Consider the following 72089-nt stretch of genomic DNA (forward strand, 5'->3'; position numbering starts at 1 on the left):
TGGAATGTACACTGCTACCAAAATAATTGCTGAAATCTCCCGCAGCAGATAAAATGGATGACACTTTATCACGAGGTGTTCCAGGTCTGATGAACAGGACTGAGACAGCACCGACTCATTTGTACACCACGAGGCATTGATCACGAAGCATACTTCTTTCCATTTGCATTTGAAAGACTCAATAGTCCTACCTTGGCAGCGTATTGTGAACCCATCAATCTGAATTGCTGCATCCGGAACAGAACAGGTTAACAAAAATTCCGTGAAAGAAAAGATGCAAGTGGACCTAATGTCCCTCTGATACACCACACTAGCTCTGAGATCTTTAATATTATTTACCAGAGACTGTACGTTTGTCAGCAAGATGGTCAGTATTGTGAGTCGAAAGCCGTGTTTCCTTAAACAAACTTTTAATCCATTTCAGCATCCCCTCTTCCACTGTCTTTTCGCCAGCTGCTCTCTTAAAGGGGAAAGACACCATCGACCAGAGTCTGTTCGAATTCCACCAATTTTAAGTAGTGGTAGATTTTTGAATCGCATTTAAACAATGTTACTAGCTGTACAGACTTTAGATGTGTTGTGATTCTCACCGTAGCAGACTGAAACTGGAGTATTTTATGGTAGTCATCAGAGCTGAATGCACGAATCATTTTCCCAGAAGAGTTGGCCTCTTGGTGGCACCCTAGAAGTTTACTTTAGAACTTTAATCAGGTTTATTATCATTGACATATGTCATGAAATTTGTTGTTTTGCTTGCAGCGGCAGTACAGTGCAATGCATAAAACAACATTACTACTTAAGGTACAATAAGAAATATAAAAGATAAATAAATAATGCAAAAAGCAGAGCAGAATACTGAAGTAATGTTCACAGAAATCTGATGGTGGAGGGGCAGAAGCTGTTGCTAAAATGTTAAGTGTGTGTCTTCAGGCTCCTATTCTTCCTCCCTGATGGTAGTAATGAGAAAAGGACATACCTGGATGGTGAGGGTCCTTAATGATGGATGCTGCTTTCTTAAGGCATTGCCCTTTGAATATGTCCACAATGGTGAGGAGGGTAGTTCTGATGATGGAGCTGACTGAGTTCACAATTCCTGCAGTTTTTCCCAATCCTTAGGAGTGGTACCTCCATAACAGATTGTGATATGACCATTCAGAATGCTCTCCACGATGCATCTGTGGAAATTTACTGAAACTCCTAATGAACTATAGCCACTGGTATGCCTTCTGCATAATTGCATCTATATCTTGGGGTCAGGATAGATCTTCAGAGGTATTAACACACAGGAACTTGAAACTGCTCACTCTTTCCACTGCTGACTCCTTGATGAAGACTGACGTGTGGTCCCTTGACTTGCATTTCCTGAAGTCCACAATCAGTTCATTGGTCTCACTGATGTTGAGTGCAAAGTTGTTGCTCAACTCCACTCAACCTGTACACCTCGTCATCGTCATCTGTGATTCTGCCCACAACAATCATGCCATCAGTGAACATATAGATGGCACTTGAGCTGTGCCTAGCCACACAGTCATATGTATAGAGAGCGTAGAGCAGTGAGTATGCATCCTTGTGGTATGCCTGTGTTGAATGGCAGCATGGAGGAGATGTTATTTCCAATGCATACTGACTGTGATCTCCTGATGAGGAAGTCAAAGATCCAGCTGCAGAGAGAGGTAAGAGGCCCAGGTTTTGAAACTAATTGATTAGCACTCAGAGGATGATAGTATTGAATGCCAAGCTGTCATCAATAAACAGCAACACACAACATCTTCCTACAGATGCTGCCTGGCCTGCTGCGTTCACCAGCAACTTTGATGTGTGTTGCTTGAATTTCCAGCATCTGCAGAATTCCTGTTGTTTATCAATAAACAGCAGCCTGTATTGGTGTTGTTATGTTCCAGGTGGTCCAAAACTGAATGGAGAGCCAGTGAGATTGCATTCACAGTAAACCTAGTGTGGTAATAGGCAAATTCAGCAAGTCCAGTTCTTTGCTTAGGCAGGACCTATTTTAGGCCATGACCAACCTCTCAAAGCACTACATCACAGTAGATGTGAGTGCAAATTGGGCAATAGTCATTGAAGTAGCTCAATCTGCTCTTCTTGGGCACCAGTATGATTGATGCCCTTTTGAAGGAGGTTGAAACTTCCAACTGCAGCAAGTGAGAGGTTGAACATGTCAATGAGCATTCCAGCCAGTTAGTTGACTCAGGTTTTCAGAGCCATCCCTGGGCCACCATCAGTGTCTGTTGCCTTGAGAGGTTTCACCCTCTTAAAAGATGCTCTATAATAGATGTCATAGATTCACAGATTTCTGCAGGGATTCACACAACTTCAGTTTTATTCTCCCTTTCAAAGTTGTTCAGTTCATCAGGGAGTGAAGTGTCAGAGCCACTTATGATGTTAAAATGCATCTTGTAGGAAATTATGGCCTACAAGCACTGCCATAGATGACATGCATCCAACTCCATCTCTAACTTCAATCAGAATGGTTTATTCACACTTAAGGTATCCTTCCCTAGGTCATACTTGGACTTGTAGAATTCTGGATCACCCAGTCTTGAAAGCAACAGATCTAGCTCTCAACAGACTGCAAAATGTATGGTTCATCCGTGGCTTCTGCTTTGGGTATATACAATATCTTCTTGAGGGCCACAAAGGTCTTTATGTAGTCAGTGACAAGCATGGTCTATTCATTCAGATCCAAGGATTAATCCCTGAATATAGTCTAGTCCATTGTATCCTGGAAGCACCACTCCACCTCCCTAGACCATTGCTTTGCAGTCCTCACCATTGGTGCTGCAGTCCCCTGTCAAGAGATCTAGAGGTGGTAAAATTTGAAAAGAACCACAGAACCTGGAGAAATCATAATAATGCAAGCAAGTTACTGCAAAATCCACACTCTTGTTATATCAGGAAGACATTTCTAAATATGGTAACAGAGCAAGAGGATAGAAAACTCATTAATCTCCTCTATAGCCTAATGTCCACAAAGCACATGCAACTGCACTTTCTATGTTCAGTAGCTACTTTATTAGGTACTTTCTATTTCTACTAAAGTGGCAAATGAAGGACCTGTTCATGGTCTGGATCCCAAGAGAGACTATTTATAAATGCCTATAGGATGCCTTTTTAGATCAGTTTGTGGTTAAGTCTACTAGGGCAAAGGAAGTCTGGACTGAATGTTCTGTGTAATGAACCAGATTTCATTAGTGAGCTTAAGATAAAGGGACGGTTAGGAGACAGTGATCATAATATGATAAAATTCAGCATGCAAGTTTGAGAGGAAGAAACTAAAGCATTATAGTGGAGTAGAGGGAATTACAGAGGCATGAGAGAGGAGCTGGCAAAAGTTGATTGTAAGTGGATACGAGCAGAACAGCGATGACAGTTTCTGGGAGCGATTTTGAAGGTGCAGGATAAATTCATTAAGAAGATGAAGAATTCTAAAGGGAGGATGAAGCAACTTTGTCTGACAAGGGAAGGCAAAGACAGGATAAAAAGAAAAAAAAGAGTGCACAATTTTGCAAAAATTAGTGGGAAGGTAGATAATTGTGAAACTAAAAACCAACAGAAGGGAACTAAAAAAGCCATAAGGAGAGAAAAGGCAAAATATGAAAAGCTAGCCAATTAATATAAAATAGGATACCAAAAAGATTCAGATTTACAGTAAAAAGAGTGAAGTTCAAAATTCCAACAAATAAAATTTATTATCAGAGTACATACAACCGTGAGATTCTTTTTCCTGTGGGCATACTTAACAAATCTATAGAACAGTAATTGTAAACAGTATCAATGAACAACAAACTGTGCAAAGTCAAATATAAATAAATAGCAATAAATGACAAGAGCATGAAATAAGAAGATAAAGAGTAATTAAAGTGAGACAAAAGAAAGGGAAGAATGGATATCAGACCACTGGAAAATGATGCTGGAGAGGTAGTAATGGGGGACAAAGAAACAGCCGACTAACTTATTAGATATTTTGCATCAGTCTTCACTGTGGAAGACATCAGCAGTATGCCAGAGATTCAAGAGTGTCGAGGGGCAGAGTGAATCTATTTGCTATTTCTAAGGAGAAGGTGCTTGGGAAACTGAAAGATCTAATGGTAGTTAAGGCACCTGAACCAGATGGACTACACCCAGGGTTCTGAAAGGAAAGACTGAAGAGATTGTAAAGCCATTATCTTGTAAGACCTTTCAAGATTCAATAGATTCTGGAACGGTTCCAGAAGACTGGAAAATTGGAAATGTCACTCCACTCATTAAGACAGGAGGAATGTAAAAGGAAGGATATTATATGCCTGTTAGCCTGACTTCAGTGGTCGGGAAGATTATTATTAAGGATGAGATTTCAAGGCACTTGGAGACTCATGATAAAATAAGCCAAAGTCAGCATAACTTCCTGAAAAATCTGTTGTAATTCTTTGAAGAAAAATAACAGGCAGGATAGGCAAAGGCGAGTCATTGGATGTTGTTCACTTGGATTTTCAGAAGGTATTTAACAATGTGCCACACCAGAGGCTCCTTAACAATCTAAGAGCCCATGGTATTATAAGAAAGTTACTAGCATGGATAGAAGATTGCCTGACTGGTACAGGCAAAGAGTGGGAATAAACTGGTTGGCTGCTGGCGACTAGTGGTGTTTTGCAGGGGGTAGTATTGGAACCACTTCTTTACACATTATACAGCATGTCAATGATATGCTTGACAGAATTGATGGCCTTGTAACTAAGTTTGCCGATGATGTGAAGATAAGTGTGGGAGCAGGTAGTCTGCAGTACTTAGGCAGATTGGGAGCATAGGCAAAGAAGAGACAGATGGAATATAGTGCAGGAAAGTGTATGGTCATGCACTTTGCGAAGAAGAGTAAAGGCTTAGACTATTTTCTAAATGGGGAGAAAATTCAAAAATGAGAATTGCAAAGTGATTTGGGAATCGTTGTGGAGGATTTTCTGAAGGTTAACTTGTAGGTTGAGTCATTAGTGAGGAAGGCAAATGACATGTTAGCATTCATTTCAAGAGGACTAGCGTAGTCTTGATGAAGGGTCTTGGCCCAAAACATCAACTATTTATTAGTCTCCATAGATGCTGTCTGACCTGCTGAGTTCCTACAGCATTTTAGACCATAAGACCATAAGATAAAGAGCAAAATTAGGCCATTCAACATGTTTGCTTTGCCATTTCATTATGACTGATCCAATTTTCCTCTCAGCCCCAATTTCCTGCCTTCTCCTTGTATCCCTTCTTGCCCCAACCAATCAAGAATCTATCAACCTCTGCTTTAAATGTACACAAAGACTTAGCCTCCATAGCTGCCTGTTGCAAAGAATTCCACAGATTCACTACTCTCTGGCTAAAGAAATTCCTTCTCATCTCCATTCTAAAAGGACACTCCTCTATTCTGAAGCTGCATCCTCTGGTCTTAGACTCTCCCACCATAGGAAACATCCTCTCCAGATCCACTCTATCAAGGCCTTTCAGCTTTCGATAGGTTTCAATGAGGTCACCCCTCACCTTCTGAGTTCTGGTGAATACAGGCTCAAACTCATCAGACGCTCTCCATATGACAAGCCATTCAATCCTGTAATAATTTTTATGAGCCTCCTTTGAACCCTTTCCAGTTTCAGCTCATCCTTTCCAAGATAAAGCGAGAAAGCCTGTTCACAATACTCCAAGTGAGGACTTAACAGTGCTTTATAAAGTTTCAATATTACATCCTTGCTTATACATCCTAGTCCTCTTGAAATGAATGCTAACGTTGCATTTGCCTTCCTCACCACATGCTCAACCTGCAAATTAACCTTTAGGGAATCCTGCATAAGGACTCCCATGCTTCTCTGCATCTTAGATTATTTTGTATTTTCTCACCATCTAGAAAATAGTCAACCCTTACATTTCTACCAAAATGCATGACAATACATTTCTCGACACTGTATTCTATCTGCCATTTTTTGGCCCATTCTCCTAATTTGTCCAAGTCCTTCTGTAGCCTTTCTACTTCTTCAAAACTACCTGCCCCTCTACCTATCTTCATATCGTCCGTAAACACTGCAACAAAGTCATCAATTCAAATCATTGACATATAACATAAAAAGAATTGGTACCAACACAGACCCCCTGTGGAACACCACTAGTCACTGGCAGCCAACCAGAAAAGGCTGCCATTATTTCCATTCTTTGCCTCCTGCCAATCAGCCACTGCTTTATCCATGCTAGAATCTCTTCTGAAATACCTTGGGCTCTTAACTTGTTAAGCAGTCTCATGTGTGGCGCCATGTCAAAGGCCTTCTGAAAACCCAAGTACTCAACGTAAACTGATTCTCCTTTGTCTATTCTGCTTGTTATATCTTCAAAGAATTCCAATAAATTTGTCAGGTAACATTTTCCCTTGAGGAAACCATGCTGCTAATCACCTATTTTATCATGCGTTTCCAAGTACCCTGCGACCTCATCCTTAATAATCAACTCCAACATCTTCCCAACCACTGAGACCAGACTGACAGTTGATGTTTTGGGCCGGAACCCTTCGACGGGACCTCTGACTGTGACTATGGGGCCTAACAGCAACTCCTTTGCTTGCATCTTCAGAAGCAGCTCTACTTCTATCCTTAATATCCCTTTTTTCCCTTTTCAGGGTTCTTTTGAAGACCCTGACCTGGAGTTACACGCTGACTTCGGTTCTTTGTTGAAATGGGACCTGCTCTCGGGGTCTCACGACCGGCCGTTTTTTGATATGCCAAGGACGTGGCCTGGAAGATTAGCACACCTTCAGGGTTCTGGGATTTCGTGGCTCTGGAGGTGAGTGGGCTTGATATCGGTGCCGCTGCCTGGTGCATCGTGAGAGATGGAGGATCGAAAGCAGCGAGCTGGCTGCTGGCTGTATGCCCAGAGACCCGAGTTCTTTAGGCACAGAGCTCGGAAAAAGCAACACAACAGACTTTTAACACCATGAATCAGTGAGTTGTTTTGTTATGTCTCCCCTCTCACTGTGAAACGGAGAGAGAGCCTGTGGCATGTCAGATTATTGGGTGAATGAGTACTCTTTGGGGTACTGCAAGTCTGTGTCTTTATTAATGCTTTGCAGCACGCTTGAATGCTCAGTGGGGGGTACCGATACTTTTTTGCTGGTGGGGAGGGGGGGCTCGTTGCTTTGCTGCTGTTTATACTTGGGAGGGGAGCTGGGGGGGGTGCTTTGGGGTTCTACCATTTAACTGTCATTCATTCTTTGGGGCACTCCCCTGTTCTTGTGGATGTTTGCGAAGAAAAAGAATTTCAGAATGCATATCATATACATTTCTCTGATGTTAAGTGTACCTATTGAAATCTATTATTCCCCTCCATATAGCTGAATTCGTCCAGCATTTTGTATGTGTTGCTCAAGATTATCAACATCTGCAGAACCTCTTAATCTTCCAATATTTGATAGGTTTCAATGAGATTCTCACTCAGTCCTACTGAACTCAATTGATTGCATGAAACATTCCCCATATGTTAAGCAATTCATTCCTGGGACTACTCTTGTAAACTTCCTCTGGACCCTCTCCAGGGCCAGGATATCCTTTCATTAGATATGATGCCCAAAATTGCATACAATATTACCAATGCCAGGGAGGTGAAGGTAAATTAGATGGATGGAAACATGAGGCACAAAATGTCTAATCATGTTACTGAAGAAAATAAAGACGTCTTGATGCTCCACATGTACCAGATGTTAAGAACCTGGTGCTCTCATCTACTAACAAAACTCTCATATGATCACATACAGTATATATCGCCTCTGAACTTGAAACACCTGGCAATGAAGTGCCATTCTACCTCCCACGGGAGTCCTCTGCTGTCACCTTGACTGCAGTCTACGTCTCAGCTCAGGCAGGCATCAAACTAGCACATGCAGAAACTAAATACTACGATCAACAAGAACTTGATTCTTTAGACTTTCTTCATTGCTGTGTATCCTTCTCAGAAACAGCTGTAGGTTTTCCAAAGTCATAATAGCAATATATGGAAGATAGTTCATTATTCAGTAATTATTCAGGCAGCAACAAAAAAGAACCCATCATGGTGCTTATCTGCCTAAATTCCCCAAAGTGCTGGGAAATATTATTAATGTAATTGTACATCTTCTTTATTACGTATAAGACCATAAGACGTAAGAGCAAATTAGGTTATTCAGCCCATCGAGTCTACTCCATCATTCTATCATGGCTGACTTATTATCCCCCTTAATCCTATTCTCCTCCCTTCTCTCCATAACCTTTGACGTCCTTACTAATCAAGAACCTATCAACCTCTGCATTAAATATACCCAATGACTTGGCCTCCACAGCCATCCAAGGCGAAGAATTCTACAGATTCATTCTTTTAATCTCCAGTGAGTACAAGCCGAGAACCATCAAATGTTTCTCATACATTAACCCTTTCATTTCATGAACCTTCACTGGACTCTTTCCAATGCCAGCACATCCTTTCTTAGGTAAGAGGTCCAAAACTGCTCACCATGTTCCAAGCCTGGTCTTATGAAGCCTCAACCTTACATCTTGCTTTTATATTCTAATCCTCTCATATGATTGCTAACATTGTATTTGCTTTCTTTACTACTGACTCAATCTACAAGTTAATCTTTAGGGAATCCTGCATGAGAACTCCCAAGTCCTATGTGCCAATATAGCTCCTTATATTCAAATGAATAAGTTTCTGGACAAAAATAAAAATGTTACCAACAATCCATTATTTTATTCATACACAGTGCCATGGAGTCATAGATCACTATAGCACAGAAACAGGCCCTTCCACCCATCTAGTCCATCCCAACCTGGTCCTGGTCCATTGCCTTCTGTACTTCTCTCATCCATGTACATATCAAAACTTCTCTTAAGTATTGAAGTTGAAACTGCATCTCCCACTTCTGCTGGCAGTTCGTTCCACACTTGCACCACCCACTAAGTGAAGAGGCTTTCCTTCTGATTCCCCTGGAATATTTCACATTTCCCTGTAAACATATGACCTCAAATTCTAATCTCACCCAACCTGAGGGAAAAAAAGATTGCATTTGTTCACCATTTCTATACACCTCATAATTTTGTTAACCTCTATAAAATGTCCCTATTTCTCCTGTGCTTCAGTGAATAAAGTCCTAATCTATTCAAACTTTCCCTATAGCTCAGGTCCTCCAGTGACAGCAAAATACTTGTATATTTTCTCTGCACTCTTTCAAGCTTATTGATCTTTTTCTTGTAGGTAGGTGACCAAAACAGCACACTTATTTTGTTAATAAAAATAGAAAAAAACATTAGAAGGATGAATACCAGGAGTCACTTTGGACACATTTGAACATCAAAGGCAAGTTCAGGAAAGAAATACCACTTTGCAGGTTTTGAAACCAGGTCTTTGTGCAGCAGAAGGTTGAAGCCTTAGTATAGTGGCACAGGAGGTTGAACTGATCAGGACTGACTATAATACAGATCGGGTCAAATGGACCAAAACTGTATGCTGAAAATCTGAACTGAAACCAAAATCTAATAGTGGGCTTGATAGCATAGTGGTCAACTGACTGGGCTAACAGCCAAAGTTCTGGGCCATTGATCTGGTACGTGAGCTTCAGCCAATTGTGACAGCTGGAGAACTTAAATGCAAGTAATCAAATAAATCTGGAATGTAAAGCTGAAACTTGCCTCAGTAAAGTGAATGATGAAACAAATAAAATATCGTCAACACCCATCTGGTTCAATAATTTTCTTTAGAGAAGAAAGTCTATCCTCCTTATCTTATCTAACTGACATGTAATACTGGACTTACCTATGTAGTTCATTCTTAAATGCCTCCTTCATTCAGGGGCAATTTCGAATGGTTACCAAATATTGGCATATCCAATGGTATTCACATCCTGGAAGTGAGTATCATAAATAAATAAAACATTTATGCAAAAAACAACTTTGAGAGAGAAATATGTTTTTTGTTTCAAGTCAGAGAAGTTTTAGTAGCTATGAACTCTTGGATATGATGAGCTCAAAACAGTAGGTTAATAAATAGCATAGCAGAAAATATTAGGGACACTCACTCAGATTATATGGCACCTGTTCAGAGAGAAACAGGGTTATCACACCTTTATTTATGACTATTTAGCTTCCATCATGAATAGTCATGCAATATTAATTCAGAAGTCATAACTCTATAACTTTCCCCATTTAAGAATGAATTAGCTAGCCTTAAAATTCTGATTATAACTCCTAGTTCTAGACCTTGCAACAAGGGGAAATGCATTCTCAGCATGAACTCTGGCAAACTTTATAAGGTTTTGGAAGTCACAACAGACTGCAAATGCTGGAATCGTGAGCGACAAACAAACTGTTGGAGAAACTCAGTGTATCATTCAGCGTCTGTGGGTGGAAAGGAATTGTCATTGTTTCAGGTCAAAACCCGTCAGCAGGACTCCTGATAATATGTTAGTTTCCATTTGTGTCAATTTTAATTCTTAACATAGATTAATTAGCAATCCTATTTTAAGTAAGTTCATGGTAAGTAAAGTTTATTATCAAAATACACGTGTTACCTTATACTACCTTGAGATTCATTTTTGCAGGCATTTACAAGGAAAAAAAGAAATATAATAGAATTTATGAAAAACTATCCATAGATAGAAAAGAGTGACAAACAACCAATGTACACAAGAAGACGAATTGTACAAATAAAAATATAATGCTGAGAACATGTCCTTGAAAGCGAATCTGGAGGAAGTAGAACCAGTTCAGACTATCAGTGAGTGAAGTTATCCACACTGGCTCAGGAGCCTAATGGTTGTAGAGTAATAACTGTTCCCGAAACTGGTGCTATGGGACCTGAGGCTTTTGTACCTCCTGCCTGATGATAGTAGCGAGAAGAGAGAATGGCCTGAGCACTGGGAACCTTTGATGATGGATCCTGCTATCGTGTGTCAGTGCTCACATAAAGGTGCTCAAGGCAGAGCTGGCTTTTCCTATGGTGGACTGGGTGGCATCCAACACCTTCTGTCAATTTTTTGGTTCCTGCTCTTTGGTGTTTCCATATCAAGCCATGATGCATCAGGTCAGGATACTTTCCACTATGCATCTACAGAAAGTAGTCTAGTTTTTCAGAAACATGTTGAATTTATGCAAACTTCTAAGAAAGTAAAGATGCTGTTTTTGTGATGGCACCTACATGCTGGCCCTAGAACAGATCCTTTGATATGATAACACCAAGGAATTCAATAGTACTGACCTTCTCCACCTCCAATCCCCTAATGAGCACTGGTCATGGACCTTTGACTTCTTCCTCCTGTAGGCAATTATCAGCTCTTTGGCTTTGCTAACGTTGAGTGAGAGGTTATTCAAACTGATTTCCAATCTCCCTCCTATATGTCAATACGTCACTATGTTTGATTCAGCCAGCAGCAGTGGCATTGTTAGCAAACCTAAATATGGCTTTAGGTTCTTGATTAGCCAGTGCATCAAAGGGTATGGTGTGAAAGCAGGGGAGTGGGGATGACTGGAAGAATTGGATCAGCCCATGATTGAATGGCGGAGCAGACTTGTTGGGCCGAACGGCCAACTTCTGCTCCTATATCTTATGGTCTTATGACTTTGGAGCTCTACTTACCCTCACAATCATAGGTATAAATAAAGTAGAGGAGGGTTCTAAGCACAGCTTGTGTTGTACCTGTGCTGTACAACATAGGTGCCCGTGATTGTGGAGCAGGCATTGTTGCCAATGCATACTGACTTTGGTCTGCAAGTGAGGAAATCGAAGATCCAGTTGCAGAGGTTGGTATCCAGTCCTAGATCTCAGAGCTTAGTGATGAATTTTGAGGGGATGATAGCATTGAATGCTGAGCTGTAGTCAATGAAAAACATCCTTATGTATGAATCCTCATTGTCCAGGTGTTCCAGAGCCGAGTGAAGGGCCAGTGAAATAGTATCTGCTGTTGACCTGTTGTGAGAAATTGGAGCAGATCTAGGTCACTCCTCAGGCAGGAGTTGAAATGCTTCATTTCCACCTCTCAAAGCATTCCATCACAGTGGATGCAAGAGCTACTGAGCTTTTGTCATTGAAGCAAGTCACTGCATTCTTCTTGGGAACTGGCATGATTGATGACTGCTTGAAACGGATCGGTACCAAAGTGAGAGTTGATGGTATCCACAAATATTCCAACCAATTGATTAATGACTTTGTTGTCATTCATGTTGCTTGGTTTTGCTTTGTAGGAGGTGATAGCTTTCAAGCCCTGCCTCAGTTGTTGAGCATGCCTCTGTTATTCAAGTTTAGTCCAGAATTACCACATTGCAAATGAGTTGGCTTTACGGATGTCATACCTGGACCAAGACCTTATGCTTTCCTGGATCACCAGTTCTGAATGCCACTGATCTCGCCCACTGTAGATTTTGAACTTTTAGTTCAACCAGGATTTCTGGTTGGGATAAACTCTGAATGATATTGTGGGTACAATCTCATCCATGAGTCTCTTTTATAAGTTTCAATTAAGTTATCTGCAATCTTCTGAACTCCAGTGGGCATTGGTTATTATATTTAATCTCTTTTTAGGAGAAATGTTAGGAATCAAACTGAAGAACCGATTTACATATTCTGTCAGACAAGTATCTTCTTTCTAAGTTAAAGCAACTAAACAAAATGCAACACTCCAAGATTTGGTTCACCAAAGTTTCATAAAATTTCAGCAAGCTGTTTATAATAAAGGCAAATAGAATATTTAGCTAAGTATGTAATTTCTGCCTCTGTGGGTGAAATTCCTGTGGTTAATGTACCAATCCCCTCAGAATATCTGAAATCCAACATTCACTGGGGTTTCACCATTTTTAAATGTGCTTAAATTTAAAATCTCAATTTAAAATAGTCTTCTTTTCATTTTTTCACACAAAGAGTACCAGCTCACAATACTCATAATGTAATCCATCTGCCATCTTCTGATCTGATTACTTGCCTGTACCTATTGTATATCTACAGAGCTTTGCAACATTTTTCTTATATTCACAGCTCACTTTAATAATTATTTCTGTATTATTAAAAAATGTGTACATACTTTACTCAATTTTCTCATCTTACTTATTGATAATTGCCAAGATACAAATATTTAATGCTTGCAGGTAAACCTGCTGCAGCTCAACGTCCTCAACACCATCTAGTTTATATTCACATCAGTTTCCTTGAAATTAACGGATCTTCAAAACAAACTAATATACTCCTCCAGTTGCAATCGTCCTAATCTTGTCAGAAGCAGAATCAGGTTTAATATCACTGGCATATGATTAGAATTTTTTTTTGTTTTGTAGCTACAGTATGTTGTAATACATAACAATAAAAACTATAAATTATGATAAGGAAGTAGATATATAGAGTATATTTCAAAAATCAATTAAATAAGTAGTGCAAAAGAGAGGAAAAAGATACTGAGATGGTGTTCATGGGTTTAGTGTCCATTTGGAAATCTGATGGTCGAGGGGAAGGAGTTGCTCCTGAAAAGTTGAGTGTGCATCTTTGGGATCTATACCTCGGCCTTGATGGTAGCAATGAGAAGAGGCCATGTCCTAGGTGATGGGGGCCCTTAGTGACCAATGCTACATTTCTGAGACATCAACTTTTGAAGGTGTCCAGAATGCTGGGGAGGCTAATGCCCAAGATGGAGCTGACTGAGTTTACAACTTTCTGCAGCTTTTACTGATCCTGTGTAGCGGCCCCTCCATACCAAACGGTGATGAAACCAGTTAGAATGCTCTCCACAGTACATCTGTAGAAATTTGCAAGTGTCCTCGGTGACATACCAAATCTCCTTAAACATAACGAAATATAGCCACAGTCATGCCTTCTTTGTAATTGTAATCAATATGTTGTGCCCAGAAATCCTCAGAGATGTTGGCACACAGAAACTTAAAACTGCTCTCCCTTTCTACTTTGAATCCCTTGATGAGGACCGGTGTATGATTTATCAAAGTTTACAATCCATCCCTTAGTCTTACTGACGTTGAATGCAAGATTGTTGTTGCGACACCTCTCAACCTTGTCACCGTCTGAAATTCTGCCAACAGTATTTGTGTTATGGGTAAATTTATAGATGGCGTTTTAGCTGTGCCTAGTGTTACGTACTCCGTAACTGGGTTGCCAAACCAGCAGAAATGGATCACTCAGTTGGAGTCTGGATTACTAGAACTAAGAAAGTTTTATTAAAGAAACAAACAACACAGTAATCGAAAGGATAATAAATGCAACAGTTCAGCAATGATAAACACACATGTGCACAGAATTAAGATAACAGGATCAATCAAGCTCTATTGTTGTCTAGGGGTAAATGACCAATTTCAAAGTTCAATTTAGTTCAGTTCACAGTAATCGTTGCCATGGCGATGGACAACGTGGGGGGAAGGAGAGAGAGAACAAGAACGAATGATCATTCAAAACGGCTTCCACTCACAGACCTGTGATATTGCTCACAAGCAGCTTTCGGGCGGGTCCTTTGTGATGTCACCTGAGGTCACCGACTGTGACCCCTCCTCCAGATGCGGTCGATCCTCTGCAGTGAACCCGGCACCCAAGCAAGGGTGGACACACACCGGGTTCCCGCTGATCGTACCTTTCCACCCTGTGTGTCTAAGGCTGATCCCGCGATCAGCCGTCCAAGAGCTTCCCACTGACTTGTGAGAGGCACACCGCTTCCAGGGTCTCGTTACCTCAGGGTGTCATGTGTGTCCTGCCTTAGCGAACCTGTCCCTTTTTATCCCCCTGCTGGGGTATTGCCTGTCCATCACTTCAAACAGTTCAGGGTTCAAAGGGGGAGCCGATCTTGACAATACCCAGACTGATGGCTCCTTTATTAACATCTCCAAATGCTGCCTCATTGTGTTCCTTATCTCTCCCTCCCCTGAGGACAGGTGGCAGACCAACTGCTGATGCATGTGATAGCCCAGGCCAGCAAACATCTTAATTTATGTGTATTCTCGTCACACTAGCCACACAATTGTGAGTGTAGAGAGAGTAGAACAGTGGGCTAAGCATGCATCCTTGATGTTGTCAACGAGGAGGTGGCGCTATATCTGATTTCTCCAGACTGTGGTCTGGTCACCCAGTGAGTTACTCAAGGATCCAACAAGATTATCAATTGCTTTTTGAAAATCTATGTACACAAGTTCCTGTGGATTCTTATCGAATGCTGCAGGACAGAGTAGAGAGTTCTAGTTAGATCTAGTGATTACCTTCTCTCAGAAATATCCTCAAAAACCTCTAACAGGTTTGCCAAGCATGATATACATTTCGTAAAGCCATTCTGTTTAGCTAATTATATTGTGACATTTCAAATGCTCCATTTCCACTCTGCCACTACTGGAAACATTCTGTCTATGTCCACTCTACCCTTGGCTTTTCAATATTCCATAGGTTTCAATTATATTTATCCTCATCCTTCTTAACTCCAGCTATTACAGTCCCAGAGCTATCAATTTCTCCACGTACATTAACCCTTTCATCCCTGGGATCACACTCGCAAACCTCTTCTGGACCCACATCAACACTAATACATCCATCCTTTGATATAGGATCCAAAACTACTCATAATACTCCAGGTGTGGTCTGAGCAATGCCTTTTAAATGCCTTAGTATTACATTCTTACTTTTATTTTCTAGGCTCCTTGAAATGAATGCTAATATTGCAGTTGCCTTTCTTACTATTAAGTCAAATTGCAGGTTAACCTTTAAGGATTACTGCACTAGGATTCCCAAGTCTTTGCACCTCCCAAGTCCCTTTACTCTTTCCCCAAAGTGTGTAGCCATATACTTCCATACACTAAATTCCATCTGCCATTTCTTTGACCATTTTCTCATCATGTCCAAGTCTTTCTGCAGACTCCCTACTTCTTCAGCACTACCTGCCCCTGTCCACACTAACTGTGTTGAGATGACAAAACCTGCAAATGCCCAGAAACCCACCTATTTAACACTAGATTTGTACAATTTACAATGACCAATTAGCCTACTAACCGGTATGTCTTTGGACTGTGGGAGGAAACCAGAGCACCAGGAGGACACAAGAATTGAACTCTAAACTTCAATGTAATAGCATCCCCTAATCACTACACCACCATGGCACCCCAGAAATTCCAGTTTTCCTAAAGGATCTTCCACCTGAAACATCAACTTGAACATCTTTTCCACAGATGCTACCTGACCTGCTGAATACCTATAGTCAATGCAGAGACTATCTCAGGATTTAGCCGCCAAGCATGAAGTACAGTGCTCTTTCAGTTCAGTCATTCTCTCTTCCTCCCTGCCTCGATGCTACGCTCTGTTGCTATTTGTGCACAGATGGCCAGGAGTACTCAAATTATGCACATGTAATAAACATTAGTAATGCTGGCTCTCAGAACTGCACTGAGAAGAAACAAGACAATAGTTGCCCATTGATCTTTATTATCCTGAATGGTATCTTGGTTTCTGACAGAAAGTGGCCAATCAATATTTACATTTTCTTTCATGTCACTCTTATTGGCCATTTCTATAAACATCTGTGAAATAGTAGAATATCAAGGCTTACAACTAACTAATCTGTCTGCTGATTTGGTTACTGAGGTTCCTGGATAACAGTCAACAACAGCCTCACCATGGTGCCACTGATGATCACAATTCACAGCATGCACTGGCCTTTCGATGGAATACTGGCAACATAGCTGCTGACATTTCCTTCCTTGTAATTGCTATCAAACTCACAAATTTTACTTAGTGGGTAGTGTGAATAAAGGTCGAACACTTTCGCAATCTGTTGTTCACAGGATATCGCGCAAGTAATGGTACATTAATGTATTTTGTTGGGAAGTGTGAAAGGTCCATAACTCACTGGCACCACAGGCTTGAATGCAGCTTGAAGGTCATTCGCATTAGAGAAAGGAAAGCTGAGGCACAAGCCATTTGGTGTGAAATTTGTTCCAAAAGCTGTAATAAGTGGTTAACTCACATTTGACAGCAATGTTGTGCGGTACAAATAAAAGGAATATTTATTACAAAGCTGACAATAAAACAATTTTGTGAAATATTTTTCTTTTCCTTTAATTCCTTGTGTTGCACCTTACAATGACCTTGGAGACAGCTGGGGTTCTATTAAGCTCAGCTTACTGTTAAAACTCTAGAATACAGGAGCTACAAGCAAGAATGTTTATTTTGTCTCTAACAGCAAGAAACTCATAAAAACTTGTGCAGTGATACCACTGCATGAGATCAATATGAGTACGTATGAATATGCAATGCTGCTTTCTCTCAATGAAGAAAATGTTCAAACATGTCTCACTCATGATCATTACTGATTCAGTCTGTTGCCTGGTTTCTGAAGACAACTTGACCTCTTCACATGTGCATTTGATCCTGATGAAACCATGGAACTCATAACCTCTAGATTTGACTTACTGCTATTCTGTGACTCCTGAATAGTGGTTAACCGTATCCACAGCAGGAATAGATTTTCATCTTGTGTTACCTCAGTTTCGGCAGAACTACCTCTTGCTATGAGCATTTGATACATATGGACTTCTCTAACATAATTTCTGGAATCAAAACTAAGCGCTTTTCATTTTTCAGGTCAGGGCTACATTACTGATGCCACATTGAGCCTCCCACTTGCACAGTGGTCTAAAAACTGACTTTTTCACTGAGTTAAACTGTTGTTCTCTGCTTTAGATCATTGAACTCTGATTTAACTGCTCTCTGTCTCTCTCCCCTCTAAATTCAGCTGTACCAAGCTCAATTGCACAATGATGCATTAGTGCTCTGCTGGATCAAACAGTGTGGGGTCCTGTGGTATTGAAATAGAAATTTAGCTGATTAATGAGTCATATAGAAGCTAGAGAAATCTTGAAAATCTGGCTTGCTCAAGGCGCTGACACATATCTCCTGCTCATCTGAAAACAGGTGGTGTTGTGAAAACAAATATTTGATGATATTAATTCGCACTAGATTCTTAGATGAATTCAAGATAAACTATGGTGGATTGTTACCAACTAATCCATGTGTAGCAAACAGCCCTCTCAGCTCATCAGTGATACATTCTGCTGTGGTTCAGAAGAATATATATATATCTAATATCAATCCATTATGAGTGAGCATCAGTGAACACATAGAAATGATCATTCTCTCATTTGACAAAAATCATCACGGAACAACTGGGGTGGTAAACATGGGTCATTTCCGTGGCTTTGATGGTGTCCAAGGAGGTATCATTCTACACTGCTGCACAATTGTAGGCATGGATCTAAGCTCCTCCAATCCTTTATTAATACAGATTGAGCACTCCTTATCCAAAAACCTCCAAAATCTGAAATTCTTCTAAGTACTGACATGACGTCATAAATGGAAAATTCCACAAGGCACTAAAAAGGCCAAACCACAGACTTTTCTGAGAAGTGACCTCACATACATAATGAACAGAAGTTAATGAAAAATAGAAAAACATTGCATAAAGTGACAAACGAAGATCTCAAATGTATTGAAAGAGTCGAGTTGTCAGTTTGGAGAAAACATATGCCACTTAACAATATGCTGACATGAAACAATCAAAGATCTATCATGATGACCTGAAAGTTGAAGGGAATTGTGGATATTCAGCAGGCTGGTTGCAGGAAGTTAAGAAAAGGCATGGTACTAAATTTTTTTTAAAGTTTTGGTGATAAAGCAAATGCTGGTCATAAAGCAGCAGAGAAATTGCCAAGGTAGCCACTGATGAAAGTATAACAAGCTGAATGCTGCATCAGTGCATATGTGTGATGCACAAGTGTAAGGCAAAGGCTGCTTCCCACTGGCATATAAATTCAGAGTGAGCAATGATGGTGATGCCAAACAGCTGTCCACTTGGGCAACCAAGGTAGTGAAAGCTGACCTTCCTGGTGGTTCAAAGTACACAATATTGTTTCATGCACAAAATTATAAAAATATTATATAAAACTACCTTCAGGATATATGTATAAACTGTACATGTAATGTAAATGGGTTTCAAGTTTATGCTTGCGTTCCTTTCCCTAGGTATTTTATGATATAGATGCAAATATTACAAATCTGAAAAAATACAAAATCAGAAACACTTCTGGCCTTAAGCTTTTTGGAAAAGAGTTACTCAATTTGTATTTGCCTAATGCAAAACCTTTTTATTGGCCTTTATATAGAACACTCTACTGTGTTCAGCATTGAGCTTGTTTTCCATCGCTGAAAACAGTTGGGATAACTACCTAGAGACATATTCCTAGAGTGTATAAGCAGGCCCCTTGGCCCAACAAATCAGTGCCAACAACACTGTGTACATTAGTTGTACAACAATCTTATTATATTCACCTTCCAATCAACAGTTCCTATACTCTACACTCATAGGCAGACCAGGAGAAGCTTACATTAGCTCATGAACACAAGTGCTTTTGGTATATGGGGCAGGGTGGAGGAGGAACTGAAGCACCCAGCCGAAACAGACAGAGTCACAAAGAGAAGGTGCAACTCCTTTCAGGCAGCTTGAGAGATCAGAATTTAACCTGGCTTGCTGAAGCTTTGTAGCAGTGCTGTCCTCCCGCTCCTTGTTCTCACCATTTTGAACATCTTTAATTGGTTCATCCGAATGATTGTAAAACTGCCTGTAAATCAATATATGGGCAATTATCCAGATGAGTCTATTCTTTCAAAGTGTTACATCTTATTAAGTGCCTAAGATAATTGATTAGCTCTTTGAGACTTCATTGCTGATAGGTTATAAAGAGTAAATTGAACTTTCATGGATATTATCTAACAATACAGTGAGCACATTTAGGCTGAGCAGGAAACATTCCTGCTCAGTAACTTCTGTTTAGTTTATCAATCTCGTTCTATTTCTGGCTGTCCAGTGTAGTCCAATATAACCATGAGAAACATGGTCAGTTTAGCAGATCACCTTTTCTACCTACTCCAAGAGTTTTAGAATGAGTCCTGAATAAGTTTTGAGGCTAACCTTGTTTTTTCCCTCAGGGTTAATGACTAAACAGCATGTCATTTGAGTTTCCCTGCCATGGAAGAGTATACTGCTGCATTTTTACTAACTGTATCAGTTGGGACTGTCATCTTGAAGTCTTGTTGTCTCACACATCAGTTATCCTTGGTACAGATACTGCACAATACAAATTCTACACATCTGCTGTGGTTGGATTCCTTTTTTTGTGACTCAAAGAAGCTTATACTGTGCTGATATTTCATTTAAAGCTTCATTCCTGTCTATCCTTTCTTCTGACATGAATAGCATTTAGACTTGAAGAACTGTCGATGGGATTGACTATTAATGCCACTTTCAAATGCAGAATGCTATTGTTGCTGCTGAATTTGAATTTGAATTTATTTAAATCTTACATCCATCCCACAACGTGAGGGAGTAAAAATCTTTGCATTATGACTCCATCACAATGTACAGACATCTGAATTTAAAAGTCTGATGACTTGTAGAAAGAAGCTGTCCCATTGCCTGTTGGTCCTGGCTGTAATGGTGCGGTACTGTTTGCCAGACGGAAGCAGCGGAAACAGTTTATGGTTGGGTTGACTGGTGTCCCCAATGATTTTCCAGGCCTTTTTTCTGCATCTGCTGCTGTAAATGTCCTCACTGGAGGGAAGTTCACATCCACAGATGCACTGGGCTACCGTACCACTCTCTGCAGTGCCCAGCGATGAAGGTTGGTGCAGTTCCCGTACCGTACCAGACGGTGATACAGCCAGTCAGGATGCACTCAATGCTGCCCCTGTAGAAGACCTTGAGGATTTGGAGGCTCATGCCAAACTTTTTCTGTCACCTGATGTGGAATAGACACATTGTGCATTTTTTTACCACACAGCCGGAGTGTACAGTCCAGATGAGATCTTCAGTGATGTGTATACTGAGGAACTTGAAACTACTCACACTCTCAACATTGATGTTGACTAAATTTTTGGGATTAGTTCTTTGACTGTAGGTTAGTTTTACCTTTGTCACTGTCTCAGGGGAAAGAATTCCCTTGTATTCTTAGTTGGCATCTATTTCAAGATCCCAACCCTATGCCAAATCAAGTATAGAATTTTTTGTCTTTAGCAGCTTTGACAGGATCTTTTCGTCTCTTAGACCACATATGAATCTGACTTCATAATCTAAAAACTTTCAGAAGTTACAATGTCTCAAGAGTCTTTCATTGTTTCTCCCTGTCTTTGATAGCTATGACTATCTTTTGATTTTTAATTAGAAGCTGTCTGCCTCATCTGGTGGTTACAGGAGGGATTATCCTGCCAACAGCAGAACATAAATCGTCTCCCTATAGTATGTGAATGATTCACATGCCTTGTTGCTCAGGATGCTGAGGAGACCTTGGTGTGCTTGAGGCTTCTTTCTTTTCTCACTAAGTTATTTAAATCTGCTGCATGTTGCACTGTTCATGGACTCACAATGTCTTCATTGGTCTATCAATTGGTTGGGAATGGTGGCTGCGTTCGGATAAGCAAATGCTACTGTCTTCAGATCTTCCCTTCGGTCTTTGATCCTTAGCCCAGTCATACAAAATGGATTTGCTTCTTGACAGTCAGCGATTGAAACAAAGATTTACTTTTTGCCATTTTTATCAGTTTCTTTTTCCTCCCACAAACTACAGAATTTCAACTTCAGTGGGCGAGGTACTGTCAGGATCCCTGAGGCTTGCTGTAGGGCATTGAGTTTCTCTGGTTTTTGAGCACCTGTATTTATTAATCAATATCTTAACCTAGAATTGTTAAGCTTTTGTGTTTTTGGTGAACCTTGTTAAGCTAATTGTGGCTGGCATGTGTTTTCCACAGTCGATGATTATTTAAAGAGGACTCTCAGTCAGTGCCTTAGTGAAGTCATTGTGTCGGAGAGGATGAATTCTCGTGGTGTCACACAATCGCACACCCGAGGCCCTGATACTGATGTGTAACCTGTTATTTCCATATGTTCCTGAGGATACTGCCATTCCTCCACACCTGGGTCAGTCCTTTGTGATTGCACAATGACACATGCACTTGAAGTCCTTCAGCAGCTTGACGGCATGGGTGTAGAGGCGTTGTCAGAGTGGCTGAGGCAACTAATAGCAGTGTATTCTGTAGATTGTGAAAATGTCAAATAGACTGAGTGGTGTTGAGTTGACTGAGTTTTGTTAGGGCTATGCTCATCTAGACAAATGAAGAGTACTCCATCACAGCTCTGACATGTGTCTTGGATAGTTAAAAGGCTTGATGTAGTCAGGGGCAGAGTACTCCCCAGAGAATACCAAGCCTCTGAATTTCCCTTATACCCACAGTACTTCTGTAGTTAATCCAATTCTATTTCTGGTCAACTCTGATATCAGCGAGGTTGATCGTGCGACAGGTAACAATGCTGATGTCATTGAATGTCGAGGGTAGGTACTCAGACTTCCTTCTATTGGACATTTCCTCTGTCTGACACTTGTATGAAGCAAATGTTTAAAAGCCTTTTCTAATGCTTCTGCTTGTCCTGTTTTTTCAATAACTTTCAAGATACAAAATGGAGATAAGATACCAAAGGGGATACACTTCTGAGACCACATGGATTTTAATTATTAAGCCCCATACTATTTATTGTATACATAAATATGTACATTATTTAATTCTCATTTATAGATAACCCCCTATCTCATAGTATATACATATTTAATCCTTGTTAATAGCTATTCCATGTCTCATAACATACAGTATGTACTGTATGTTTTATCTTCATTAACTGATTTCCCCTATCCTACTACATCTTATGTTTAATCCTCATTAATCTACTATTTTACTGAATATTCATTCAACTTTTCCTCATTGATTTATAATCCAATATTTCCTCAGTTGGTAAGAAATTGCTATGAACCTACCGTAAGGCACCTTTGTCAGGTTTGTGGCACAGCGATTGGTTAATCCTCACTATTTGCTCAAACCTGACATTTGGCACCTTTGACATGCATTTCATCCTTAACCATGTCTGAACTTCTTCTCTTCTAGCTCCCTCAAATGGCATATAAACCCCTGATCGTATCAAGGTTTCCAGTCCTCTAGGCAACTTGTGAGGTTAGCAAGCTTCTGGATGGAAAATCATCTCACACTATACCAGACTTATTTTGGGGCTCGTTTGTCAAACATATTTATATGACTTTCAAAATATCAGTGTAACAAATCAGTCCTCATCAGATTTACAATATTTGCTAAACATTTCTGGAATATGATAGAGTGCAGCAAATGGTTTCAGAGCAGGAGCAGAAAGCTATGTTGAAATTATCTTTTGCAGCAACACGAAGGAGCTGAAGAAACTCAGCAGGGCAGGCAGCAGCTTTGGAAGGAATTGGACAACTGAGACCCTTCATCAACACTGGAAAGAAAGAGGGGAGATAACGAATATAAAAAGTGGGAGGGAGATGTGGTGGATCCAGGTGAGCGGGTGGGTGGTGTATATGCAGGTGAGGAAGGAGTGGGAGGGGGGAATGGGGGGGATGATGTTTGAAGCTGAAAGGTGGTAGGTGGAAGTGACAAAGCACTAAAGAAAATTGAATCTTTTGTTATCTTTTGATCCTTTCCTCATCTGACACATTTTTTTTCAAACATGCCCAATGCTATTTTGGTTAATATAAAACTTGAATGAAGACAGACTGTTTAATCCTCAGAAACAGCAAAAAGTGATTCATGAAGTGAAATTGCTTCCTATTCAATTCTGATGCACGTGCTAAGGGACCAGGCTCCTTTCTCCATATTACTCAACAACCAAGCAACTGATCAACACAGACAAATTTTATGGCAAAATGTAATTCCCAGGTAGAAAATTACTTGTTTATGATAAATCACAGTGAAGTAAATGCTGCCTGCAAGCTAACTATTAAGAGCAGTGGCTAATTTTATCTTAATAACTTCCTCTCAAATAATCTTTGCCATATTAGTCTTCCCTCAAAGAGCTGCATTAGTTAAAATGAATAAAAATTACTATATTTAACTTCTATGCTGAAAAACAAAAGGAAATTATTTTACATGATTGAAAGGAAATAATGAAATGTGTAATGATACTTAGGTATTCTCTGAGAATAGATTGGAAAATTGCAGCAAGAGGTAAATGAGAGAGGCTACACTGTCAGGAGCTGAGATATTGCTGATGTTGTTATCCCAAAGTTCACTGAATGTTTCCTATTATTGTGGGTGCAACAAGTAATTAAAAAGGCAAAAGGAATTTTGACTTCTATTCCACTGAGGGTGGAGTATATCATTGGGAGCCTTATTTCAACTGTTGGTGAATACTGAGTATAATGCACCATGTCCTCAGCTTCACAGATACACTTCCACACACATACTCACCAGGACCATTGCATTTCCTCATATATTGCTGGAGAAGCATCCAAGAGGTCCATTTTCTGCTGCCATAAGTTGGACTCAACATTTAGTTATGCTCCTTTAATTTATAGAGTACTTTTATGCTTCTACTATAAACACCAGCTGTTGTAATCTACAGCCCTTGAAAAGCCCTTAGAAAGCAGAGATAATCCATCTGATTGACACTCACCAGTTAACAGCCTGTTTTGCCACATGTAACTTTACTTATAGTTAAGTGGATGAAAGTAATTAAGAAAGAGAGAAGACCACTTGGTGCTAACTATTAATTATCCTCATTACCAAAGCCTACACTCTGGAACTGCCACACGTCAGGCTCCATTACATAAATTCATGTGCCTTTGGTCAGGGTCTGGTATTCTTACCTAAAGCATTTCTTTGTTAAGGTGTGGATTACCATGTGATGTACCAGGAACAAGACCATCATCTCTAATTACCACATTCTCCCAGAAGGCTTCCACCTCTCTTCTCTTCTTAGATGTGGGGCGGCACAACAGTGTAGCAATAAGCTTACCACAATTACAGCACCACTGACCCATATTCAATTCCACCACTGTCTAATGAGTTTTTACATCTCCTCATGAACGCGTGGGTTTCCTCTGGGTGCTCCAGTTCCCTCCCACATTCCAAAGATGTATGGATTAGTAGGTTAACTGGGCACCTGGGTGTAATTTGGTAACATAGGCTCGCTGCACCAGAAGGGCTTGTTACAGTCCTGTACCCGTAAATAAAATAAATAAAATAAAAATAAAAATTTTAACATTTATTTATAGGTGGATTTTTGAGCCATTATGGAGAAGGATGTTTCTGCAAGAAAGGAGCCTTTCTGGTATACACTAACAACTTGCAATACCTTTATCCAATCTACACCATTCAAAGACAACACTTGTATTCCTTTAAACACAAATCTTAATTCTAAGCTAAGAAGAATCTTCCATGTTGTGCCAATTTGACATTTGCTTTTCAGGAACCAATCAACCTTATCTTCATTCCGAACGCAGTTGCCAATTTGGACAATTTTGTTTGTCAGGAGATGCATAAGGAACTTCTATGCAGAAGTCTTACAGTGAAAAGGGAAATGTACTTTGAGTAGTTTGAATCAAATTTAAGCTCTGGTACAAAAACAACAAGTTGTTAACAAGTTGAAAACTAAACAGAGGAGTGTTTAACTTTGTGCACACACGCAATTCCACAGAATCTTAAGCAACACAAACAAAGTGCTGGAGAAACTCGGCAAGTCAGGCAGCATCAATGGAAGGGAAGTCAATGTTTCAGGCCGAGGCCCTTCATCAGGACTCGAGGAGCAGGAGACAGAAGCCAGAATAAGAAGATGTGGGGTGGCGGGAGGAAGGGAAGGAGTACCATCTAGCAGGTGAATGGTGAGACCAGGTGGGAGGGAAATGAGGATGAAATAGAAGCTGAGAGGTCATAGGTGAAGGAGATAAAGGGCTGAAGAAGAAGGAATCTGATATGAGAGGACAGTGGACCATGAAAGAAAGGGAAGGAAGAGGGGAACCAGGGGGTAATGGGCAGGAGAAGAGAACTGGTGAGAGGATAAACAGAATGTGGAATAGAAAGAGAAGGGGGAGGGGAGAGAAATTACCAGAAGTTCGAGAAATTGATATTCATTCCATTAGCTTGGTGGCGACACAAATAGAATATGAGGTGTTGCTCTTCAAACCTGAGAGTAATCTCATTGTGGTAGTAGTGGAGGCCATGGACCAACAAGTTGAAATAGGAATGGGAAGGAATGGTGACAGAGCAAAGGTGCTCATCAAAGCCGTCCCCAGATCTACATTGGGTCTCACTGATATAGAGGACCTTGCACTGGAAGCACAATAGATAACACTGCCAAACAGTCTTTCGAGATGAGGTGACAATTTGGCCTTCGAGTTCCTGCAGCTCTTCTGCTGTTTCACTTTTTGTGACCGTCTCTGCATTTCACATTTCTGGAAGGTGATACTGAAAATAAAGTGATATGAAAAAATAGTAGCATTGTGAGATATCATGTCTTGCATTCAAAGAAGAATTGGACAATTTAGTCAATCGTAGTAAATGTAAAGACATGCAACAAGTGAAGAACTGAATGCAATATTGCACTTAACGATTCTCAAATTTCTACCCTTTACCTTCACAAGTTATTTCTTATTGGCAATTGGGTTTTCTAACAGGTGAACTTTGCTTATTTCATTGTTATTGCTAGCCTGGGAGATCACTTCTTCTACGCATCACATATGAACAAGTTAAAGATATTCTTCCTTGAGTTAAACATTGGTCATCTCAGTGGCACTGAGACACATTTGCTACAATGATAGGGAAGTACTTTAAACTAAAGAGCAATTCACCTGCACATTTTGGACAGAAAACTATATCTCATATTTAATTATATAGTATGCCAATCAGTCCACCTACATTGTGTTTCAAAGAAATACCATCAATCCCAATCATTAACACACACACAGTGCTGAGGAACTCAGCAGGTCAGGCAGCATCTACGGAAAGGAGTACAGTCAACGTTTCAGGCTGAGACCCCTCGTCAAGATGAAGCGTCGGCCCGAAATCTCGACTGTACTCTTTTCCATAGATGCTGCCTGACCTGCAGAGTTCCTCCAGCTTTGTATGTGTATTGTTTGGATTTCCAGCATCTGCAGATATTCTCCTGTTTGTGAATCCCGATCATTAATTCATTTCCTTGTAACTTTTTCCCTCTCACATTCCCATCAACTCAACCCTGATTCCCCAACCATACATCTTCACTAGAGGCAAGGTACAGGAACTTATTAACCCACCAACAAGCGCAGCTTTATAACTTGCTGAGAAACTATGTCACTGCTGGGAAACCCATGTAGTCGGAGGAAGGACGTGCAGGTTCTACACAGATTGTACTCAAATTGCAGAAATAATCCCCGTTGCTGGAGCTGAGAGGTAGCAGTGCTAACTACTGCCACAGAGTTCTACCCTAAACTTATTTTCCATGTTGACAACATTCAGATGGCTCACATACGTAACAAGCATCATCAACCACATTTTGCCAAAAGTAAGAATTAAAGCGGCCTGATATTCTACTAATTTCTCCTTTATCTCTTTGAATATCTTTGTACTGAGGGCACGTATTCTTCTAATATGTTGATATAAGATATTTAGGCACTGTTAATTAGACAACGAGTGTATAATGTACAGCGTCATTTATCAGAGTTAAATTGCCACTTATCAAAATTATTATCAAAAAATTTTTTAAAAAGATTTTCTTTTCTACTAGTGAGGGCTGCAACGTAGCATAACAATTAGTGCAACACTTTACAGCACTGGCTGTGTTATCAGAGTTTGATTCCTGCTACTCTGTAAGCAGTTTGTACATTCTCTCTGTGACCGCGTGGATTTCCTCCAGGTGCTCGGGTTTCCTCCCACGTTCTGAAGATGTACGATTAGGGTTAGTGAGTTGCAGGCATGCTATGTTGGTGCCAGAAGCCTGGTGACATCTGAGGGCTACTCAGCACAACCCTTGCTGATTTGATCTGATGCAAACAGTACATCTCACTGAATATTTCCATGTACATGTGACAAATAAAGCTTATCTTTATCTTTTTATCTCTAGCCTTTCCAAACAGACATAATAACCAGGTAAATTTTGGTACAATAAGTGTTTAAAGATCTTGCAGAAAGATCATTTTCATTTAATGTTCATTTTATTTTTATTTAGTATGGGTAACATTTACTTAAAGCTGCAAATAATTGTGTTGCAACACACATAAAAATTGCTGGTGAACACAGCAGGCCAGACAGCATCCATAGGAAGAAGCACAGTCGACGTTTCGGGCCGAGACCCTTTGTCAGGACTAACTGAAAGAAGGGATATTGAGAGATTTGAAAGTGGGAGGGGGAAGGGGAGATCTGAAATGATAGAAGAAGACAGGAGGGGGAGGGATGAAACTAAGAGCTGGGAAGTTGATTGGCAAAAGGGATACAGAGCTGGAGAAGCACATCACATTCATCCCTCCCCCTCCTGTCTTCTCCTATCATTTCGGATCTCTCCCTCCCCGTCCCGCTTTCAAATCTCTTAATATCTCTTCTTTCAGTTAGTCCTGATGGAGGGTCTAGGCCCGAAACATTGACTGTGCTTCTTCCTATGGATGCTGTCTGGTCTGCCGTGTTCACCAGCAATTTTTATGTGTGTTGCTTGAAATTCCAGCATCTGCAGATTTCCTCGTGTTTGCTTTTTAAATAATTGTGTTTGTATATTTTGTCCAAATCAATTAAGAAACCAATTAATCAAGCAAGTTACATTTATATAGCACCTTTAACTCACCTGGAGAAGAGGGATACATATGTTAGAATGCTGTTCCTGGACTACAATTCACCATTCAACACTATAATTACCTTCAGACTTGATAGACAGTTCAGAGACCTCGGCCTGCATCCTGTCTTGTGCAGCTGGATCCTAGGCTTCCTATCAGATCACTGACAGGTGGTAAGGTTGGGCTCCCTGACCTCTGCCTCTCTGACCCTCAACACAGGTGCCCCCCAAGGTTGTATCCTGAGTCCCCTCCTCTATCCTCTTTACACCCACGACTGTGCGGCCAGACACAGATCCAATCTGCTGATCAAATTTGCAGATCACGTGACATTGATTGGCCTTATTTCTAGCGGTGACAAGACACATACAGAGGTAAGGTTAATACAGTTAACACAGTGGTGCCAAGGTAACAAGGTAACAACCTCTCCCTCAATATCCAAAAAACAAAAGAGCTGATCATGGATTATAGAAGGAACGGAGTCAGGCTCAGCTCGATCAACATCACATGGACAGCAGTTGAGAGGGTGAGTAATTTCAAGTTCCTCAGTATACACATCACTGAAGATCTCACCTGGACTGTACACACCGGCTGTGTGGTAAAAAGAAAGCACAACAGCATCTCTGCATAGGTACATTCCAATGAGACAGGGAAAGGATGGTAGGGTACAGGAACTATGGTGTACAAAGTCTGTAGAAAATCTAGTCAAGAAGAAAAGAAAGGCTTACGAAAGGTTCAAAAAATAAGTAATGATAGAGATCTAGAAGATTACAAGGCTAGCAGGAAAGAACTTAAGGATGAAATTAGAAGAGCAAGAAGGGGCCATGAGAAGGCCTTGCTGAGCAGGATTAGGGAAAGCCCCAAGGTATTCTACAGATATGTGAAGAGCAAGAGGATAAGACATGAGAAAATAGGACCAATCAAGTGTGACAGTGGAAAAGTGTGTATGGAACTGGAGGAGATAGCAAGAGGTACTTAATGAATACTTTGCTTCAGTATTCACTATGGAAAAAGATTATAGGGACAACTTACAGCAGATCGAACAGCTTGAGCATACAGACATTAAGAAAGAGGATGTGCTGAGCTTTTGGAAAGCATCTAGTTGGATAAGTCTCCAGGACAGGAAGAGATGTACGCGAGGCGAGGGAGGAGATTGCTGAGCCTCTGGCAATGATCTTTACGTAATCATTGGGGATGGGAGAGGTTCCAAAAAATCAGAGGGTGCAGATGTTGTTCAAGAAAGGGAGTAGAGATAGCCCAGGAAATTATAGACCAGTGAGTCTTATTTCAGGCTTGGTAAGTTGATGGAAAAGGTCCTGAGAGGCAGGATTTATGAACATTTGGAGAGGCATAATATGATCAGGGACAGTCAGCATGGTTTTTCCAAAGGCAGGTTGTGCCTTATGAGCCTGATTGAATTTTTTGAGGATGTAACTAAACACATTGATGAAGGTAGCGTAGTAGATGTAGTGTATATGGATTTCAGGAAAGTATTTGATAAGGTACCCCATGCAGGGCTTATTGAAAAAAGTAAGGGAGGCATAGGATCCAAGGGGAACTTGCTTTATGGATCCAGAATTGGTTTTCCCACAGAAGGCAACGAGTGGATGTAGACAGGTCATATTCTGCATGGAGGTTGGTGACCAGTGGTGTGCCTCAGGGATCTATTCTGGAACTCCTACTCTTCATGATTTTTATAAAAATAACCTGGATGAGGAAGTAGAGGGATGGGTTAGTAAATTTGCTGATGACACAAAGGTTGGGTGTGTTGTGGATAGTTTGGAGGGCTGTCAGAGATTAAAGAGAGACATCGATAGGATGCAAAACTGGGCTGAGAAGTGGCAGATGAAGTTCAACCCAGATAAGTGTGAGGTGGTTCATTTTGGTAGGTCAATTATGATTGCAGAATATGGTATTAATGGTAAGACTCTTGGCAATGTGGAGGATCAGAACGATCTTGGGGTCCGAGTCCAGAGGACAATCAAAGCTGCTGCGCAGGTTGACTCTGTGGTTAAAAAGGCATATGGTGCACTGACCTTCATCAATTGTGGGATTGAGTTTAAGAGCTGAGAGGTAATGTTGCAGCTATATAGGACGCTGTTCAGACCCCACGAAGTACTGTGGACAGTTCTGGTCACCTCACTACAGGAAGGATGTGGAAACTATAGAAAGGGTGCAGAGGAGATTTACAAGGATGTTGCCTGGACTGGAGAGCATGCCTTATGAGAATAGGTTGAGTAAACATGGCCTTTTCTCCTTGCAGTGACGAAAGATGAGAGGTGACCTGATAGAAGTGTATAAGATGATGAGAGGCATTGATCGTGTGGATAGTCGGAGTCTTTATTCCAGGGCTGAAATGGCTAACACAAGAGGGCACAGTTTTAAGGTGTTTGGAAGTAGGTACAGGGGTAAATTAAGGTGCTTGGATGTCAGGTGTAAGTTTTTTATGTAGGGAGTGGTGAGTGCGTGGAATGGGCTGCTGGCGATGGTGGTGGAGGCAAATACAATAGGGTCTTTTAAGAGACTCCTGGATAGGTACATGGAGCTTAGGAAAATAGAGGGCTATGGGTAACCCTAGGTAATTTCTAAAGTAAATACATGTTCAGCACAGCTTTGTAGGCCGAAGGGCCTGTATTGTGCTGTAGGTTTTCTCTGTTTCTAAGTTTCTTCCACCTTAGCCGACTAAAAGTTTGGCATGATCCCCCAAATCCTGAAGATCTTCTACAGGGGCAGCATTGAGAACATCCTGACTGGCTGTATCACCAGCTGGTACAGGAACTGCAGAGAGTGGTATGGACAGCCCGGCACATCTGTGGATGTGAACATCCCCTCATTGAGGACATTTACAGCAGGAGGTGCGTAAAGAAGGCATGGAAGATCATCCCAACCATAAACTGTTTGAGCTGCTTCCATCTGGCAAACGCTACCAAAGCAATTAAAGCCAGGACCAACAGGCTACGGGACAGCTTCTTTCTACAAACCATTAGACTGTTAAATTCACAAGTCTGTACATTGCAACAGAATCATAAAGCAAAGAACTGTACTCCCACGTGTTGTGGGATGGATGTAAGATTTAAATAAATTCATTCATTCAATTCAATTCATATTAAAGCATTTCAAAGTGCCTAGCAGGAGTATTATCCACAATGGGAAATCTTAAATACACATGATCAAGAGCTTCAACAGAGAAATTGGTTTCAAAGGCTGTTTTAAAGGAGAACAGGAAAAGAGTGCTGCCACAGCTTATGGAGAGAATTCCAGAAACTGGAGATTAGGTAGCCGAATATATAGACTCTAGAAGCAATGAGTGAATTTTAGGATGATCAAAGGGCTAGTATTGGAGGACTGCAGGCTTAGCTATCCAGATTTAGATGCTTTAGAGATGTGTGAAAATAGAAATGATCTAGGAAGAGTTAAGACTTGAAGGGAGTTCAGAGCTCAGCATCTGTAAAGCAGCCTCTAATTTCTTTAGAAGTCAAGATTTAGACATGCTTAATTCATTCTGTAAGTGTGCAAGTTTAAAGAGGGATTTGTTTATGATTATTATAATTCTCAGTTATATTTTTCCCATTTAGCAGTGTAAATATGCACTGCCCATATATTCGAAAGATGGTAATTTAGTTTCCTAACTTGCTTAGGGAAAATTTATCTCAAATTAAGCTAACGTGCACAATTAAGCTAACATTAATTAATGTCATTTATCAATATTTTGTCCCTAACAGCACAGTGGGTATGCAATTTAACTGTCTTAAAAATAGAACTGTAGCTTTTCACCTATAGAAGAAAGTGTAATTGCTAATTAACAAAATCTGCATATGCTAATTTATTGCCATCAACATAATTAATTGACTTGCCGACAATACCTCAACTACTTTTACATCTACCAGCAAGGTCATATTTTTGAGTAATTAACTCAATTTGTAAGAATTAATGTTGTGAGTTTACTATTTTCATAAATATTGAGAAGTAATCTTCGTGGATTAATTATGAATGCATCTGTTTTTTAATACCATTGAGTTGCTGCGACAATATTCATAACATTTTTCAGTTGATTATCTGCAAAGGTGAGTGAACATTAATTATCAGATTTCCAGAATTTGAAGGGATAGGACTGCGAGCAATTGAATGAAAATAGTAGATTAGAAATGACACATTTCCATCTGGTGAAAAGTAAACATGTAGTTAAATATAGCCAGTGTGGGGGGTTGTACAGAGTAGGCTTGTGTTCATTTTGTTAATGAACTTTTATCATCAACCTTAACAACTTCACAAAAGGAAGTATTAAACCGATTTTTCTTCTCAAACAGATTTTTGAACAGCTTAAATATTTCCAGGCTCTTGCTGTAAATCAGATTCTCTGCTGCAAAAGCAGGTGAATGACAATTCTATAAGTGATAGGCTTCACAGTGAGTGGACTATAAACCCACAGTCCTGATGCATGGTCTCAAAACATAATGTCCACCATGCCTTGGCCTACACAGATGTTGTGTTACCCATTGAGTTCTTCCAGCAGTTTGTTTTTGCTGATGATAAGATCCCCAATGCTCGGTAATGTTAACTCTGTCACAGGTTGATTGCATGCATGGACAGTTAATAATTCAGAAACAACAGGAGCTCGGTGATGAAAAGCTGAAATGAAAAGAAGCCTGGGAACAAGTAGTGTTATGTGCCTTTCTGCTTGTCCCACTTCCACAATAATCACCTAAAATAAATGAGGTTATGGATGCACTCAGACACTCACCCCCTTTAAGTCATGTACGCAAGCGCCAGATATTCCATATTCTCGCACATTCCCCATAAATAAGGGACGGATTTGCACATGCGTCATTACTGATACTTTAGGCATTGCTTTATTTTTCTTAACATTTCCATCCATACCATTGCTGTGATGGTTCTCTTGCCTATGTCCTCCAGGCATAACGCTTCAGTGGAGTAGAACTACATACAGAACCTGGTGTCATCATGGGAATTGCAGTTTGTAACGCTTAAAGCATTTGCAGTGCTTGTCAGGAAGCCTTTTATCAATCATTGTATGATCAGCTATCAACAGAATCATGTTAGACTGTTTTATTTCTGCTTCTTGGGTCAGTGCTGGGCAGCTGCACAGTATCACAACCTACAGCACAGCTTGTTCACATTGCATGCAGTTCTCGCTGTATGTACTCGCTACTTGACAAAGCTTCTACTTTTTGTTCATTACAAAGGCAGGAATCAGAAGTTCTGGTTTCTTATTTTAAAGATACACATCATAGAATTATAGATTCATGCTACAGCGAAAGAAACATGGCACCCTGCTTGGACTTCCAGCATCTGCAGATTTTCTCTTGCCCATGATATCTGAGCAGGCTGTTCCAAAAAGATACCTAATTAGTCCCACTCCCCTGCTTTCTCCTCATAGCCTTATAGGATCCATCCCATCAGGTGTTCATCAAATTTGCTTTTGCAAGTAGATAATAACCTGTGTCCATCTCCGCATCAGATGATGGGTTTAAATTAAACACAATCCCCTGTGGAAGAAGATATTTCCTCACACCGTCTTTTGCTATTTAACCAATTCTTTTAAATCCATGCCTTCTGGTGCTCTGACACTTCTGCTACTGAAAACACTCGATTATTTTTATACTGTGAAAGCTAGCAAGATTTTGAACTCCAATGCAACTTATCTCAAACATTCTCTGTTTTAAGGATATCAGCACCAGCCTCTCAATTCCTGAAATTTTTAGTCATTACCATTGATGTCATCTCCCACTCACCTCCTCTGAGGCCCCAACATTATGCCATACCTGGGGTGCCCTAAATATGCAAAAGGAGTTCTTAGAGTTTTCTTCCCATTGTCTCCTGAAAGCACAGATTTCTGTTGACAGGGTAGTCCCATTGCTGCCAGCAAGTATGAATGCCTCATAGAGATAGTTTAGAATAAAGATGTTAAAGGTTATTTTCTAGATGAGGGTGAGGGCAGTGGGTATCATGGCAGTAAGAGTTCTAAGTGATTGAGTCATGTCTCCCATGGTCAGAAACAGGTCAATAATCACAGGAGCTAATTTTGGCTTCACTTGTGAGTGTAAAATGACTGATAAGCGGTGGGCAACTTGTTTTATGTAATGTTCATATTTATATGCTGTGGTCAAAAAAAGCTACACAGGACCTGCTCCAAATATACTCAGCAGAACTAGCACGGTCCAGGAATTAAACTCAACTTTTTGGTTTCACAGATTACTCTGGCTCTAATGAGCAGAGCAAGCTGCAAGTTAATATTCTGCCAGATCAATAATGTACAAAATTTGTAAATTCTTCTTTTCTGAGCATATGCAAATCCCTGAAGCAAAATTAACACTTCATATTGAAGATCCTTCAAATGAACAGAGCATGAGAGAAAGCAACACACACAAAATGCTGGTGGAACACAGCAGGCCAGACAGCATCCATTGGAAGAAGCACAGTCGACGTTTCGGGCCGAGACCCCTTGACAGGTGTTGCTTGCATTTCCAGCATCTGCAGATTTCCTCGCATGAGAGAAAGCAAGTTAGTTTTAAGTTGCAGAGAGAGTGGTGGAGAGGAAGATAAGAGAAAGGGAACAGAAGGAGTCCAAGGTTGGTGTAGGACCAAGTTGCAATTATTATAGAGTCAATTGGCTTATAAGACTATTAAACCATAAAATATAGGAGCAGAATTAGGCCATTCAGCCCATCGAGTCTACTCCGCCATTTCATCATGGCTGCTTTATTATGCCTATCAACTCCATTCAACTGTCTTCTCCCGATAACCTTTGACGCCATAACTAATCAAGAAGCTAGCAAACTGCACTTTAAATATACTCAATACTCGGCCTCCATAGCTATCTGCAGCAATGAATTCCACAGATTCACTACCCAATGGCTAAAGAAACTCCTGCTCAACTCTGATCTACATGCACATCCCTCTATTCTGAAGCTGTACCTTCTGATCCCAGACTCACCTGCTACAGGAAACATCCACCCCACATCTATTCAGGTCTTTCAATATTCAATAGATTTCTATGAGATTCTACTAAACTCCAGTCAGTACAGGCCCTGAGCCATCGAACAAACCTTATATATTAACCCCTTTATACCTGGAATCATTCTCATCAACCTCCTCTGGAACCACTCCAATGCTAGCACATCTTTTCTCAGAGAAGGGGCCCAAAACAGCTCCGAGTGCCATCTGCCCAATGCCTTATAAAGTCTTAACATTACGTCCTTCCTCTTATATGAGGTCCTCCGTGACTGCTTTGAATCGGTGGACTGGTTAGTATTCAAGGACTCGGAAGCTAACCTCGATGAGTACGCCTCAGCTGTCACGGACTTTATTTGGAAATGCACGGAGGTCTGTGTGTCTCACAAGACGATCTGGGTATTCCCTAATGGGAAACCTTGGATGAATTATGAGGTCAAGTCCCTTTTAAAGGCTAGAGCTGTGGCTTTTAGGTCCAGGGATACCAGTCGCTACATGGAATCCAGGCGTGAACTCCGGAAAGCCATTAAGGGCGCCAAGAGGCAATATCGAGCCAAGTTGGAAGCCCAGGCTAACCAAAGGGATGCCAGTAGACTATGGCAGGGTCTAAATGAGATCACTAGGCACAAAGAAAAGGCTGGGAATATCAATAACTGTGGCGCTTCTCTTCCTGACAAACTTAACGTATTCTACGTAAGATTCGCTCCCTCCGGATGAACCGGACCTGGTGGCATCAAGATTCATCGTCACCGAGGAGGAAGTTAGAAGGGCCTTCCTGAAGATAAATCCAAGGAAGGCAATGGGCCCAGATGGCGTCCCAGGACGGGTTCTCCGGGCCTGTGCAACCGAGCTAGCTGGAGTGTTTGCTGACATCTTCAACTGCTCCTTGCTTCAGTCTAAGATCCCCTCATGTTTTAAGAAGGCAATGATAATCCCAGTGCCTAAGAAGAGCAAGGTAGCATACCTGAATGACTACCGACCTGTGGCTCTGACATCAATTTGCTATAGAGTGCTTCGAGAGATTGGTTATGGCACACATCAACCACAGCCTACTGGTCAACCTCGACGCTTTGCAATTCACCTACTGGAACAACAGGTCAACGGCCGATGCATCTCTCTGGCCCTACATTCCTCCTGAAAACACCTGGAGAATAAAGACGCAGAAGTAAGGCTCCTTTTCATTGACTACAGCTCTGCCTTTAATAACATCATTCCAAATAAACTGATTCCTAAGCTCTGGAACCTGGGCCTTAGCACTCAGATCTGCAGCTGGATCTTCAACTTCCTCACAGACAGGACCCAGGCTGTAAAAATAGGGGACAAGCTCTCCCCTACAATCACTCTGAGCACCGGTGCCCCACAAGGCTGTGTACTCAGCCCCCTGCTGTACTCACTGTACATCCATGATTGTGTAGCCAAGTTTCCATCAATCTCAATATATAAGTTTGCTGATGACACAACAATTGTAGGCTGTATCTGGGGTAATGATGAGTTTGAGTATAGAGAGGAAATTAAGAACCTGGTGGCATGGTGCAAAGACAATAACCTATCTCTCAACGTCAGCAAGACGAAGGAATTGGTTGTTGACTTCAGAAGGGGTAGCGGACCGCAGGACCCAATTTACATTGGTGGTGCGATGGAGAAAGTTCAGGAGCTTGAAGACTCGTACGGCCAGATTTGGGAACAGCTTCTTTCCAACTGTGATAAGACTGCTGAATGGATCCTGACCTGGATCTGGGCCATACCCTCCAAATATCTGGACCTACCTCTGGGTTTTTTTTTTGCACTACCTTACTTACCATTTTTCTATTTTCTATTTATGATTTATAATTTAAATTTTTAATATTTACTAATTTTAACCATTTTTAATATTTTTAATATTTAATATTTGTAATCCAGGGAATGTGAAGCACAGAACCAAATATCGCTGTGATGATTTACGTTCTAGTACCAATTGTTTGGTGACAATAAAGTATACAGTATAAGTATAAAGTATATTCTGTTCCAATCAAAATGGATGCCAATATTTAATTTGCTTTCCTTACCACTGATTCAACTTGCAAGTTAACCTTTGCACCTCTGATTTTTGAATTTACTCCCTGTTTAGAAAATAGGCTTCGTCTTTATTCCTTCTACCAATGTGCATGACCACAAACTTCTCTACACTATATTCCATCTGCCACTACTTGCCCATTCTCCCAATTTGTCTAAGTCCTTCTGCAGACTACCTGTTCCTCCACCTACATTCATATCATCTGTGAACTTGGCCACAAAGCCAATAATTCCATCATCCAAATCATTGATATATAATGTGAAAAAAAGCAATTCCTACATCGACCTCTGTAGATCAGAGCTAGTCCCTGGCAGCCGACCAGAAAAGATTCCCCTCATTCACCGATTTTGCCTCCCGCCAGTCAGCCAATCTTCAATCTTGCCTATAATACCATGGACTCTTATCTTGCTAAGCAGCCTCAAGTGTAGCACCTTGTCAAAGGCCTTATGAAAATCCAAGTGAACAACATCCACTGACTCTCCTTTGTCCGTCCTGTCTGTTATTTCCTCAAAGAATTCCAACAGATTTTTCAGGCAAAATTTGTCTGAAGGAACTGATGCTGTCTATTGCCTATTTTATCATGTGCCTCCAAGTATCTCGAAACTTCATTCTTAGTAATGGACTCCAACATCTTCCCAACCTCGGAAGTCAGATTAACTGACTTATAATTTCCTTTCTTTTGCCTCACTCCCTTCTTAAAGAGTGAAATGATATTTGCAATTTTCCAGTCCTCTGGAACCATTCTAGAATCAGGTGATCCTTGAAAGAGCATTACTAACCCTCCACAATATCTTCAGCTACTTCTTTGAGAACCCTGGGGTATACTCCATCTGGTGCAGGTGACTTATCTACCTTTCATCTACCTTCGGACCTTTCAACTTCTTAAGCAACTTCTCTTTTGTGATAGCAATTACATTCACTCCTACCCCCTGATACTCTTGAATTTCTGTCATACTACTAGTGTCTTCTACATTGAAGACAAATGCAAAACGCTTATTAAAATCTTCTGCCACAACTTTGGGTCCAATTACTACCTCTCCAGAGTCATTTTCTAGTGGTCTGATTTCCACTCTCACCTCCCTTTTACTCTTTATATCTGAAAAACAAACATTTGGTGTCCTTTTTTATATTATTGACTAGCTTACCTTCATATTTCATCTTTTCTCTCCTTGAAGCTTTTTTTTCAGTTGCCTTCTGCTGGCTTTTAAAAGCTTCCCAATCATCCCATAATGTAACCCCACTTTTTAAAAAAGGAGGGAGAGAGAAACCGGGGAATTATAGGCCGGTTAGCCTAACGTCGGTGGTGGGGAAACTGCTGGAGTCAGTTATCAAGGATGTGATAACAGCACATTTGGAAAGCGGTGAAATGATCGGACAAAGTCAGCATGGATTTGTGAAAGGAAAATCATGTCTGACGAATCTCATAGAATTTTTTGAGGATGTAACTAGTAGAGTGGATAGGGGAGAACCAGTGGATGTGGTATATTTGGATTTTCAAAAGGCTTTTGACAAGGTCCCACATAGGAGATTAGTGTGCAAACTTAAAGCACACGGTATTGGGGGTAAGGTATTGGTGTGGGTGGAGAATTGGTTAGCAGACAGGAAGCAAAGAGTGGGAATAAACGGGACCTTTTCAGAATGGCAGGCGGTGACTAGTGGGGTACCGCAAGGCTCAGTGCTGGGACCCCAGTTGTTTACAATATATATTAATGACTTGGATGAGGGAATTAAATGCAGCATCTCCAAGTTTGCGGATGACACGAAGCTGGGTGGCAGTGTTAGCAGTGAGGAGGATGCTAAGAGGATGCAGGGTGACTTGGATAGGTTGGGTGAGTGGGCAAACTCATGGCAGATGCAATTTAATGTGGATAAATGTGAAGTTATCCACTTTGGTGGCAAAAATAGGAAAACAGATTATTATCTGAATGGTGGCCGATTAGGAAAAGGGGAGGTGCAACGAGACCTGGGTGTCATTATACACCAGTCATTGAAAGTGGGCATGCAGGTACAGCAGGCGGTGAAAAAGGCGAACGGTATGCTGGCATTTATAGCGAGAGGATTCGAGTACAGGAGCAGGGAGGTACTACTGCAGTTGTACAAGGCCTTGGTGAGACCACACCTGGAGTATTGTGTGCAGTTTTGGTCCCCTAATCTGAGGAAAGACATCTTTGCCATAGAGGGAGTACAAAGAAGGTTCACCAGATTGATTCCTGGGATGGCAGGTCTTTCATATGAAGAAAGACTGGATGAACTGGGCTTGTACTCGTTGGAATTTAGAAGATTGAGGGGGGATCTGATTGAAACGTATAAGATCCTAAAGGGATTGGACAGGCTAGATGCAGGAAGATTGTTCCCGATGTTGGGGAGGTCTAGAACGAGGGGTCACAGTTTGAGGATAGAGGGGAAGCCTTTTAGGACCGAGGTTAGGAAAAACTTCTTCACACAGAGAGTGGTGAATCTGTGGAATTCTCTGCCACAGCAAACTGTTGAGGCCAGTTCATTAGCTATGTTTAAAAGGAAGTTAGATATGGCCCTTGTGGCTACAGGGGTCAGGGGGTATGGAGGGAAGGCTGGGTTCTGAGTTGGATGATCAGCCATGATCATAATAAATGGCGGTGCAGGCTCGAAGGGCCGAATGGCCTACTCCTGCACCTATTTTCTATGTTTCTATGTTTCTATCTAACTTCCCACTAATTTTTGTTATATTATATGCCCTATCTTTTCCTTTTTTACTGTCTTTGACTTCCCTTGTCAGCTACAATTGCTCCATCCTCCTTTTAGAATTCTTCATCTTTGGGATGCATCTATCCTGTACCTTCACAATTTCCCCCAGAAACTCCAGTCAGTGCTGTTCTGTTAATTTCCAGTTACAATCAACTTTAGCTAGTTCCTCTCTCATGCTCTGTAGTTCCTTTTACTCTATGTAATACTGATGCATCTGATTTTACTTTCCCTTTTTCAAACTGTGAGGTGAATTCTATCAGATTATGATCACTCTCTTTCCTAAGGTACCTTTACCTTAAGCTCCCTAATCAAATTTGATTCATTATGCAATGCCCGATCCAGAATTGCTATTTCCATAGTGTACTAAACCATAAGCTGCTCTAAAAAGCTATCTCATAGGCATTCTACAAATTCCTTCTCTTGGGATCCAGCACCAAAGTGATTTTCCCAATCTACCTCCGTGTTCAATTCGCCCATGACTATCATAACATTGACCTTTTTATATGCCTTTTCTGTCTCTTATTGTAATTGATATCCCACATCCTGGCTTCTATTCAGAGAGCTGTGTAGATATTTCATCAGGATCTTTTTATCCTTGTTGCTTCTTAACTCACCCACAGGGATTCTGCATCTTCCAATCCTATGTCACCTCTTTCTAAGGATATGCTTTCATTTGTTACCAACAGAGCCACCCCTCCCCCTCCACCTTCCTGCCTGCCCTTTCGATACAATGTGTATCCTTAGATGTTAAGCTCCCAACTATGACCTTCTTTCAGTCATTTCTCAGTAATGCTCACAATATCACACTTGTCTATCTCCAACTGCGCTACAAGATCATAGACCTTATTTTGTATGCTGTGTGCATTCAAATATAACACCTTCAGGCCTGTGTTCATCACCTTTTTTGTTTTTGCCCAAAGTTGCATTTCTATTCATCCCACTGACTGCAATTTTGCACCCTCACTGCCTGCCATTCCACACAGTCTCTCTGCAGATTGCATCTACTTGTACACCAACTACTCCATCCTCAGCCCTATCGTTCCAGTTTCCATCCCCTTACCAAAGTATTTTTAACCCTCCCCAACAGCTCTAGCAAAACTGCCCAGAAGAATATCGGACCCCCTCGGGTTCAGGTGTATCGCACCCTTTTTGTATAAGTTATATCTTCCCCATACCATCTCCTCTCCAGAATTCTGAAGCCCTGCCCTTGCACCAATTCCTCTGCCACACATTCATCTGCCAGATTGTCTTATTCTTACCCTCACTGGTATGTGACACAGGCAGCAATCCAGAGATAACTACACTGGAGGTCCTGCTGTTCAGCTTTCTACCTAAATTTTTCTGTTCTCTCTTCAGGACCTCCTCTCTTTTCCTATCTATGTCATTGTACCACCACTGCTGGCTGCTCACTCTCCCCCTTTTAAGTGCCATGGACCCGATCCAAGACATCCCTGACCCAGGCACCTGGGAGGAAACATACTATCTAGGCTGCGCAGAATCTCCTTTCTGCTCCTCCAACTATGGAATACTCTATCACTACCGCAGTCCTCTTCCCTTCACTTCCCCTATCAGCCACACAGCCTGCTCGCTTCAGCTTCTCCCTGGTAGATGGCCCTCTCCAGCAGTATCCAATGATGTATACTTACTATTGATGTGAATGGTTATAGAGGTAATCTACACCGGTTACCTTTCCTGACATTCACCCAGGTACTTGCCTCCTGCACCTTAGGGCTGAGCCTGTGAGGTAAGAACAGATAGCAATTGAGAATACAGACAAATGAGAGTGATAAGATGTAGAATGTGGAGCTACATCAGGGTGGACTAATGGTGAGAGAAAAGTCGAGCCAATATCAGAGAGGTATGACACAAACAGAGAAAGCAAGTTACCTAAAGTTGCAGAATTTGATATTGTGTCCAAAAGGCTGCAAAGTAATCCAACAGAAGAGAAGGTGTTCGCTAAGTTTATGTTATGCATCACCCTTGAGGATTGAATACAGTTGTTCTGTATAGCAGGAAAAGTCTCTAGTAATTTCAAGAGCTGTATGCCCATTTTTTCAGAACGAAACATTTTTAATTGCTTATTTCAATATGGCAGGTGACTCACTTCAGCCATTCAAGGAACATATATTTCCTGTCCAACATTTTTCAGACATGGATGCACACACGACGCCTGAAGAGCAGTCTCAGTGACATCAGTCTCCAAGGCCAGTATGGCAATTGTTCAAAGTCATAACAAAATCGCTCTGCAGGATACGCCATGCCTGTTTGAGAGGCTGGCCACACTGTAGTGAAGCAGCAGATCTCACAAACCTGTGGACAGTCAGATGAGAGCACAGCTTGAGCATCTGCCATGAGCAAACACCACTCACTGCGTGAACAGGTGCTTCTGCTGGACTTTGAAAAGGAAGGGAGAAGGCAACACTGGAGACTGCAGCACGTGATAGTTGTACCTTTAGAACATTAGCTTCAACTAACATGAAACTATTTGGTTTACAAATCCATCACAGCAACAATTCTGAGTTAAAGAATCCCTTATTCTGAGACATTTGAATTTTCCAGAACTGCATCTAACATCGCTTTTTGCAGTGTATTCCCTATTATCATCACAGTGTCTACTTTGAGAGAGACTAACATTTGCATATATTTGAATATTAATATCCAGATGGAAAGCCCAATAGATTTCTTAGCCCAGGTTGATACTCTCTGCTGGTTAATGCTCCATCTACAAATGAGGAAGATTTGATTGAGACAAGCAAGGTTCATGTCTATAACTAGCTGTCATCTGTTTATCATTGTTGTGTATTTAATATTTCAGTAATATTGCAAATATATTGTTTGATTAAGCATTCTTTGTTGTTCACATAATGCATTACGGGTTATATGTACGAAGTATGTGATTGGTATACGTCATCACAACACCACATCATATGTGCATGCCTTGCTAAAAGTAAAAACAAAGTAGGTATGTTATACCCAGCTCCATTATTTTCTTTTGATTACTTTTCAGTTTTGAAGTTACAAACATTAACAGTCATGGAGTGATGTACTTCCAGGTGATACACCTCCGGTGAGTCTCTATAAAGTCAAGCTATGATGACAGTATTGTCATTCACTGGCATGACCTTAGCATGAATATTTTTAGGATATGCTCTATGGAATAGAAACCTATGCTAAATAGCCTCATTATCTAATTTCTTCTGCGTGTAACATTTTCAAAAGTTAATTTCACCTCAAGCTTCCAGATTTCATCTTCCATCATCTATGAACAGAATTTTAAACTACAGCAAGTAAGTTTGAAAAAAGACATTGTTGCTTTTCACCTCAATCTGGACAATAAGTGAAGAAACGTAAGCACAAATTAAAAGCTAGACTCAGAAATATCAGTGCTGAGAGATTGTGCTTTGCAAGTCTCTGCATGCAAACTTGCTCCCAATTTACAGCACAAACGTTACTCATACATTTTTAATTTGATTTGTGATGTCTGTGAAATTGGAAAGTATGCCAGCATGGACATTAGTCATTGCTGCCAGAGGAATACAGAGTAGGCACTTGATGTCGTCAACCATTATGCAAGGGTGATTTGATGTCAGAGCTGCCAAATTTGGCTTGGATGACCTAACTGGAGCCTTGTAATATGATACCCTGTTGGCCTGACTCCTAACCACAGGTAGAACCTCCATCCCCATTCTCCTTGTAAGCCCCAACACACACCTGCAATTTCACTAAAAGACCCTCAAAGAAGTAATTTTATTGGCTAGCGATAGCATGGGGGATGAGGGATGCTGTTTGGAGCGAATGGTTATGATTACTATTGTCAGAAGGATTCCAAAAGGCTTTCAGGATTATAGTGATTGTGTTCAGAATTATATACTGAACTATAACCCATAAATATGTCACTTATCTCTCAAAAATGGGTGCTGGCTACTCTTCTGGGCCTTCAACATGATTAGAAGGAGAAGAAGAGTACTTGGAAACTTTCAGATAGGGTAAAACCTGTGGGCTATTACCTGCAGTAAAAATGTGTATTACCATAGCCTGTAACTCCATGGTCTGACATATTAGTGACTCCACTGTTACAATCAAACTTGGATTACTGAGAAATACAGAAGGACATACTAGGATTAGAATTAGGCATACCTCATAATAAGATGAAAAATGGTGAAATTGCAGCACTGGACTACATGCCAAAAGCCAAAGTAAGCATGTAATAGATAAAGCTATCCATGACAAAATCCATGAATGAGCAAAACTACGTCAGGTCATGCTGGCATGGTCTCCCAGCTTAAAATTCACTAGTCATAGTTGCAATGGTCCTTTCTCAATGACGCTCCAAATCAGGGTCTCCAATATCAGCGCAATGAGGTAATATTGCTTCTGTTTGGTCAGGTGGATGAAGCTCAACGTGAAGCCTCAATTTCTCTGCTTTTATTTAAATATTTAAAAATGAAGAACACAATTTAAAAGGGGTTTAAATCAATACAGAATGGTAAAACAGCAAAAATATCCATACACAATTACTGATAAGCAAAATCTGTCCCTTTTATATCCAAATTAAATCCAATAGTGTCTCAAATCCTACATTGGATCAAACCCAGTGCAAGGTCTGTCTGGTGATTTTCTGGTGCAATATGGCAGAATCCCAGCAAATCTGACCTTCTCTATTGTATATCATGGGGAATTTATCAAGAAAGGGAATGGCAATTGCAGCCCCCATGAGTCTTTCTATGAATTGTGAATTTGTGTGTTCATTGCATGTGCGAGGGAGTCCAGGACTTATTTATTTTGATATGCTCATCCCTGATGTCTCCAATCAAAAGTGCTAGCAAAGACGACCCCAATCTAATCCAATAAATATTGATCACAGCCTATTCCATCAGGTCCCATTCTTCATTTTCTTGGTTGCTGATCGTCATTAATGAATGCAAGTCCAAGCAGTGAAAGCAAGTCTATGCATTCCTCAAAACAACAGAGTTCCAATTTTTGAAGTACACCTCCATTTTATTTGCATAGTTGGTCATCTTTTGCGCACTTTTTGTTTGTCAATCTCTGTGTGCAGTTTTTCATTGGTTCTATTGTATTTCTGTATTCTACTGAGAATGCAGGCAAGAAAATGAATCTCAAGGTAGTACAGTATATGGTGACATATATACCCATATATAATTTGATAATAAATTTACTTTGGACTTTGAGAACAGGCTCTTTTTTTCCTGAACTGTACTCATGGACAGGGAAACAATTCAGTTATGATTATGAAGACACATAGTCCTCTTTTATTGTCATTTAGTAATGCATGCATTAAGAAATGATACAATATTTCCTCCGGTGTGATATCACAAAACACAGGACAAACCAAAACTGAAAAAACTGACAAAACCACATAATTATAACACATAGTTACAAACAGTGTAACAATACCATAACTTGGTAAAGAAGTCCATGAGCACAGTATAGTTCAAAGTTTCTCAAATGTCCCACATCCCATGCAGACGGGAGAAGGAAGAAAAACTTTCCCTGCCATGCCGACCACAATCTGACTCTGAGTCATCGGAAAACTTCGAGCTCTGATCAGCTCTCCGACACCGAGTACTGAGTGCCATCTCTGTCCGAACGATTCAATCTCCTTCTCGGTCGTCAAAAGCAGGTAAGGCCGGGGATTTTGAGGCCTACCCTCCGAAAGATTCCTGACCACACAGTAACGATAGCAGTGAATGGGCATTTCAGAAATTTCTCCAGATGTTCCTCTGTGCTTTCACATCCATTCTCCATCAAATCAGAATTGTCGACGGCCCCTATTTAACAGATACGATATCATTTTTCACCGGAGGGCTGCGCACACGCAGGCACGCCGCCATCTTCTCCTCCCGCTGTTAGCAGTTAAAAGGAACATATTCAATCTGCTGCAAGTACACTCTGTAATAAGGTTCTACTGAAACCCAATTTTCTGGCTACAGAGGCCGATTTAAGGATCACAATCAGAATCAGGTTGAATATCACTTGCATGTGTCATACAATTTGTTAAAGGTGTCCTGGATGCTGCGGAGGCTAGTGCCCATGATGGAGCTGGCTGAGTTTACAACTTTCTGCAGTTTTTTCTGATCCTGTGCAGTAGCTCCAGATGGTGATGTAAACTAGCTAGAATGATTTCCATGGTACATCTGTAGCAATTTGTAATTGTCTTTGGTGACATCCCAATTCTCCTCAAACTCCCAATGAAATATAGCTGCTGTCGTGCATTCTTTGCATCAATATCTTGGGCTCGGGACAGTTCCTCAGAGATGTTGACACCCAGAAACAGGAAACTGCTCACCCTTTCCACTTCTGATCGCTTGATGAGGATTGGTGTGTGTTCCCTCAACTACTTCTTCCTAAAATAATCAATTCCTCGCTCCTATCGATGTTAAGTGCAAGATTGTTGCTGCAATACTACTCAACCAGCTGAGGCATCCAATTCCTCTGTGCCTCCTCAACACCATCTGAAATTCTGCCAACAACAGTTGTGTCATTGGCATTTGAACTGTGCCTAGCCACACAACCGTGGGTGTAGAGAGAGTAGAGCAGTGAGCTAAGCATGCGTCCTTAAGGTGAGGCAGTATGGATTGTCAGTGAGGAACATAGAACATAGAACATAGAAAAATTACAGCACAATACAGGCCCTTCGGCCCACAGTGCTATGCCAAACATGTACTTACTTTAGAAATTACCTAGGGTTACCAATATTTTTCTAAGCTCCATGTACCTATCCAGGAGTCTCTTAAAAGACCCCATTGCATCTGCCTTTACCACCATCGCCGGCAGCTCACTCCATGCACTCACCACTCTTTGCGTAAAACACTTACCCCTGACATCGCCTCTGTACCTACTTCCAAGCACCTTAAAACTGTGCCCTCTCATGATAACCATTTCAGCCCTGGAACAAAGACTCTGACTATGCACATGATCAATGCCTCTCTTCATCTTATACACCTCTATCAGGTCACCTCTCATCCCCCGCCACTCTAAGGAGAAAAGGTCAAGTTCACTCAATCTATTCTCGTAAGGCATACCCCCACTCCAGGCAACATCCTTGTAAATCTCTGCACCTTTCCTGTAGTGAGGTGACCAGAACTGAGCACAGTACAAGTGGGGTCTGACCAGGATCCTATATAGCTGTAACATTACCTCTCAGCTATTAAACTCAATCCCACGGTTGATGAAGGCCAATGTACTGTATGGCTTCTTAACCACAGTGTCAACCTGTGCAGCAGCTTTGAGCATCCTATGAACTCAGACCCTAAGATCCCTCTGATCCTCCACACTGCCAAGAGTCTTACCATTAGTACTATATTCTGCCATCATATTTGACCTACCAAAATGAACCACCTCACACTTATCTGGGTTGAACTTCATCTGCCATTTCTCAGCCCAGTTTTGCATGCTATTGATGTCCTGCTGTAATCACTGACAGCCCTCCACACTATCCACAACGCCCACAACCTTTGTGTCATCGGCAAATTTACTAATCCATCCCTCCACTTCCTCATCCAGGTCATTTATAAAAATCATGAAATGAAGGAGTCCCAGAACAGATCCCTGAGGCACTCCACTGGTGACCGACCTCCATGCAAAATATGACCCATCTACAACCACTCTTTGCCTTCTGTGGGCAAGCCAATTCTGGATCCACAAAGCAATGTCCCCTTGGATCCCATGTCTCTTTACTTCTCAATAAGTGTTGCATGGGGTACCTTATCAAGTGCCTTGCAGAAATCCATATACACTACATCTGCTGCTCTACCTTCATCAACGTGTTTAGCCACATCCTCAAAAAATTCAATCAGGCTCATAAGACACGGCTTGTCTTTGACAAAGCCGTGCTGACTTTTCCTGATCATATTATGCCTCTCCAAATGTTCATAAATCCTGTCTCTCAGGATCTTTGTAGCTGCTAAGTTTACAAATTTCTGCAGTTTGTTCTTATCCTGTGCAGTGGCCCTTCCATACTTACCAGGTGGTGATGCAAATAGTTAAATGCTCTTCACAGTACACCTGTAGAAATTTGGAAGTATCTTTGATGAAATACCAATTCTCATCAAACCCCAAATGAAGTATATCGGCTGTTGTGCCTTGCTTACAATTTCATCAGTATGTTGGGCCCAGGATAGATCCGCAGAGATGTTGACACCCAGGAACTTGAAACTGCTCACCCTTTCTGCTGCTGATCCCTCGATGAGGACTGGTGTGAGTTTCCTTAACTTCCCCTTCCTGAAGTCCACAATCAATTCCTTGGTCTTGCTGACATTGCAACACCACTCAACCAGCTGATCCAGCTCACTCCTATACTCCTCCTCATCACTATCTGAAACTCTGTCAACAATCCTCATGGATTTGTTCAACACCATCATTGATTTGTTCTCAGTGGACTTCAAGGGATGAGCCTTACACTCAACATGCGCGAATGAAAGCTCTCAACGCTGCCCCCAGATAAGAAATGGTCACTGTGGGATGTGAATATTTGTTGTCTGAGAGAAGAATTGATGTGGATGGTATGAATCTTTTCCCTTTAATAGAGAAATTTAATCAGAAGGAATAGGTTTATGGTGAAGAGTGAGAAAGTTAGCAGGAAAAAGAAATTCATCCAGTGGGTGTTTGCAATCTCAAACCCATTGCTTGGGTGACTGGAGGAGGCAGGTTCTGTCATATCATTGGATGAGAGCTTGAATTGTCAAGGCAGAGAAAGGCTATAATTCAAATGCTGGTAAATGAGATTAATATAGATGAGTATTTAAAGATCATCTTGGTTAGGGTAGGCTAAAGAGCCTGCTTTTGGGTTGTTTGAATCTACAACTACATGCTCGAATCCCAATGACTCTTGCTTAAGGTAGGAAGGAGTATTCAGCATGTATGAAAACCCTTGAGCCTATGCAGTGAGAAGTGACCAGAAGCTCTGATTAAACACTGTAAGGAATGAAAACCCTTGAGCCTATGCAGTGAGAAGTGACCAGAAGCTCTGATTAAACACTGTAAGGAGTACTTTATCTCACAACCATCCACTTTCCATTCTGTTAGGCAACTTTATTCCATCTGTGGAAATGTCTGTGGTGCCCGCAGTGGCCTGATTTAGTGACTTAAGCTGGTGAATCCAGAGTTTGGCATATGACTATGCAAATTTTCTCCATCAGTGCATTATCTATACTGAAAAGAAAGTATTTGGTTCAATGTTCACTCCAGTATATTCATGTTTGCTAAAAGCTTTGTTCTGTATCAACCTAACTCCAGTGATTTTATTTGATACTGAAATTAGTAGAATGAACTTCAGTGGCCCAAAGTGGCCTTTTCCACCTATAAACAAATTCCCTAATACTTCATTGAACCTAAGAGACTTCCATCTAATGCCAGAAAATTTTGACAAGCTGCAGCCAACCTTTAAATTGCCTAGGATGTTGTACAGTATGTTCAAAGTTGAAGTGGCATGGGGCCTCAGAACTGATATTGCTTGGATAGGAATTTTGTTTATATTAAAGCCTCTGAGAAGTATTTGCCTATGCTGAATAAGCACAAGAACTATGGTGTAAATATTCCATCAGAATTAAAATAGCAGATGTTCAGAATTTGATCTAAGTAACGTTTTTTAAAGAGATTTTTTTTGTCAGATCAACTCTTTAAATTAAAAGTTAAGATCACAAGAAGTCTAAGTCTAGATTCAAAGGATGAAGTCACCAAATGCTTAGTACTTAAATTGTAAAACATGAAATCAATGCTGTGAAGTTGTGACTGAATATTGATTTTGATAAGTTGTTACAGTGTAATAAATATTTATAAGCAGCTCTGAAATCCTTATTTTTTTATTCGCCATAGACTCATGGACTGAAAACAGCTTAGTACGTTAAATTTATTGAGTCCAGTCCATTCCAGGGATAGTTTAATTGGAATCAAAAAACTTCAGATTAGGAAAATTGAGACACTGAAAGCAAATTACCTAGGTATTTGAAAGAAATATGTTTTAACAAGAGCTAGAGTAGCATTAGCACAATAAGTATAGGTCAGCCGCCTTTAATTTTGTTTTCTACTTGCATTATAAATAACAGAGTGGTCAACCAGTCTAATAACACCTGAATTTTTGCCACTGGCAAAACAAGTTTCTAGGTCATGAAATATAGAACAGTACAACACAGTATGCGCCCTTTGGCCCACAATATTGTACCAACCTTTTAACCTAGTCAGTGATCAATCTAACCCTTCCCTCCTACAGAGCACACAACCCTCCATTTTCTTTCATCTATATGCCTACCTAAGCATCTCTTAAATCCTTTAGTGTTTCAGCCTCAACCACACCCTAGACACTTAACACTCTCTGTGTTAAAAAGCCTACCTCCAACATCTTCCCTAAACCTTCCTCCACTCACCTTAAAAGGATGTCCTCTTGTATTAATCATTGCCGCCCTGGGAAAAAAGACTTATGCAGTCCAGTCTGTCTCTGCTTCTACACTCCCATCAAATTACCTCTCATGATTTTTGCTCCAAAGAGAAAAACATTAGCTCACTCAAACGTTCCTCATAAGACATGCTCTTTAACCCCATCAGCATCCTGGTAAATCTCTTCTATACCATCTCTTGTGCTTCCACATCCTTCCTATGAAGGAGAATCAGAAGTGAACACAATGCACCGTGTAGTCTAACCAGAGTTTTATGGAGCTGCAGTATTACTTTGCTGTCGTTGCATTCAACTCCCTTGACTATTGAAAGCCGACACACTATATGCCTTTTTAACCACCCTATCCATTTGTGTGGTAACCTTGAGGGGTCGATGGACCCCATGATCTCACTGTTCTGCCATACCGCTAAGAATCCTACCATTAACTCTATAACAACAGGAATTCTGCAGATGCTGGAAATTCAAGCAACACACATCAAAGTTGCTGGTGAACGCAGCAGGCCAAGCAGCATCTATAGGAAGAGGCGCAGTCGACGTTTCAGGCCGAGACCCTTCGTCAGGACTAACTGAAGGAAGAGTGAGTAAGGGATTTGAAAGCTGGAGGGGGAGGGGGAGATGCAAAATGATAGGAGAAGACAGGAGGGGGAGGGATAGAGCCGAGAGCTGGACAGGTGATAGGCAAAAGGGGATACGAGAGGATCATGGGACAGGAGGTCCGGGAAGAAAGACCGGGGGGGGGTGACCCAGAGGATGGGCAAGAGGTATATTCAGAGGGACAGAGGGAGAAAAAGGAGAGTGAGAGAAAGAATGTGTGCATAAAAATGAGTAACAGATGGGGTATGATGGGGAGGTGGGGCCTAGTGGAAGTTAGAGAAGTCAATGTTCATGCCATCAGGTTGGAGGCTACCCAGATGGAATATAAGGTGTTGTTCCTCCAACCTGAGTGTGGCTTCATCTTTACAGTAGAGGAGGCCGTGGATAGACATGTCAGAATGGGAATGGGATGTGGAATTAAAATGTGTGGCCACTGGGAGATCCTGCTTTCTCTGGCGGACAGAGCGTAGATGTTCAGCAAAGCGGTCTCCCAGTCTGCGTCGGGTCTCACCAATATATAAAAGGCCACATCGGGAGCACCGGACGCAGTATATCACCCCAGTCGACTCACAGGTGAAGTGATGCCTCACCTGGAAGGAGTGTTTGGGGCCCTGAATGGTGGTAAGGGAGGAAGTGTAAGGGCATGTGTAGCACTTGTTCCGCTTACACGGATAAGTGCCAGGAGGGAGATCAGTGGGGAGGGATGGGGTGTACGAATGGACAAGGGAGTTGTGTAGGGAGCGATCCCCGCGGAATGCAGAGAGGGGGGGGAGGGAAAGATGTGCTTAGTGGTGGGATCCCGTTGGAGGTGGCGGAAGTTACGGAGAATAATATGTTGGACCCGGAGGCTGGTGGCGTGGTAGGTGAGGACCAGGGGAACCCTATTCCTAGTGGGGTGGTGGGAGGATGGAGTGAGAGCAGATGTACGTGAAATGGGGGAGATGCGTTTAAGAGCAGAGTTGATAGTGGAGGAAGGGAAGCCCCTTTCTTTAAAAAATGAAGACATCTCCCTCGTCCTAGAATGAAAAGCCTCATCCTGAGAGCAGATGCGGCGGAGACGGAGGAATTGCGAGAAGGGGATGGCGTTTTTGCAAGAGACAGGGTGAGAAGAGGAATAGTCCAGGTAGCTGTGAGAGTCAGTAGGCTTATAGTAGACATCAGTGGATAAGCTGTCTCCAGAGACAGAGACAGAAAGATCTAGAAAGGGGAGGGAGGTGTCGGAAATGGACCAGGTAAACTTGAGGGCAGGGTGAAAGTTGGAGGCAAAGTTAATAAAGTCAACGAGTTCTGCATGCGTGCAGGAAGCAGCGCCAATGCAGTCGTCGATGTAGCGAAGGAAAAGTGGGGGACAGATACCAGAATAGGCACGGAACATAGATTGTTCCACAAACCCAACAAAAAGGCAGGCATAGCTAGGACCCATACGGGTGCCCATAGCTACACCTTTAGTTTGGAGGAAATGGGAGGAGCAAAAGGAGAAATTATTAAGAGTAAGGACTAATTCCGCTAGACAGAGCAGAGTGGTGGTAGAGGGGAACTGATTAGGTCTGGAATCCAAAAAGAAGCGTAGAGCTTTGAGACCTTCCTGATGGGGGATGGAAGTATATAAGGACTGGACATCCATGGTGAAAATAAAGCGGTGGGGGCCAGGGAACTTAAAATCATCGAAAAGTTTAAGAGCGTGAGAAGTGTCAGGAACATAGGTCGGAAGGGATTGAACAAGGGGTGATAAAACAGTGTCGAGGTATGCAGAAACGAGTTCGGTGGGGCAGGAGCAAGCTGAGACAATAGGTCGGCCAGGACAAGCAGGTTTGTGGATCTTGGGTAGGAGGTAGAAACGGGAAGTGCAGGGTGTGGGAACTATAAGGTTGGTAGCAGTGGATGGGAGATCCCCTGAGCGGATAAAGTCGTTGATAGTGTGGGAGACAATGGCCTGGTGCTCCTTAGTGGGGTCACGATCGAGGGGTAAATAAGAGGAGGTATCCGCGAGTTGTCGCTGTGCCTCGGCAAGGTAGAGGTCAGTACGCCAGACTACAACAGCACCCCCTTTATCAGCGGGTTTAATAATAATGTTAGGATTAGTGCGGAGGGAGTGGAGAGCAGAGCGTTCCGAAGGAGTGAGGTTGGAATGGGGACAAGGTGCGGTGAAGTCGAGACGGTTGATGTCCCGTCGGCAGTTGGCAATAAAGAGATCCAGAGCAGGCAGAAGACCAGAGCGGGGTGTCCATGAAGAAGAGGAGGGTTGAAGACGGGAGAAGGGGTCATCGGTGGGGGTGGAAGAGTCCTTGCCGAAGAAGTAGGCTCAGAGACGGCGGAAGAAAAGTTCCGCATCGTGGCGAACACAGAACTTGCTGAGGTGTGGGCGAAGGGGGACAAACGTGAGGCCCTTACTGAGAACAGAGCGTTCTGCCTCCGACAGTTGAAGGTCGGAGGGGATGGTAAAGACCCGGCACGGATGAGAGCTGGGATCAGAGGGGGGAGGGGGGAGGCTGGGGGTGTCACTGGAGAGGGGAGGGTTGGGGTGAGAGAAAGATGGAGCCTCTGAGGGCCCAGGAGCTGACGGTGGGATCTGAGGAAGACGGGGCTGAGGAGTGGTGATGGGGGAAGGGGAGACGGGAGTCACAACAGCAGCACATAAAGACCCGGCCTGGTGTTCAAGGCTGGAGTTGCAGTTGGTGGTTGCGTAATCACTTCGAATGTGTCCATGGTCGTTGCTGGAGTCCGGGTTTTGAATATGTCCTGAGGTGTTGGAGCCGCCAAGATCAATGGCAGGGGCCGCAATTGAAAGTTCATGCCTGCTAGCATCGGGGCCGGCAGGCTCTGGAGTCCGTAGATGTAAGATCTTGCGATCTTTGCCTAACATGACAAAGTCAAAAAAACGGCGATTGCAGGCGTGGATCCGACGGAGGATGAAATAACGGGTAGGACCATTACAGACGGCGAAGAAAGTGTCCCGAAGGTGTGGAAGGGTCTGGGATAGGGACACCAAGTACCTCCTCATGGCGGAGAGCGTCGCCTTCAGAGCTTGACTCTATAACTCTGTCTTCAAGTTCAACCTGGCAAAGTGTACATAACTCTTCACACTTCACACTTTTCTAGATTGAACTCCATCTGCCATCCCTCAGCCCAGCTCTGAACTCTTCAATGCCCCTTTGTAACCTATGACAACCCGCAAAATTATCCACAACACCACCAACATTCATGCCGTTCTCAGACTTACTAATTCACTCTTTCACTTCCTCATCCAAGTCATTTATAAAAATTACTACAAAGATCAGGTGTCTCAGAGCAGAACCCTGTAGAACACCAATAGTCACGGACCTCCATACAGAATATACTCCATCTACTACCATTCTCTGCTTTCAGTGGGCTAACTAATTCTGAATCCATGCTGCTGAGTTTCCTTGGGTTCCATGCCTCATGACTTTCTGAATGAGCCTTCCATAAGGAACACTGTCAAACATCTCGCTAAAATCCATGTACACCATATGATTTTGTTTTTGTCACTTCCTCTAAAAAACCTATCAGGATAGCAAAGCACAACCTGCCACTCACAAAACTATGCTGACTATCCCTAATAAGACTATGCCTCTCTAAATGCTCATAAATCCTATCCCTAAGAATTTGCTCTATTAGGTTGCCCATCAGTGATGTAAGACTCACTCATCTATAATTCCCAGGATTATCCCTATTACTCTTCTTGAACTAAAGTACATCATCTTCCATCTTCCAATACTCTGGTGCCACTGCTGTGGCCAGCAAGGGCGCAAAAATTATCTTCCATACCCCAGCAATTTCTTCCCTCACTTCTCATTGTAGCCTAGGGTATATCCCATCCTGCCATAAGGACATAACTAACTTAATGTTTTTTTTTCAAAAGCTCCACTATTGCATCTTTCTTAACCTCGAAATGACTCAGGCCCATTTGTCTATTGTACACTGACCTGACCTTCATAAAGGTCTCTCTGCCAGGTGAACACTGAAGCAAAGCATTCACTGAGGACATCCCACACCTTGGCTGAATACATGTATCCCCCTTTATCCATGAATGGTCACCAATGTGGGCCAATGAGCACTTCAACATATGTAAACAAATGAAGATTGATGCTGATATATCACGTTATGCCCTTGGTAGAATGAGATAGTAAGAGATTGACCTGCCACTGGGGAGTTATTGAATTCAGCTAGATGGGAAGAATGAAAGGGTAAAAGGAGTGTGACTTAATCAAGGAGAACAAAGGTGAAAGAAGATCTGATTTATTACACCATAAGACCATGAGACCGTAAGACATAGGAGCAGTGTTAGGCAATTCAGCCCATCTAGCCTGCTCCACAACTTGAAAATGGCTGATTTGTTTACCCTTTCAACCTCATTGCCATGCCAACTCCCTGAAATCTTTGACATCCTTACTAATCAATAACCTATTAACCTCTGCTTTAATACATCCAATGACTTGGGCTCCACAACCACCCGTGGCAATAAATTGCACAGATTCTCCACACAAAGGTTAAAGAAATTCCTTCTCATCTCTGTTCTGAAAGGACATTTTTCTGTTCTGAGGCCATACCCTCTGGTCTAAGACTCTCCAACCGTTAAAAATATCCACTGCATTCTTTTCAGGCCTTTCATTATTCAACAGGATTCAATGAGATCCCTTCATTCTTCTGAACTCCAGTTAATACAGGCCCAGATCCATCAAACGCTCCTCATATGTTAATCTTTTCATTCCTAGAATCATTCTTGTGAAACAATTTGGACACTGCCCAGTGCCAGTTCATTCTTTCTTAAATATGGGGCCCAAAATTGTTCACAATACTCCAAATGTGGACTGACCACTGCCTAATCAAGCTTCAGCATTATATCCTTGCTTTTAGATTATAGTCCTCTTCAAACGAATGCTAACATTGCATTTGCCTTCCTTACTACAAAATCAACCTGCAAGTAAACCTTTAGGGAATCCTGCTTTTGGACACCCAAGTCCCTTTGTGCCTCCGATTTCTGAATTTGCTCCCCATTTAGAAAATAGTCAATAGTTTTATTCCTTCAGCAAAGTGCATGACAATACACATATCTACGCTGTGCTCCATCTGCCATTTCCTCATCCATTCTCCTAATCGGTCCTTTTGAAAATTACCAGCTTCCTTAACACAGCCTGCTCCTCCCGCCTATCTTTGTACTATCCACAAACTCGGTAGCAAATCAATGAATTGTGTTATCCAGATTATTAACATGTAAGAAAAATGAACTGGACCAAGTACCTACACCTGCCAAATAGAAAAGACCCCCTTATTCCCATTACTTGCTTTCTGCCAGTCAAAGTATTTTCTTTCCAAACTTGCATCTCTCCTATAATACCATGGTTTGCATCTTGTTTAGTAGTTTCATGCGCAGCACTTGTCGAAGATCTTCAGAAAGTTCAAATAAACAACATCCACGAATTCTCCTTTGTCTATCCTACCTGTTACTTCCTCAATGCATTCTAACACTCTGTGATACCCACCACATCATACCTGGCAATTTCTAGCTGCACTACAAGCTGGTCTATCTTATGTTGTACACTGTGTGCATTAAAATATAACATCTTCAGTCCTGTAATCACTATCCTCTAAATATTTTTCCATGTTGCCTGAAGTTAATTTCTGATCCTTTTCTAAGCCTTCTATCTTATCCTTTCTTCTGGAGACTTCAGTAAGCTCTCCTGCCCTTTCCTTCCCTTATACTTCATCCATACTTTTACAAGCTTTTGAACCAAAAGACTTTGATTTAGTTTAAAGATATTAGACCATAAGAGAATAAGACCATAAGACAAAGGAGTAAAATAGGCCAATCAGCCCTTTGAGACTGTTCTGCTATTTGATTATGGCTATTTATTTTCAGTCTCAAACTCATTCTCCGGTTTTCTCCCTGTACCATTTGATGCTGTAACTAATCACCTATTAACTTCTGTGTTAAATATCCTCAATAACTTGGCACCCACAACCATCTGTGGCAATGAATTCAACAGATTCACCACCCTTTGGCTAAAGAAATTCCTCATTATTTCTGTTCTAAAGGGATCTCATTGATATTCTTGTCCTAGAGATTCCCACTATCAGAAATATCCTCTCCACATATCCATCCTGTTTAGGGATTTCAATATTCAGTAGACTAAAATGAGAACTCAACTCATTCTTTTGAACCCCAGCAAGTACAGGCCCAGAACTAGCAAATAACTAAAACGTTAACCTTGTCATTCCCAGCATCATTCCTTGAACTTCCTCTGGACCCTCCCCAATGTTAGCATATCTTTGCTTAGATATTGGGCACAAAAACAGCTCACAATACTCCAAATATGATCTGACTAATGCCTTATAAAGCCTTAGCATTGCTTCCATGCTTTTCTATTCTAGTCCTCTTGAAATGTATGCTAACATTGCATTTGCTTGCTTTCTAATGGCTCAAGCTGCGTTAATCTTTAGGGAATCCTGCACTAGGGTTCCCAAGCCCCATGCATTTGTTCCCTGTTCAGAAAATAGTCTACACCTTTATTCCTTTCACCAAAGTGCATAATTATTACTTCCCTACACTGTAATCCATCTGCCACCTCTTAGACTATTCTAATCTCTCCAGGTCTTTCTATAGACTCAAAATAATCTGCAGATGCTGTGATCAAAGCAACACTCAAAGAACGCTGAATTAACTCAGCAGGTCAGGCAGCATCAGGGGAAACAATGAGTCGATGTTTCAGGCCAGAACCCTTCACGTTTCCACCTCCTTCATTCTTCAGTCCTGACGAAGGGTTCCAGCCCGAAACGTCGACTCATCATTTCTACTGATGCTGCCCGACCTGCTGAGTTCATCCAGCGTACTGTAAGTGTTCTTTCTATAGACTCCCTGCTTCCTCAAGACCATAAGACCATAAGACAGGAGCAGAATTAGGCCATTCAGCCCAGTGTCTGCTCAGCCATTCCATCATGGCTGGATTATTATCTATCTCAGCTTCATTTTCCTGTCTTCTCCTCATAACCTTTTACGCCCTGATTAATCAAGAGTATATCAACCTCCACTTTAAATCTACTGAATTAATTGACCTATAGAGCCATCTGCGACAATAAATTTCACAGATTCCCTGCACTTTGGTTGAAGAAATTCCTCATCATCTCTGTTCTAAATAGCTGTCCTTCTATTCTGAGACTGTGTCCTCTGGTCCTCAACTCACTCATATAGGAAATATCCTCTCCACGTCCACTCTATGTAGGCCTTTCAATATTCAATAGGTTTCATTCTTCTCCCTCTCCTCATTTTTACTCCAGCAAGTACAGGACCAGAGCTATCAAACATTCCTCATATTTTAACCTTTTCATTCCCAGAATCATTCTTGTGAACCTCCTATGGATACTGTCCAATGCCAGCATATCTTTTCTTAGATAAGGGGCCCAAAACTGCTCGCAATTCTCCAAATGTGATCTGAGCAATGCCTTGTAAAGTCTTATCATTGCATCCTTGCTCTTATATTCCAGTTCTTTCAAAATAAATGCTAAATTTTTATTTACCTTCCTTACCCTGGCTCAACCTGCAAACTAACCTTTAGGGAATCCTGCACAAGGCTCCCAAATTCCGTTGCACCTCTGATTGTTGAATTTGAGCTCCATTTAGAAACTAGTCCACACTTTTAGTCTTTTTACTAAAGTGCATGACCATGCACTTCCCTACGCTATATCCCATATGCTACTTCTTTGCTCATTCTCCCAATCTGTCTCAGTCCTTCTGCAGGCACTCTGCTTTCTCAACTATAACTTCCCCTCCACCTATATTTATATTATCTACAAACATGGCTACAAAGCCAATAATTCCATCATCCAAATCATTGACATATAACATGAAAAGAAGTTGGACCAAGACCATCAGCTGTGGACACCACTAGTCATAGGCAACCAACCAGAAAAGGCCCCTTTTATCCCCACTCTTTGTCTCAGCCGATCTTCTATCCATACTAACATCTTTTCTGTAATACCACAGGCTCTTATCGTGTTAAGCAGCCTCATGTATGGCTCCTTGTCAAAGGCCTTATGAAAATCACAGTACACAACATCCACTGACTCTCCTTTGTCTATACTGCCTATTATTTTGTCAAAGAATTCCAGCAGATGTGTCAGGCAAGATTTCCACTTAAGTGACTTTGACCTATTTTATCATATGCCTCCAAGTACCTCGAAACCTCATTCTTAGTAATGGACTCCAACATCTTCCCTACTTCTGAAGTCAGACTAACTAGCCTATAATCTCCTTTCTTTTGCCTCCCTCCCTTTCTAAACAGTGGAGTGACATTTGCAATTTTCCATTCTACTGGAACTATTCCTGAATCTAGTGATTCTTGAAAGATCATTGCTAATGTGTGTGTGTTTGTTTATTGATTGATTTTTCCATGTTCTGTGTATATTTTCACCTTGGCACTGTAGAAATACTGTTTCATTCAGCTGCACTCATAGGCCTTTCTACAAATTCCCTCTCTTGGGATCCAGTAGAAACTTAATTTTCCCAGTTTATAGAAACATAGAAACATAGAAAATAGGTGCAGGAGTAGGCCATTCGGCCCTTCGAGCCTGCACCGCCATTTATTATGATCATGGCTGATCATCCAACTCAGAACCCAGCCTTCCCTCCATACCCCCTGACCCCTGTAGCCACAAGGGCCATATCTAACTTCCTTTTAAACATAGCTAATGAACTGGCCTCAACAGTTTGCTGTGGCAGAGAATTCCACAGATTCACCACTCTCTGTGTGAAGAAGTTTTTCCTAACCTCGGTCCTAAAAGGCTTCCCCTCTATCCTCAAACTGTGACCCCTCGTTCTAGACCTCCCCAACATCGGGAACAATCTTCCCGCATCTAGCCTGTCCAATCCCTTTAGGATCTTATACGTTTCAATCAGATCCCCCCTCAATCTTCTAAATTCCAACGAGTACAAGCCCAGTTCATCCAGTCTTTCTTCATATGAAAGACCTGCCATCCCAGGAATCAATCTGGTGAACCTTCTTTGTACTCCCTCTATGGCAAAGATGTCTTTCCTCAGATTAGGGGACCAAAACTGCACACAATACTCCAGGTGTGGTCTCAGCAAGGCCTTGTACAACTGCAGTAGTACCTCCCTGCTCCTGTACTCGAATCCTCTTGCTATAAATGCCAGCATACCGTTCGCCTTTTTCACCGCCTGCTGTACCTGCATGCCCACTTTCAATGACTGGTGTATAATGACACCCAGGTCTCGTTGCACCTCCCCTTTTCCTAATCGGCCACCATTCAGATAATAATCTGTTTTCCTATTTTTGCCACCAAAGTGGATAACTTCACATTTATCCACATTAAATTGCATCTGCCATGAGTTTGCCCACTCACCCAACCTATCCAAGTCACCCTGCATCCTCTTAGCATCCTCCTCACTGCTAACACTGCCACCCAGCTTCGTGTCATCCGCAAACTTGGAGATGCTGCATTTAATTCCCTCATCCAAGTCATTAATATATATTGTAAACAACTGGGGTCCCAGCACTGAGCCTTGCAGTACCCCACTAGTCACCGCCTGCCATTCTGAAAAGGTCCCGTTTATTCCCACGCTTTGCTTCCTGTCTGCTAACCAATTCTCCACCCACACCAATACCTTACCCCCAATACCGTGTGCTTTAAGTTTGCACACTAATCTCCTGTGTGGGACCTTGTCAAAAGCCTTTTGAAAATCCAAATATACCACATCCACTGGTTCTCCCCTATCCACTCTACTAGTTACATCCTCAAAAAATTCTATGAGATTCGTCAGACATGATTTTCCTTTCACAAATCCATGCTGACTTTGTCCGATCATTTCACCGCTTTCCAAATGTGCTGTTATCACATCCTTGATAACTGACTCCAGCAGTTTCCCCACCACTGACGTTAGGCTAACCGGCCTATAATTCCCCGGTTTCTCTCTCCCTCCTTTTTTAAAAAGTGGGGTTACATTAGCCACCCTCCAATCCTCAGGAACTAGTCCAGAATCTAACGAGTTTTGAAAAATTATCACTAATGCATCCACTATTTCTTGGGCCACTTCCTTAAGCACTCTGGGATGCAGACCATCTGGCCCTGGGGATTTATCTGCCTTCAATCCCTTCAATTTACCTAACACCACTTCCCTACTAACATGTATTTCGCTCAGTTCCTCCATCTCACTGGACCCTCTGTCCCTTACTATTTCTGGAAGATTATTTATGTCCTCCTTAGTGAAGACAGAACCAAAGTAATTATTCAATTGGTCTGCCATGCCCTTGCTCCCCATAATCAATTCACCTGTTTCTGTTTGCAGGGGACCTACATTTGTCTTTATCAGTCTTTTCCTTTTTACATATCTATAAAAGCTTTTACAGTCCGTTTTTATGTTCTCTGCCAGTTTTCTCTCATAATCTTTTTTCCCCTTCCTAATTAAGCCCTTTGTCCTCCTCTGCTGAACTCTGAATTTCTCCCAGTCCTCAGGTGAGCCACTTTCTCTGGCTAATTTGTATGCTACTTCTTTGGAATTGATACTATCCCTAATTTCTCTTGTCAGCCACGGGTGCACTACCTTCCTTGATTTATTCTTTTACCTGCATATTGAAATCTCCCATGCCAATCTTAACATTGTCCTTTTTACACGCCTTTGCTATTTCCCGTCGTAACTTGCTTCCCACATCCTGGCTACTATTCAGAGGCTAGTATACAACTCCCAGCAGGGTATGTTTACCTTTACAGTTTCTACCAACAAGGATTCTACATCTTCCAATCCTATGTCACCTCTTTCTACAGATTTGATTTCATTTTTTTACCAACAGAGCCATCCCTAACCCCCCGCCTACCTGCCTATCCTGTCAATACAATATGTATCCTTGGATTTTAAGTTCCAATATATGATCTGCTTTATGCTATGACTCAGTGATGACCACAATGTCATTCCTGCTAATATCTAACTTTGCTACAAGATCACCAACCTTATTCTGTATACTGTGTGCATTCAAATATAACATCTTCAGGCCTGTATTCATCACCATCTTCAGTTTTGTCTCCATGTAACATTTCAATTCATCCCACTGACTGTAATTTTACCCCATCATCTGCTGTCCTTCCTCACAGTCTCACCACACACTGTATCTACTTGTATACCAACTACCCCATCCTCATCCCTATCACTCCGGTACCCACCCCCTGCCAAGTTATTTTACACTCTCCCCAACAGCTCTAACAAATATCCCCACAAGGATATTGGACCCCTCGGGTTCAGGTGTAACCCAACCTTTTTGTACAGGCATTTACAGGAAAATAAATAAATATATTAAAAAGTAAGAAAAACTATACTTAACAAAAATCCAATGTGCAAAAGAGGACAAATCATGCAAATAATAAATTAAAAAAGGTAAATGAATAATACTCAGTTGTAGAGTCCTTGCAATTGAGTCTGTATGTTGTGGGGTCAGTTCAGACTCAAAGTAAGAGAAGTGATTCTTGCTGGTTCAGGAGACAGATAGTTTCAGTCTTCTTAAAGCTATAAGAACTGAAAAGAAAATTCCAGCCTCACATTGGAATGCTGAAAGATGCACAAGGTGCCATGCTCAATGAACCTGAGAGATCAAGACCATGATGGAAGGAATACTGTGAGTCATGATACCAGAAAGATCAACTGGATCAGGGGTACCATCCTATATCTTACAATCAATCAGGAGCCAACTGTGATGAAGGATGAAGTTGAAACAACAGTAAAAGCCCTAGCAAAGACCAAAGCTTCTGGCATTGATGGAATTCCGGTTGAAATACTACAGCAATCAGATGAAGCTGTTGCAATGCTGACAACACTCTGTCAGCTGATCTCGAAAACAATGTCATGGCCAAGTGAATGGAGGAAATCAGTGTCTTACTAATATTGAAGAAAGGTAATCAGAAGAATTGTGAAAGTTATCATACAATTGTCCTCATTCCTCATACGAACAAGATTTTAATAAAGATCATTCAGAAAAGACTTCAGCCTTAATTAGAGTGGGAGCTTCCTGAAGTGCAATCAGGTTTCAGGAAAGGAAGAGGAACCAGAGATATCACAGCAGATGTGAGGTGGATTCTCAAGAAGACAAAAGTATACCAGGAGGACATCTATATGTGCTTTATTGACCACAGGAAAACCAAGAACTGCATTGATCATGCAAACTATGGATCACATTAAGACACATGGCTGTACGGGAACATTTGATTGTCCTTATGCGAAATCTGTCCATCAATCAAGAAGCAGCAGTTTGAATGGAACAAGGAGAAACAGAATAATTCAGCATCCAGCATCAAGGAGTATGACAAAGTTGTATTCTCTCACCCTCCCTGTTTAATTTGTTTGCCAAACAAATCTTCAGAGAAGCAGGAGTATGTAAGGAGAAATGAGGGGTGAGAATTGGTAGTAAAATCACCAATGACCTTCAGTTTGCTGATGAAATGACAATATTGATTGAAAACAAAGAAGGCCCAAAGCAGCTACTAACCAACATCCAGGAACACAGCCTCAAGATGGATCTGCACCTTTTCCTAAAGAAGACTAAGATTGTGACTACTGGCACCACAACCAATTTCAATATCGATGGAGAGGAAGTTGAAGTGGTTGACAGTTTAAATTTACTTGGTGAATGTTTAACACCGAAGTGGGATGCAGTCAAGAAATCCAATGAAGAATCACACTTGGTAGAGCAACTATAATGGATTTGGAGAAGATCCTTGGGAACAAGAATTTATCTTTACAGATAAAGATTCAACTTGTGCGATGATTGTGTTCTCCACAACATTATATCGATGCAAAAGTTGGACGGTGAGGAAGAAGGATAGGAAGCATGTTGACACCTTTGAACTTTGGTGCTGGAGAATAATACTACACATCTAGTGGACTTCTCAAAGAACAAATGAATTGGTTCTCAATGGGATCAAACCAAGTCTCGCTCTGGAGGCTCAAATGACAAGACTCTGCCTATTGTACTTTGGACACATCATGTGAAGAAACAGCTCCGTGAAAAAGGACATCATGCTTGGCAACGTGCTAGGACAATGGAAGAGAGGAAGGCCGCCAGTCAGATTGATGGACACAAAAGGGGTAACTATGAACGCAATGTTATCCACAATGAGCCACCTTTGCAAGGGTCAAAACTCATTTAGGGCAACTATCCATAAGGTTGCCACAAGTTGATGATGACTTGATGGCACTTAACAAAGACAACACCTGAACCTGGTGGTGTGGAACCAAAAGCTCCTGTACCTCCTTCCCAATGGCAGCAGTGAGAAGACAGCACAGCCTGGATAGTAGGGGTCCTTGGTGATGGATACTGCTTTCTTAAGGCATATCTCCATGTAATTATTCTCAGTGGTGGGGAGAGCATTGGAGTGGGCTGTACCCACCACTTCTTTTTACAGAATCTTCCATTCTTGGATATTAGTATTTCTATACCAGGCAGTGATGCAACCAGTCAGAATACTCTCTACCGTGCATCCATAGAAACTTGTCAAAGCTGTAGATGGCTTGCCGAATCTATGCAAACTTTTAAGAAAGTAGAGACACTGTTGTGCTTTCATTGTGATGGTATCTATGTGCTGGTCCTAAGAATGATTCTCTGTTATGGAAATACTACAGAATTAAAAGTTACTGACTGTTTCCGCCTCCAACCCTCTAATTAGGATTGGCTCATGGACTTCCTGTCTTTTTTCTCCTGTAATCAATAATCAGCTCTTTGCTTTTGCTGAAATTGAGTAAGAAGATGTTCATATGGCACCATTGAACCAGATATACAAACTGCTTCCGAAAAGTCGTGTCATCACCATCTTTGATTTTCCAACAATGGTATCAACAGCAAAATTAATATGGCATTGGAGTTGTGCTTAGCCACAGAATCATTGATTTAAAGCAAGTAGAGCAGTGGACTAATCACACAGCTATGTGGTGCACCGGTGCTGATGGTGATGATGGAGGGTTGTTGCTTCCAATCCATACTCACTGCAGTCTGTAACTGAAAACATTGAGGATCCAGTAACACAGGGCGGTACCAAGGCCCAGGTTGTGGAGCTTGATGCTTAGTTTCGAGTTGATGTTAGTGTTGAATGATGAGTTGCAGTCAATGAAGATCATCCTGATGTAAGTGTTTGTTGTCCAAAATGTCCAGAGCTGAGTGAAGAGCCAATAAAGTAGCATCTGCTGTTGAACTGGTGTGACCGTGGGCAAATTGGATTACCTTAGTACCACAGTTCAATTGCTCATCCTTCCTACAACCCCCACTCAATCCACTGAGGGAACAAGAATCTCAGTTCTGTCGGACAAGCTTCTGGGGTGAGATTCTTGATTTGCACCATCACTACAGATCCTAAGACACATGGCTTGTTGTCAAAGCAGCATCGAGAGCAGAGGGAAAAGTGAATGAAAGCAAAAACAGAAGATATTGAACTCTTGCTCTATCCAAAAAGGTGTCAAAATGGATTTAGTTTGGCTTTTGGAAGTGATGATTTTTGCATAAATACTCAGGTAGGTTTAATCAACCTTTCTTTGACAATGTTTTGCTTTGTAAACAAAATAGACAGCATAAGCCCATTCTTGCTTATCTAAGTTGGAGAGGTAATATAGTTTATTTCTTCCTTCTAGAAAGCTGAAATATGTGCCTGCAAAACCGTATCTATAAATGTATTCATTCAGCCATTCTTAAGGTAGAAACATTCTTGATAAATGATTTATACATTTAATGAAGTGTAAGCTTGCTTAATTGTGCCCTATAGGAACTGCACAAAGACAATCATTATAGAAAGATACAGCACAGAAAGGCATCCTTTAGCTCACAAGAAATTGGAGCGAGCATGGGGAATGCACATTGTCACAAAGGGAATATGCAAGCTCAACACATACAGCACTGGTGGTCATAAGACCATAAGATATAGGAGCAGAAGTAGCCCATTCAGCCCATCAAGTCTGCTCCGCCATTTAATCAGGGGCTGATCCAATTCTTCTAATCATCTCCACTCCCCTGCCTTCACCCCATACTGTCTGATGCCCGGGCTAATCAAGAACCTATCTATCTCTGCCTTAAATACACCCAATGACTTGGCCTCCACAGCCGCTCATTGCAACAAATTTCACAGATTTACCACCCTCTGACTAAAGTAATTTCTCTGCATCTCAGTTCTAAGTGGGCGGCCTTCGATCCAAAAGCTGTGTATAAGTCCAAGTCACCACCAGTTGCACCACTGTGCTCTCTTTGAGATGTTGGAGGAATTTAGAACACCCAGCAATAATCCACTGTTACAGGAGCACAAACAGACTCTGGATGGACATGCTGGCAGTATTGAATCCAGGTCCTTGGATCTGTGTGGCAGCAGCACTAACCATTATCCACTGCACCACCATGACATGAATTACCATTGATAATTTAATACGGATGTGTTGTCCACAAAGCCACTTTGCCCTGCTTTCTACAATATTTTACATTGGCTTGAGACTGACTCCTTGTGCTTGATGATGAACTCAGGATGCACTAACCAGACTACATTAATTATGCTGCTTCAAGTAGTGTCTTTAAATTGTACTGACGATCTTTTGTTCATAGCATAGGAGTCATTTAAAAAATAAAAATCGTGTTTTATGTAGAACTGAAAGCTGTACACCAATTTAATTCATAAATGGTTTTGTATTACAGTAGTTTTAGATAGGGCACTTTTGTAGAATCAATGAAATAGTTCCACTATTATTAAATATGTTGTTAAATATTTCATGGGAAAATAAATCAAGCAGTTTTATTCTATTACACTGCATAACGTGCACACTAATATAAGGTTTTTCTGATTATTCAAATAAATTTTCATGGAAATGTGTAGGATAACCTAGCCAGAGCATGTACAAGATCGTTCTGGGTCCAATTTGCCAATTACTGCAGAAACAGAGACTCTACTTGAAAAGCCTTGCTCATTAAATAGAAAATAAAGTCATTAAAAATGTTGTTTTAGTCATTTACACTTTCTCATATATTTTAGACATCTGATATCCAATCAAGTAATTGCAGCACTTTACCTGAAACTCTAAAAAGAAAATATTAAAAATTGCACATTACGGAAATTGGAAATGAAACAGAAATTACTGGAAATACTCCTGAGGTCTGGCAGTGTCTATCAGATCAGAAATGGGGCTCAAAGTTCAGGTCCAGAATGCATCTTCGAACTATGATAGTGAAAACATATGTTAGTTCTTAGTAGCAGAAAAAAATGGGAGAGGGATGAACAGAACAAATGTGCTATCCTTGATAGTTTGAGGTCAAAAAAGTCAATGTTGCTGTTAGAATCGTCACATCAGATATTGCCTATGTCTGTCCAACCCTACCCCACCCCCACCCCTTCTCTGCCACTGAAAAGTAACTTGCTTTCTCTTTCTCACAGTTCTGACAGAGTCCTATACCTGAGCTGCTAAATCTTTCTCTTCTACAGAAGCTGACTATTTTTCCAATATGATCTCTAAGAATTATTGTTAATATACAAGATAGTACTATTTCAGCTTTCTTGCCAATGTTATAATTACTAATCACAAACAAGAGAAAATCGGCAGATGCTGGAAATCCAAGCAGCGCACATAAAATGCCAGAGGAACTCAGCAGGCCAGGCAGCATCTATGGAAAGAGTAAAATAATGTATTTTGGGCCTAGAACCTTCAGCAGGACTGAAGAATAAAGATGAGAAGTCAGAGTAAGAAGGTGGGGAGGAAGGGAGGAAACAGTACAAAGTAGTAAGTTGAGGTGAAACTGGGAGAGGGGGAAAGGTGAAGTAAAGAGTTGCAAAAGCCAATTGGTGAACGAGATAAAGGGTTGAAGTTGGGGAAAACTGTTCGGAGAGGACAGAAGGCCATGAAAGAAAGGAAGGGGAGTGGTTGGAGAAGCACTAAAGGGAGGTGATGGGCAGGAGAGGAGATGAGGTGAGCGAGGGAAATGGGAATAGGGTATGGTGAAGGAAGGGGGGGGGGCAATTACCAGGAGATTGAGAAATCGATGTTCATGCCATCAGTTTGGAGGCTACCCAGACTTACAATTGCTAATAATAGTTTCTGCAATGTTGACTTCTTCAAAGCTCTTACATTTTATTAACAGATGTAACATAATTTTCAGACTTTAGAATCCTGTGGATGGCCCAGGTGTCATGGTTCCTTCTGGCAATCCCCCCACCTTGCTATTTACCTCAGGAATTGGGCCTCAATCTCCTCATTTAATTTCCAATCATTCCCAGGTTCCACTAACTAAACACCACCTGCTTTCCATCAGAAAATGCAGGATAAAGACCCTGTGAAAGGGCTGCCAGTTTGTTGGTTGACTCCGGTGTGAGTAGCCTTATTTCATGGTTCTTAGGACTATCAGTTCTAAGTCTAGCATTGCTCCTGGCTTCTCTCAAACCCCAAGATTTTGGGTAAAGAGTCTTCTGGAAACCGATTCCACGCTCGCTACAGCAATAATGCCTCCCGACTCTGCCCCCGCGCCCATGTTCTGCACTTGGGTTCGTCCACTGCCATGCTCAGGTAACACCAGGGGCACATCTGGTTGAGCAGCTACGTCACAGATTCAATGACTCATTGGAGTGTTGATCTCTAATGTTTTCTATGTGGAATTTCCCCATTTCCCCTGTGATTGTGTAAATTCCTTTCCAGTGTTTTGGTTCTCCACAACCCCTCCATCCAATAAACGTGCAGGTGGGTAGGGATGTCAATGTAAATTGCCTCTGGTGCGTAGGTGAGTGATAAAATCTGGGGAGCAAGTAAGAAAGTAGGGAGAATAAGAATGGGTTTATTGTAGGATTGGTGTAAATCATTCGTAGATGGTCAAATCCCGCTCCCATGTTGTAAGATTCCATGACCCTATGATTCATAATAACAAGAATAAGCTTTTTTGAAAATCTCATTTTTTCACATTCTGCAGTACACAAAGATTGATAAAATGATATAACCTGCAAAGGTATTCTTGTGCTGCATAAAAGTATAAGGAATTAACATGCAACAAGATATTGACTAAAAGTTTAACTGTCCTTTTCATAAATCCTTAATAAATCACTGAGCAAATTAGGTTTCTGTGATGTAGTCATCACCTGCAATTTTTTCCCTGTCAGTTGCATGCATGAATGATTACTGATGGATATTGAATGCAATCATGCAGAAAGCTTCTAATTTGTAACAAAGGTCATTTCACACTTACAAAATGATAGATCTTACAGGAAATAACTTCATGCAAATTTTGCATGAAAATTAGAGAGAAGGCATCTAATCAGTTTCCTTGGACTATATTTATAATCTCAGAATGCAGCTAATTTTACTTTGATTTTCACATTTTGTGAAATGCAGTCAACAATTAAAACGGGGATATTGTAGAGGTTATGGTCCTTTATTATCTGGAGGTGCTTGTGCAATTTCATTCAAATAATGAAGCCATATGAAATGTCAGCATATCAAAATATAAGAAATTATATCAATAAGATTATGGCTGAATCAGTCTTGACCTCAACACCATGTTCTCACTCTCTGCTCGTATCTCTTGATTCCCTTATAGTTCAAATGTCAGTTAATCTCCACTCTGAGACAGAGAATCCTACAGATTAACTTCTCTTTGATTGAAGAAATGGGTAACTCTTCATTCTAAAACGGTGGTCCTTGCCCTAGATACTACCACTAGAAAAAAAAACTCTCAAAATCATCCGATCAGTGGCTCATTGAATCAACAATCTCACCTCTCAGTCTCCTTTATTCCAATGGGTATATCTCAAATGTTATCAAATTTCATCAGTTTTGTGATTCCAACAATATTCTAATGAACCTGCTCTGTTCTGCCTCCAGTGCAAATACAAACTTCCTCAAATATGGACACCAGCTATGTGCAGTCCTCTTGCAATGATCTTGTCAACACCCAGGAAATTATTATCAAGATTTCCTTGCTTTCATTTTCTGCACCTGTTGCACAAAAAGGCCAATATTCCTTTAGTCCTCTTAATTACTTGCAGTTCCTGCACACAGGGACACAGATTTTGTGTTTCATATATCAGGACTAAAAGATCCTTTCCCCCCCCCCCCCCAACATTTTATAGTGTCACTATTCTTAAGTAATCCCTTCAAAGGTTATTTGTATCTTTCATACAATTTGTTAAACCACCCAGTTTGGATCATCAGCAATCCTGCTCTAAGGTACTTTCAGTCCTTACTTCCAAGTCATCATTGTAGCACTGAACCTCATGACATTTTCTAGTTAGTGACTGCAAATCTGAACATTTATTCTTAACTTGATGTTTTCTATGCTACCTTCCCATCCATGCCAATGCATTCTCCACAACACTGTGCACGCTTGTGCAGGAACATCTTATCAAACTCGCTCAGGAAATCCAAATTCATCACATCTATTGGTCCTCACTTATCCATCCTGTTTATCAAATCATCAAAGATGTCTAGAAAATTTGTAAGGCATAATGTACCTTTCACCAAACAATGTTGATTATGGTTAATTGTCTTTTGAATTTCCTAAATGTCACGCTATTACCTACTTAGATAATGAATCTGGCATTTTACCAATGACAAATATTAGATCAACTGGTCCATAACTTTCTGCTTTCTGTCCCCTTCCTTTCTTCAAGAATGAAATAACATACATAATTTTCCAGTTCTTCACTCTCAAATATGCTAAGAAAATTAATATTTCTAATATATTTTCTGTCCTTGAATTTTGCACTTGGGTATGCATGACAATATCTTGATAATTACATTTATTGGAAATAAAAATTATATATATATATATATATATATATATATATTTAAACGATTATTTTATTTATTTGTACTGTTTTGATTTTACAGTGAATGTGTCTAGCTTTAATCAAGTTTAATCATAGTCATTATCAAAAAAGAGCTGAATTACAAAGATGAGGAGGAAGTGAATGCCTTTAACATCAATGAGCTCTGGTAAAATTATATCCAGTAGGAATAGAGGAGAAAACGTTTTGTCTGTAGTTACACTTTTCATGTCAGGCCTGCACAAGCAGGCTCCTCTCAGTCTCCATCCAGCCAATAGGAGTTACCTACCACTTGTTTCTAACTCACCACCTGCAGCCCATTAAAACCCAGCTCTCATGAACAGTCCTCGTTCACGCATCACACCAGCCAGCTTCAAGCAGTTGCTCCTGGCTTTCAGTTACCTTGTTGCCTTGTCTCATTAAGTATCTGTTCTCTCTTGTTCCCTCTCATGACTTGCTATTTTGCAGTTTATTACTTAAGTTATCACTCACCGCATAATTGTCTCTGCTGCTCTGCGTTTAGGTCAGACCTCCTCTACGTTTCCCCATATGCTCTGCTGCTCTTCATGGGGCTTACTCCTCACTCCTCTCCAGCCATCCAGGTGCATGAAGGACCCTGGATTTTCTTCAGTGCCAGTTCAGACTTACCTCATGTCTTCGCTGCCTGCCCTCAACATGCCCATTCCTCTGGGCTCATGTGACAGTTCCTCAATGCCCATGGTCCCACATCACCATGAATTTCATCCATGGGCTTGCCTTCTATCTTTTGGGGCCATGGTGATCATGATAGTGATGGACTAGTTCTCCAAGGCAGCCCACTTCAAAATCAGAATCAGGTTTAATATCACCAGCAAATGTGATGAAATTTCTTAACTTAGTGGCATCAGTATAATACATAAAAAATTAA

Source organism: Mobula hypostoma, chromosome 3 (assembly GCF_963921235.1).
Source record: "Mobula hypostoma chromosome 3, sMobHyp1.1, whole genome shotgun sequence".
NCBI classification, from domain to species: Eukaryota; Metazoa; Chordata; class Chondrichthyes; order Myliobatiformes; family Myliobatidae; genus Mobula; species Mobula hypostoma.